This window comes from Neopelma chrysocephalum, unplaced genomic scaffold (assembly GCF_003984885.1).
Source record: "Neopelma chrysocephalum unplaced genomic scaffold, ASM398488v2 Primary Assembly neopelma1_97401, whole genome shotgun sequence".
NCBI classification, from domain to species: Eukaryota; Metazoa; Chordata; class Aves; order Passeriformes; family Pipridae; genus Neopelma; species Neopelma chrysocephalum.
The window spans coordinates 261,953-334,041 of record NW_020926042.1 but is presented as its reverse complement, the minus strand read 5'-3'; the positions used below and the strand labels follow the sequence as shown (position 1 = coordinate 334,041).

At 41.2% G+C, this 72,089-nt stretch overlaps 1 long non-coding RNA gene across 2 annotated transcripts; it reads right to left on the bottom strand.

Moving 5' to 3' along the window:
- Window positions 1-33,945: 33,945 nt before the first annotated feature.
- On the bottom strand, window positions 33,946-47,622 carry LOC113961848. 2 transcript variants are annotated; one of them, XR_003532392.1, is made up of 3 exons: window positions 47,546-47,622; window positions 41,781-41,933; window positions 33,946-34,045 (listed from the first exon to the last, which is right to left on the bottom strand). It is a non-coding gene; the product is annotated as an uncharacterized LOC113961848 (long non-coding RNA). The 2 variants fall into 2 exon arrangements; XR_003532393.1 differs by lacking the exon at window positions 47,546-47,622 and adding an exon at window positions 47,169-47,396.
- Between the last annotated feature and the right edge of the window lie 24,467 nt (window positions 47,623-72,089).

Here is a 72,089-nt window from a genome sequence, read left to right as displayed (position 1 = left end):
GACATCCCAGCATCAGGATGCTTTCGGAGTCACTACACAGCCACAACCGGGAAAGGTTGCTCCTTTATCAAAGAATCAAAAACTGGGACCATAAATTACCTCTTGCTTTTTATCTGCTAAGTGAAATTTAGTTGTGAATAGACGCAACATTACTTAAACATCAGATATGCCAAAGTGCCCTAAAGGCCTTGGGTACATTATACACTTGCCGTTGCCATGGAAATAATGATTCTGATTTAAGCAGTGATAGGCAGCAACCTGTCATGGTGTCATTCTTCAACATCCCAGGGGGATGTGGCAATGAATGCTAGGCTGAAATGCCTCATTGCCATTCCTGTGAATTCTCTGTCTCCAGGAAGACTTTGCTGATGCAATCATGACTCCACTGTTATGTTTTCTGATGGCTTTTGTACTATCATTCCATGCAGTTTATTGTGGAACTTACCACCACTGATGACTGGAAAACTGAACTTACATTATACACTTTACAAAACCTCTAACTGTTGGCCTGGGAGATGCAGCCACAGAACAGACCTGCTTAGAACAGGGATGGTTGATTCCTGCTTTGTAGTGCAAGACACTGCTCAACAGTGACCATATAGCCCAGGCAAGAGTCCACAGTTCAACCAAATTGGAAACACAGTGGCAGTATTGGCATTCTTCTGTTTGTCATGTTTTCAGATGCTCATGTTTCATAGGCCATACTTTAAGCCTGCTTCATTCCAATGTGAAATTGTGAGCATGTGGGCTTTGTCACAATACAAAAATGCAACTTCACCAACTCTCAAAGGTTTCCTTAATCTAAAGACAGTACAAGTTGCAGGCAAGCCCTATTTATGAATACATTGTTGTGACTTCTAGTAAATATTTTCATATTTATTATTTTCATACTGTCATGCCCTGGATCCTTGCCAGAATCATGAATTGCTCCCCAGTTATTTCTGCCATAAAACATTTCACCTCATGCAAGGCTCACTACAGGAACTGCTGACCACACTATGCAGAGTAAAAACCCTCCCATTCAGAAACACCACCATTCACTGACAGCCTGGAATCTGTGCTACAGGGGCTGTTCTTCCTTCCCAAGCATGCTACATGTAAAACAGCCAGGCCTCATCAGCTGAAGATATGAGTTCCTATTATATCCCTAATAACAGCTTCATTTCTAACTCATTGAAAAACAAGTAAACCACCATATGAATGGTTATGCTTTTCAGCCCATTTGATTTCTCCTTTTCACTGGACTCTATTCATCAGTCCTGCTGATGCTGCTGTGGCTGAAATCACATCAGCACTTTCCAGGAATTCATTATATAACAGCAGGCCAGATTCTCAGCTAGTGAAAAATCTGCCTTCGTATTTCTGCTTCATTCTATTTTACAAGAGATTGCTTTAGTGATAAAGGAAGGGCCAGACACATGCAAGGAGCCTTTTTGCAGGCTCAGAACACTGATATGAGCATTAAGCCATCTGACACTCGCAGCTTTCCCTTCCTTGCCCCAAAGGTACCGGGCGACTCCTGGGATGTGCCACACATTTTGAGCTGTCGCTTTCCTTTGTACCAGCAGCTCTGCCAGCCCTTCCCTCAGCCACCACCCTGGCTGTCATGGGAGGCCATATTCCATCACCTAAGCAAAATTTTCCTTACAACCTTCAGGGGCTTTCAAAAAGAGGTTTGATGTTCAGGTTTCCAATTCAGTGTTAAGCCAACTGGCTAGTTCCTCTATCCTTATTCGCTGGATGTTTTTTGATAGAAATCCTCAACTGCTGTAAAACTGCAGAGCAGCCTGGGCTTCAATGGAACTTTGCCATTTTGTGTCTATTGAAGATTTGACCTGTCTGGAATCTTTAAATCATCTTGCGGGGGGGGGGGAAAGGAAGTGACTGGTGAAGTACTTCTCCCTTTCTCCAACCTCATGCACTCTGGAGGAAAACCTCAAATACAGAATTATAGCACACTGTTAAAATATCTATCTGTCCAGCCATTCAATAGCCTGTAAAATTACCAGGGCTTGTTCAGAAAGCAAACAGAAGAAAATAGCACAATTCCAGTCAGGTTTTCCCACTACTCCAGTACCTTCCAGTTAACATCCAATCTACTGTTTACATGCACAGAAGACAGAAGTTCATTTCATGTGCTTGAATCAAATAATAGCCTCAATGGCAGAGTACAATGGTATTTGATTCCAGGGCTTTCATCTTCAGTAGTTTATTGTCCCCTCTGCCAAGAACATGCTTTGGCTCAACCTGTTTACGTGGAGAAAAGAAAAAACTCACCGGCTGGTGTGTTCTAGAGCAAACACTATTTCCTGTTGCTATCAAGGATGTCTGAACTCATGTTTGCTTTTTTTTAATTTTAATCATAATAAAAATTGCCTTCATTTTTCAGTCAACTCTTCTCTAGTGTACGCATGAAATTTTGATTCACCTTCTTTGCACTCTCGTGGCATTGTTCCAAAACACACAGGGTTTATGGTCTTGCACTCAGATATTTACTTGCTGCAGAACCCCAGGGAAAGAACAATGCAATATTTTTCCAACCTGGGAGCACACAGCAAAGTAAGACATCACTATTTACTTTCTAATCCATTGCTCTTCCCACCTTGGCAAGGGAAGATGTTTGCCCCACAGAACAGTTTGGGTTGGAAGGGATCTTACAGATCACCGAGTCGAGCCCCTCTGCCCTGGGCAGGGACATCTTCCACAAGACCAGGTTGCTCCAAGCCCTGTCCAGCCTGGCCCAGATCCTTCAGGATAGAGCCTGCTCTCCCCACCACGCTGTTCCAGCTGCTCTGGCCTGTGTGTTAGAGGAGGAAGCACCCTGGATGTCTGCAGGGTATGCAGCACAGTAGTCATGCAGAGACAGAAAGAAGACAAGATTACCAATTTTTTCCTTTCTACTGCAAATAGGCCCACTAAAATCAACAGGGATAGCCACAAACTGAGCTACCAGTTGCATAACATAAAGAATCCAACTTAAGTAATTTTATTTCCTGTTTTGTAATCCAAGTGTCATTTTGATTATTGCTGCCATGCACTGCAAATCACTTATTTCAGTAAAGTGTATTGTCTTTGTAAATGGCACGCTGCTCCTTTTTTTTGTAACTTGGTACTTTCCTCTTTCCTACCCTGTGCCTTTTTCTGAATGGTGACAGGTAGTTCAGACCGAAGGGGCTGTGAGACTTCTGCCCAGATGGTGGTTTTATGCACCATTTCTACACCAAGCAACCGTGGTCTGCACTGCTCTTTCCATATTGGCATTACATTCCTTCCCCACAGTGTCAGACATCCCTCCCCTGCTCCAAAGAGGATGTGCCACTCTCTGGCCAGGGACTGTGAACCATCACACTCATAAGGGCAGTAAAACAGAAAAGAGAGTAAAACATGCCTTAGAGGTGCAGGTATTTGATCATGTAAACTGCCCACAGGAGCACGAGAGTCTGGACTGCCAGATTCCAGGAGCAGCTTCCTCAGAGATGGTCATTCCTTCATAAGTAGAATAGCCACCCTTTTCTTATTATAACAACCTTTGAACTTAATTAAAACACTCAATTATCAGCTTTTGAGAAAATAGTAAATCCATAATACAAGCTTTGAAATGAATTTGAATGCTAAACTAGAAAAAGCACACAAAGTATGCAACCTTAGGTGCTCCAGTCACTAACTAATGTCCAAACTAGTACAATCTTTCCACCAGACTGCAGAATTCAAAGAAGGCCTTTCAAATCTCTTAACTCTACATTCAAAAAGATGACAGCACACTCCAATTTAACCCTTCAAAGAGTCAGTGTCCTGGGCTGCTACTCCCCCTAGCACAGCACATCATCAAGGTGAGAGCCCATTCTCTGCACAGCCACACCGGGCACTGCCTGCACTAAACTGTTCCTTTTAATGAGGTTCCTCAGCACTGCAAAGACCAAGCCATATAAAAAACATTCAGCATCCCATCTGTACAGTATCACACAATCTCACAAGGAGGCAAAAATCACAAAGAGCTCTGGAGAAAAAGAAAGCATTACTTTGAAAAGCTGGGAGCTCTACTGCAGTACACTGGGCTTCTGTGTCTTTAAACCTGCCATTGGACAACTATAAACTTCTTTTTTGCTGATTACACAGTATATAAATCTTCAAGTAAGAGAGTTTAACACAGCATTTAAGACTGGTGTTAGGAGGGAAATAAAATGTACTGCTTAAAAGTATGAAAGAATGAAGCACTTATTTTCTGACTGAGTAATTTATAACACTTAAGATCATTTTCATCCTTTTGTCAGGGTGAAAATACTACATGATTGAGAACATTTTGAAAGAGAAGAAAGTTTGTGAGGTCCCTCATAAATAAATGTAAGGTAAACTTTTGATTTCATTTTTATTACTTTGTAGTTATTTAATACCAAAATGTAATGCTATTATTTGGCTTAAGTCATTGATTCAGACACTTCAGGTTACAAGAGAAAGACCAAGTGAAAAACTCAGCACTGACAATACAGTCAGTATTCAGTTTTCCTGAAAGAAAAACATTTGTAGAGTATCTATTTCAATTTGTCATGCAAGTTCAAGGACTGTCATCTATGAGACACTGTACTTCTGAGTATCTGGTGTGCATACTGACTAGATGGTTTAAGAGCTGATAAAAAACGTGTTTTAATTCTATGAACTCTGGCAGCCTATTGAATTATTTATATGATGTCCTTTACTTACTACAATCGAGTTTGACAATTCCAGATTTAGTACCACACATAAACCATCCTTCCTGATACAATATTAACACCATGGCTTTGTGACGCTTTTAAGAACTCCAGATGTAACAAATATGCTTCACATTTGGATTTGCAAAGCAGGAGGAGTTGCTACAGCCCCATGGTATTCCACTTCTGGTTAGTTTACTGAAAAGCATGCACACATTTAAAAAACCCAACAATCTCAGTTGATAAAAGCCTGGCAGTGATTGCAACTTGCACCATTTCCTGATCTTCAACACTATTTCTTTGTTCTGATTTTTCACACATCTGGTATCTGTGAAGCTCTGATTTGTACTGGTCTGGGTTGCAGCTGTTCAGCCACTGTATTCAGGTGATTTGGACAAAGCTCCTTGGACAAAGCTCCAGCCCTGGCCCTTCTTGGGTCAAATTAACAAAAATCACACAATATCCATGATTTCTTTAGTGAGGAGAATGTGATGAAACTGATATTCCTCTGACCCACAGCAGGTGAGAAAGAGGCCAATGGAAGGAGTTTAGCCCTGACTTTCGACTCTGATTGCAGCCTTAAACATAGTGTGCACCTGGGAAAAAGAACACTCATAAGCCATCAGATTTAGTGCTCAGTCTAACATAGAATTGAAAAGAATGTTTTAACAGAATGTCAAGCTTGCTGCTGCCTCAGAAAAAAAAAAGTTTTCTGCTGCTCCTGTGCTAAAAATGTTTTCACTGTTATGGATGAAGCAGTTCAGTATTTCCAGCACTATTGCAGGTTTAAAAAAACCCCAGACATTCTTCGTCTAGGAGGGCTTAGCTGGTACCAGTGAACAAATAGACCATTTGTAAATTTGGGTTCCAATTTAAATATAGCAAACATAGACATACTAAATTTAAATATATTTTTAAAGTGCAGTTCTGAAGTGTTAGTCTCACATAACAAGTAGGAATAAGGAAGGCCATTGCACCAGCCTTGGCTTTAAATGACTCTATTAAATGCAAGCACATATCATCACCATCATCATCAAATTGTCTGGGTTAGAAGGAATGCCAAAGCCCATCTCGTTCCACCCCCTGCCATGGGCAGGGACACCTTCCACTAGCCCAGGTTGCTCCAAGCTCCATCCATCCTGGCTCTGGACACTTCCAAGGATTGGGCAGCCACAGCTTCTCTGGGAAACCTGTGCCAGGGCCTCACCACCCCCACAGAGAAGAATTTCATCTCAATATCAAATCTAAACTTACTGTCTCTCAGTTTAAAGTCATTCCCCCTTGTGCTGTCACTGCATCCCCTTGAAGTCCCTCTCCAGCTCTCTTGTAGGCACCTGCTGCCTTATCAGTTCTCTTGGACTTAAAGATCAACATCATTTAATAAAGTATTTCAGAATTTCTGTATAAACAGGAACAACAACCAATAAAAAATCCTGAATTAATTTTGCAGAGAGAACACATTGTTCATAAACATCTCAGCTTAAAAGCTACATCACGTGTCCTCACATATGTTGGGTAATAATTAGAACCCAATTAAGCAGGGCACCAAAGGAATCTCTGTAATTTTATTTATGATATTAACTTGGGAGATTTTTTTTCCCCAGCTGTGTAAGAGACATTAAGGCTATTTATCATCCTGGTAGCAATATGATAGTTTTCTACAGGGACATATGGAACTAAACTGAGCTTGTATTTTCTAGGTATGACTTTTTAAAACCAATCTATTCAGATTTGTTTTCATTTCTATCAAAATTTTTCAGTCATCAAATCCATCACTGCTTTCCTGAATGAGCTAAAATTCTAAATTTACCCAGAGTGGGAAGCACTATTTAATTCACAAGCAGCACAAGCATGTAACAGTACCAAGATCCAAAAAAGAGCAAAAATACAAGAATGTTTCCCTAACCACAGTCACGATTTTGAGTCCTGAATTTCTACTAGATTTTCTTTCTTCTTTCATTTTCTTTTTTTGAAATTAGCTCTTTCATTTGTCTTTTCTGTTCAAAACAGATTGAATTTGACATTGAGTTCTTTTGAAGAGACTTTGCTGGTCTCAGGCTTAGAACATATAGCTCAGTGCATTTACTGGAGTGACACAAATAAGACTTAAAATGTGCACGAAGCTTATACTTTCAAACCCAAACATTGGGAGGGATCTACAACAAAACTGTTCTAAATTCATCGAAATATTTTCTCAGCAACAGGGATTTGGCCTAAAGAACAGCAATAAATTATTCAAGTTCAATTTGGAAATGGTGACTAGAGAATAATGTGCAGAGGTTTTGGTGAATCAGAAACTGGCCTTATTAATTATCGTTGCTCTTGACGTACATTTCAATTACTTTTCTCTTCTTTAGCTTCTCTGTGACTATATCAAAACCGAGAATCCATTTTTGGCAGAACATATCTTAAAAATCTTAGAATTCAATTAAAACTCTCGGAACTCAAACCAATTCAGATCTGCAGGTAACAGTGCCAGGTCAATGCAGTGAGTGATACCCACATCAGCACTAGTTCTACTGCTCAGCGGATGTGAAGAAAAACTTTGCCCCATTTTCTAACAGTACAGGCGTTGAAAGAGCAGCACTCTTTCACATTTCAGTGTGTAGCACATGACAACAAGTCCAAAGTAGTTAAGTTCACACTGCAAAAATTCCCTCACAGAGCTCTCACTACATTTCTTAAGTTATACTTACTGTTTTTCCAGTAGCATGCAGCTTAAAGAAAAATCCTTTTCAAGTCTGAAGGCTGTAGCCTTTTGCTTCATTCCTTGAGCAGATGCACCAAGATCTTACCTTCCAAGCAATCCATATTTAAGAGAACACTGAAGTTTCTACAAGATTTAAATGCATAGTTTTGTTAAGATACATGCCATGCACATGACACCGAACAAAATAATGTTATTTTGCTGCATTACTTTCTATGACAATTTAGAAATTGTTAGCCATCAATTTTTATTTAATATGCCAATGGTTGCACTGTAAACAAGTAGAATGAAGCTGAAAGATATGCCAAAGGAAAGGAATCATTATAAAAAAGGAACAAATGTGGATGTGCCTTTGGGGACAGAGATCTCTGTTGTACTACTTACAGTTGGGAAGGGAGTGCTGAACTGAAGACAGAAACATAAATAAGATTGTGCTTTTCAGCACCTGCATCAGATGCTTGAGTACATGGGTCTTTAGCATAAACATTTCTAAAACTTTAGAGTTATTTGGAATAAATAGAGAAAGCGTATGAAAAGCTGATACTTTTCTGAATCCCACAGACTTGCAAAACCCACTGCTTATTTTAGAAACAGAAGTATATATATACATTTCTTCTAAATTACTATTTTTAAGTCAAACCTTTTCAGGACATGATATAAGTCCCTGAACCAGAGGTTTATGATTAAAACTCCATCAGGCTCTTAACTAAAGCAGTGTGATTGGTGCAGCTACAAGGAAAAAAATTTATCTACTCTATATGTTTCTCAGAACGAAACAGCCATCTCTCAGCAAATCCATGTAGAAAGGGTCGTAAAAATAAGTTCTGTGAAAAAGATTCCAAAGGGTGGAATGAAGAATAAGATAAGATGGATTCCTGTAAGAAAGACCATAGTTTTTGTAGGCAACATCAAAGGGATTAAGTGCTTACAGATAGATCTGTGCAATAGATGTATTGCTTGTGCTTCCTGCTCTGGGATCCAACAGCAGCACCACAGTAAGCAGCTTTGTTCTGCATCACCTGAGAATGAATCAAAAGCAAAGACGCTTTGAAGGAGCTGTGCAAGTTAAAAGGTGCTGTGCAGATTATACAAAGCAGTGGCACAAGGGCCATATGAAGGGCTGGGCCCTGGCTTCCCTGCCTTCCCTGCCAAGTGTCTCAGAGGGAAGGCTCAGTGAGGCCTCCCTGCTGTATATTTATAGACGTGCAGGTGGACAGGGAAGGATGAGATTCCTGCTCTGATGTGGAGGACAGTCACAGGCTGCTTTAATGTTCTGAAGAACAGCACAGTCCCCTCATCCTGCCATCCACATTCCACACAAGCACAGCCATGTCTCAGATGGGCCTGCTGGTTCACTGCCACTGCTGGGGCCCAGGAGCTTCCCTCGGCCGAGTTCTCAGCGGCAAACTGGCAAACACCAAAGTTGTATTGCAAATTCTTTACTGCTTCCAATAGTAACATATTAATGGTCTACTACTAACTCTGTGGCCCTTTCTCCAGGCTGTGGGTTAGGTAGCTTGTTTCTTTATTAAAGAAGCTGTGAGAACTGTTTGGAGATGTACACAAGGTACAGCAGGCAACCTGTCCAGTTTGTTTCCTCTCCCCTGTGCTGGTATTTATTTCGGAAGCGTTGTTCAGCTCACTACCGGATTTTGCAATCTAGCCCTGAGACAGCTGAAAAGGTCAATTAGAAGAACATATCCTACAATCAAATTCCATTCCACAAAATCACTCATCACAAACAGATGAAAGAGGATAATCATTATTATAAATTGTGCATTCAGCTGGGCTTGAGGCTTTGCCAAAAGATTTGTGTAGGAAGCGCTGCAGAGTTACCAGGAGGCAACGTGCTGCTTGGAGCACGAATTCCTTCTCACCCTTCCTGTTTGGTGGACAAGTGCTTGTTTGCCATGGCATGCAGCTCAAAAAACCCTGTTAGAGGAAATCTCTGCTCTGCTACAGTCCTGTAGCAACCACCTCTAACTGGTGAGATTATCCACATCAGCTGAGTCACTGCAATACCAGTTTGAGGACATCTGATCCTTTTGCAGTTTTGAGACAGGATGTTCTTTCAATCAGTGTAACCACCTACTTGAAGCTTCCACTTTAGACATTTTCTTTTTTAAGCACTTATTAAGGCCCAGTGTGCACAACTTTTCCAAAGACTTGTAGATGGAAAACTAAAATCAAAACTGGCAATCCTTCATGCTTATGTACCTGGTACTTCCTGATAACTAGCCTGAGTTCATTTGTATTTGTATTCATAAAATAAAACAACATGAGAAGGACAGAGTGTAACACAATTCAAAAAGGCCTGGAGAAAGAAGAAAAGAGTGATCAGAAAGGAATGGAAACTTCAGAGCAGTGTGAGAGACTGCCCAAGCCAACTGTGAGGGTCAGTACACGGTGTATGAACCCAAGACTCCTCCACTCAAGAAAGCAGCGCTTGTTAAGTCAGAGTATCAACAAGTAGAGGCAATTTTTTTTTATTCTAGACTGATACTTCTGCCTCCAAGGAGAATAAACACATAGCACAGAGTCACACCTTAAAGGGGGTGTAACTAAGCAGCCCAAGTCACACCGCTGTCATTGCTGTAAGAAAGGTGAGGGATCAGGCCTCCAGGGAAGCCCTGTCCTGTGAAGTGGCCTTTGTGAGAGTAGGTCTGACCTCTGGTAGATCCATGGGGAAAAATCTCTGGTAGATCCATACTCATGAGATAGGAGATAGAACAGATTCTCTACATTAAAAATGGTCTCAGATTTACACTGGCATTCATTTAATTGTGGTGTGGGTGTTTGGGGTTTTTTTAAAGAAAAAATTGTTGAGCTGTATTTCTTCCCGAGATAAATTGTATGTGATATGAATTTCATCAATTAAGTTGGTTAAAAGTTCATATAATCAGAGAATAAGGTACTTCTAACTGCATTTGCACTTATAAATAGTTGGCAATTTGCTAAACTATGAAAACTGCTTTCTTACATTTCCTTACCTTTTTATTCACCAAGAAATCAGTTATGTATTGAGGTTACAAAAATAATGGTACAGTTAAAATAGGATTTATTACACTGCCCTACAAAATATGTCCAAGAAGTTTTCAAAGGCCACTAATCCAAACAGAAACCAATCCTGCACATATGTGAACACATACTTCCATCTTACCAGTTCCAATGTAAGTCAACAGATGAGCTTACATTAAAGGGAAAATGTGGACAAGTGCTCCTGGGAATGGAGCAAAAGTTTCCTAGGCAAAAAACCCCTTTAATCTACAGCTGGAATGTATACAATATATCCTTACTCCAGGGTAAACCTAAGTCCAACTAATGCTTGGACTTCATGATCTTAGAGGTCTTTTCCAACCTAAATGATTCTGTGATTCTACCTTTGTAAATACTGTCACCATCCTGAACCTCAGCTGAAGGAAGACAGCAACCCTTGCTCACATATCTATTTCTATTCATTTTAGTCTGCAGTTCCTTCTCCATCTTCCTGTAGATCAGCCAATTATTCCTCTTTCAACCCAAGAATTCCAGACAACAGGCATCCTCTGCACTCACCCAGGCCAGGGAGGAGAGAACAACAAGGCAGATGTGATGATCACACAGCAGGTTGTGTTTGGCTGTCCTGCAGTTTATTTTTCAGCAACAAGAATGCTCACTCTGAGATGGGTTAAAGTCTTGCCTTTGCCCAAGCAAGAGAGGCGGTTTTCTTTCCCCCACTGTGCCTGCTCTGTCTCCTTTAGCAAGGATCCTGAAGAACTGTGACAGTCACCCTTTGTTTTTTGGGCCACCTGTTGCTTCTTTTATGGTGAAACCTTAGCACAGAAGTGGTAATATTTTCTCCCCTTTACCTGGCCAAGTGCTGAAATACAAGTGGCCAGAAAAATAATCTTCATTCAAGAAAAATATCAGAAAAACTGGAAGTCTGTTTTCTTCTCACGTTTTCTGCGGAGTCCCTATGTTAAAGTTTAAAAATCTAAGACAACTTCATTGGGATTCTCACAGACTCATAAAGATTTTGTAGTTTGAAGGACTGAGGGTCTATTTGACAGCTAGTCAACACAGTTGATGTTATTAGACTATGCAGAAAAAACATAACTACTACGAATTTTTTTTGGCACAGCCAGAGTTGATTGTGATTGTAATTTATCATTTACAGTTTGGAGGAAAATAATGTTCATTCAGACAATACAAAGAGTTAACGACTGAAGCTGCTGAATTACTAGCAGGAACTGAATCAGAGTCAGCAGGAACAATTTTTCTTTCCCAAAGACTTCCTCACAGTGCAATTGAACAGCCATTCAGGTGTGAATTTTATAGTTTCTGCCTATTAACTTGCTCTCCTCCATACATACACACTTCAAGGAGCAGGAAAGAAAGAAATATTGCTGCAGAAAGTGTCAGGGGTAAAAAGAAATGACACCACGTTTTAAGAGCAAATGGATGAAAGGATGCATGTGTACACAATCAAGGGGGAGGGAAGGAGGTCTAATCGGTTAAGCATTAAGTTCATCACTGCAAAGCTACAGGTTTTTGTTTGTTTCTTTGTTTTCCTACAGAGGGGTTACTTAGTACAAAATACATGTATAGGAGTATTCAAGTGCACTACTTCTTTGTGAGGGGGCTCCTGTTTACTTAGAAGAAACGACACGAATCTTTAGCTTTGCACAACAATTGTAGTAGTAAACTTTTTTCACCTTATTGGTATAGGGCTCCAGTTTCTGATCTATGGGAGGTAGCTGCCTCCATCTCTCTCTCTAGATAACGATATTTTTTATAGACCAGCTCCCAAAACAGCTGCACAGCCCTCAAGAAGCAAAACACTTCACAAATGGGGCTTGATCTTTAGCATTGACAAGGAATATAAAATGTAACATCAAACAGAGTAATAAATATATTGACACAGTATAGAAAAACATCATTGCCCTTGATGGCCTACAACATCAATACAGGTACAAACTAAGAGTTCTCTTTCAGCTACAGCAAGAGACCTCAAGTGTGAGGCTGGATGATGTCGAACTCCTGCTCTCTTTCATGTACAACTACCTGCTTGCAGCTCACTCGCTTGATCCTCACAGATCAGTGAACCCCCCAAGTGTTTGTACAAGCACAGAGGAGCTTTGCTGAGCTCACATTCTCTGCATGCAGATAGCTCGTGGCATGCTCATCTTTTGCATGCATAATTTGAGACTTCTTTCTTAGTGCTTTGGGCACTCAGAAGTCAGATCCTACAGCAAGGACAGAAAGCTGAGCTATCCCATATGGTAAAGGAACAATGAGTCCTCCGATGGTCAGGGGCAGTTTTTGCCTTGGGCTTTTAACACATCACTCCCTTGCCTACTACTGTTGTTAAAATAAGCATTCGGTGCAGCCCAACAGTTTTTAGTGAGTGACAGGAATGAGTTCCTCACAGAAGGTAATTTCAAACATGTTTAGATGTGTTTAAATGAAAATTAATTGAAAGCAGAGTAAAATAAATGAAAAGCAGTGTGCAGCAGAATCTCCAGTTAACTGGAGTTATCTTTGAGTAAGTGCTTGCACTCAAATTTCCCAGAGTAGAAAAATCTCCTTCAAAAATATTTTCCCCCTGCTTCTCTTATCTGCTGTCCTTAAATATTTGTGGTTCTAGAAATTCTGCATCTCTTCAGAGGATGTATCCATTCAGCATCCATACTTTCTCCTCTCTCTTTGTATGCCAGAATATTGAAGCCATTCATGACTTTCCAACAGAAAGTCACGCACACCAAGACACAAGAGGAAATTTAGTTGAAAGGGTATCATATACTGCCTTTTGTGCTCCAACAGCAGCTCAGCCCTCTCACACCACCCCTAAACAGTGCTCAACCTGTCCCCAGTCATACCTGGTGAATCTGAGACCACATGATATATCACTGCTTAAACATATTTACCATTAAAACTGCTTTATCTTCCAACCCCTTTAATTTCTTTCCATATCCAATGAACACTGAAAACAATTTATTCTTTTTTGGTTTTTTAAACAACCTTATTCATGTTTCTGTTAGGTTACCCCTTAATTTTTAAACAAGCCAAGTTCATTTATTCTGTTCCCATAGATCTTGTTTTCTTATTTAGATTCATAAATTACTCTCATTCACAAATCCTATTAACCCTCTACCAAGCACCTTTAAAAGCAGCCAGTAGTTCAGAAGAGCAAAAAACTTGAGAGTTCAGATAATTACATTTAGTACCGAAACACGAGGGTTACATGACAGCAACATGTGCACATATTAGAGGACATCGGGGCATCCAGACCCCAAGCTACTAAGCAAAACTTCCCTGTGTTATCTTCCCTCAGCTTCAGGAATAAAAGTGTTCATATTTCCATCCCAGACCTCTGTTGCTACCACAGGATTCAGGCCTGCTCTCATCATTCACCCCATCACTCTGCATCCCAGCAGCCTCAGATTATTTAGTGCTCTGCTCTGGCATTGAAGTAGAAAACCTGTAGATCAGTTTACTTTTCTATTCCCAGTAAATGGCAACCTGGAAATGACCAGCCAATTCTTCTGAGTGCCAAGAAAACAGCTTCAGCAGGAAAATTGCTCAATTTACTCTGTCAAACTGAATTTGAAAGCAGGCAGCCCTGCTGGTGCCCGTGTGTTGTCTGGGAGGCTACACTGTCTGCACGTTGCAGTTTGTGTGGCACTTGGCCTTCCTTGCCTTTTCCTATTTCTGCTCCGAGTCCATTGAGCTGTGCTAAGAGAGTAGATGCCTTTGTACAGCCACTGCTTTAACAAACACAGAGCATCTCATGAAAAAGGTGAACAGTTTTGTCTGTGTCTTAACCCTACACTTCAGTTGGAAAAGCCATGATCCTGCCTATACACCTACATTTGGCCCTTCATAAAACCTTGCTCTAAAAGATGCTGAAAATCGAGTTCCTGGATGAATAGGAAGTGTCTGCCAGAAAATATTTCATTTAATAAATTAGATGGTTAACAGTAAGAAATCCATTGAAAAAACAATCTAAAAAAAATTCTTCTCTGGTCAGAGCAACAGAAATCTAATAAAAGTCTACAGTTATCCCAGCTTACCCATGATAAAAAATTACTGTTTTCATCCAACATGATGTAGTGGATATAATTATTGTCTTTTTTACAGTGTTGACTGAGGTTAATGTTTGCACCTTGACTCCCAGCTCAACTTCTGTCGTATCAGACAGGTAAACTCTTTGGGAATTTGCCTTTTCCTGAACTCAGGGAGAACAGTCCTTGCCTCAAGCAAGCAGCCACACCTCTGCTCTTGCTGTGACTGCTTCTAAAAACAGTTGTTCTGCTGCAGTCACTTACAGGGAGAACACTGCAATTGTTACAGACAGCACCAGTACCAGACCTGGTGAAATGACTGGTGCTCAAACACAGTCCAGAGAACTTCCCCTGCAGTGGGAAATGTACACCATGGAGATATGTGGAAATGAAATACTTAAAAAAAAGGTATTTGGCTGAGTAAAGGCAAACCTGTTTGGAACAGAGGAATGTTTCATTAAAGTTCATGGAATTAGATATTTCAGATAACCTACAAACAACATTAGTATCCAGCAAGGACTCCCAGTGAATCCAGAAGATTTTGGGCAAGTTTTGCGCTTCAGAAAGGTCACTGTGACGTCTAATGCTACACATAGAGGGCAGTCAGGAAAACTCACTGTATCAAAATTGAGAAGGAATCCAAGATCTGGAAGAATTCAGCATATGGCTCCTGAAGTCTCCAGAGTATATAATTGCATGATTTCCATGGAAAATAAAATTTCTACAGCAGCGGTTCAAACAAGCAAAGAAATCTCACAATACTGGCATCCATCTCCTCATTTTGCAATCTCTGAAATAGCCGCTACTAAGTCTTCTTCAGCATTTCATGTACGATGCCCATGTCCAATCTAGCTGCTTTGTAAAATGCCAGGGTACCTTTGGCATGGCCTTAGAGGAAGACGGACCAAAGTCTGTTTTCAAAGACCCCACTCCAAGCCATGAATGTGTCAGGGTTATGCTCAGATGGGAGAGTTCACAGCAGCTGTGCCAGGCAGCCACGAAAGAACAGATCTAAAGGTGGTCTACAGGCATCAAAGAGAGAGAACAAGCTCATATTAAGACACATCACAGTTTTGTATCATCCTGCTGGTTGAAAGATCCATGGGTGCCTTTTAGAAGTCTCTTACATAATCTCACCTATAATTCTCTGGACAATTCATTACCAGAGTCCTGAGGACACAGCCTGACAGATTGGTACAAAAGAAACTGCAGTGAATCCTCCCCAAGCTGGCTGTCTTAGCCATCATTGAAAGCAGAATGAAATTTGAAATCCATTTGCTTTTCTAGATGAAAAAAGCATCATCTTATTCCTACATTGCTTTTAATGCTGAAAATAGTCATCTCTTCTAACTGATGAAAGCAGAGAAATTGGCAATTTTAGGGCCTGGCAGGCATTCTCTGACAAATGCTTGTACCAAAACTCAAGTTAGTGTTAGTATATAATCTGTATGAATGGCCTTTGTGGCAACAATTAATTGGTGTGGTTCATTTGGAAAGATGGCTCTTTGCTAAGTGCACTGAAAATGTTCCTTGATGAATTTAAACACAGGTGCCTAGTAATCCTAAGTAGCAAAGCAAATCACACAAGAGAAGGGAATCACAGGAAACTGTTTGGGATAAACGGAGTGGGACCCAGAAGGAGAAAGAACAGCAGTGCACAAAGTCTCATCTCTGCTACAGCAGAGGGTTCCTGGGGCTGAACACTCTGGAGGGTGCTCTGTCTTACTGTCAGCTTCACCCCTCAGCTGGGCTCTGCTGGCCAAATCCTGCTTACTGGCAATTAACAGTTCTCTTCTTTGGGCAGAGGGAATAACCCTAAGCCCCCTTTAAAATTTCTGTTGCTCACACAAAGGGATATTTATCCCTCTCACACACTTGTGACCAGAGTCACAGAATCCCAGTTGTGTTTTAAGGCACTCCTTGAACAGTCCACTGGACCAGGACAGCACAGAGCTCTGGGCCTGCTCTGCAGGTACTGATACAACACCTCACATGAGCTGCTGGAGTGTCAGCTTCCTGCCTCTGGGCAATTCTGGGATATTCGTCTTCTTGGGGAAGCGTTTTAAGAGCTCACAAAAAGTGATGTGTAAGAGCTGGGTTTCTCCAACGTTTGGCTACAATTAAGAACTAAAATTGGTGAAGAGCAGAACCACACCGCACTCTTCCCATCAAGAGGCTCTCTCCAGCTACACTCCTTACAATACAAAAGAGTGAAAAAAGAAAAAACAAACAGAAATCCCAACCAAAACCATCTCCCATGAGCATCAGAGCAGAGGTAACCCCTGACTTTACAGATGATTTCCCAAAGGAAGACAAACCCATAGGTTAGTAAATTCTAATGCCACATAAAATACCAAACCAGATTTTCCTTTCTGGTGTGTTATTCATTAGTATGCAATCCTCTTGAGGAGCATGATTGATTTTTGGAAGTGTACATAACACCATCTTGCTTAAGATGTTATTGGAGGTACAGTTACTGAGTGGGATCAATTCCCGAAAGCACACCTATTATTAAAACAACTTCTCATGCCTGGCTACTAATGGGCTGGATGTTCTCCTGGAAAAGCATGTTGAATAATTATCTTAGAAAAGACAATACAATGGAAATGTCATTTCACCCTCCCCTGCCCTCAGACAGCAACAGGGAATAAGAATTTTCTAAAATGATCCCAAAGTCTACCATTCTTGAATCTCCATCCATGTTCCAATTCCATGCATACTTTAGATTATACTTTTCTCTTTTTCTTTAAGATGGCTGGAAAAAAAAGATTTTTAAGAAAATATGACAGGCAGTGAAAGTGTCTCCATTGCAAAGAGCAGTACAACATTTTCTCATTATTTCAATTTGTAGCTTGTTAGGTTGTTACTGTCTTTAAGGATACATTCCAATAAAATGTTCTTAATCTCCCCAAACTGGCTAATTCTCCCCATGAAGTAGGGAACTCTCACAATCTGCTGCCCTGAGCAAATAAGAAATAAAAGGGGTGATGGTAGGGAACAATTGAGCTCTATTCCATGGCATAATTTTCCCTTCTGAAGTATCTCTCAAAAATCAGCCCAGCTGCCTAAATACTTTGAAACACAACATATTAGAAAACTAGAACAATTTCATAAAAATATTAACAAATAAATATAACAGTCAAAGAACAACAATCTAGAGAAGGTATGGCTGGTGTGGTATGTCACACTGTCACTCAAAGCAAGCACCTCAGAACCACTGTCTTCTGACAGCTCTGCCATAGCAAGAGGTAGAGAAGGTGTAACAAATGAGCAAAGCCATCTTCTTGTACCATCTTCCAACCACTGAGCTGAACAAAAAAGCAAATTGAGTCAATTGTGGGGGCTGAAAGGGACAATTAAAGGAATTCCACTGCTGGTTAAAAAAATAGAAAAAATAACCCCAAACCATTGTCATCAACAGTTTCCCACTCCAGCTTTTCCTGGAAATAAGTTTCTTCATCTCACAGAATATCCTGATTTAACTCTTGTTTGCAAGAGTATCAACTGCAATAGTCAGTGTTGTGAGTGACCCATCCTGTGCCAAAGATCCAAGTGTGGTGCACTGCAATTACAAAGTCATGCTCAGGGAAGCACTGACCCGCTGGGATGTCCTGGCAGTCTCTTAGTGCAGTGACCATCTGTCCTGCCAGAAACATGGCAGGGTTTCTCATGAAAACCCTCACACTGCCACTCCTGAGATGGGTCACTGGCACGAGCCTTCCAGTGAGGAGCAAAGAGCTTGTTCTCCCATAAACAGGGAAGGAATGGAAAGAAAGACTCCTTTCCTCCTTTTCCCCTGGAAAGGGTTCCCCACCAACTGACAAGAATGCTGCTTGTGACACGCAATGTGGTGGCATCAGGGCTTTGCATCATCACCTCATTCATGAGTTTCATAGAGAATGGGAGGCACCTCTCACAGCTGAGATTCCCTCTACAAAGATTAAAAAAAAAAAAGTTATGGCCCAAGTCTCCTCTTTAGAGGTTTTAGTAATTAACACCTAAAGCAGTAGGAAAGGGTTTTCTGACATCCACTCCCTTCCTAGACACCTCCATGTGACAATACTAAATGCTGAAGTGCTTCTTGAAACCCTAGAAAACAAAAAAAAAGACCTTTGTAATTTGAGGGAGATCTGGCTTTTTTCTCATGGCAAGAATAAAGGATCGCCTTTTAGTTTTGAAGGTATTGACCCACAAGCATATCCATATCTCCTCAAGAGTACCAAGATTTTATTCAATAAAAAAATTCTGCATCAGACTGAAAACGGGCTCTGAAATTCAGAACACATTACTCCCAAATGTAACAGAACTCAGATGCATAATGCTTCTCCCAATTAAACCTTAACAAAATCTAGACATAGTTGAAAATTGAGACAGTTTGGAATTACTGCTATTTTTGCCCCAGTTATTTAAAAGTAGGCATTACCTCATAGTAGGAACTTATAAGAAGTTTTACTGTACAGCATTTCCTGTCCAACTCTTCTTATATAATGCAATTACATACAGTTTTTAATGGTAAAGTGGTCACAGCCCTCCACTGCACTGATAGAAGGAGAGACAGAGGAAAGGAGAAGGAAGAAGGGGATAAAAATAACTTTATAACAGGTTGATATAAGATCATAAGTACTAAGTAAATGTGGTAGGGGGAAACATTTTTCCCCCTAGAGTTATAAAATGGTAAACTCCCAGGGGGTGGTGACCCTTGGGGTTGAGCCAATGAGCGCTCCTGCAAATTATAAATATATCACACTGAGACCGGAAAAGAAGCTGGTTGTAGTTGTTGGAGGAGAGGTGGCCATGTTCTGAGGCCATGAGGAGAAGGGGCAGGAGTCCCTTGGGGGCTCTGGCCCCCCCAACCCCCGGCAGGGGGGCTACAGGGACTTGGAACAGTGTGAGACTGGGCTAAGTATCTGTAGCTGAGAAGTTGGAAGTTTTTTTCCCTCCACCGTGGACAGCAGGAGCAGCGGCAGCAGAGCAGCAGTGAACAGAGAAGCGGTGGCAGAGAGCCAGAAGGAGATAAGAACTGAAGGAGCAGCAAACCAAGCAGCAGCTAATCAGAGAGAAAAAGAGTTGTCTGAAGAAAGAAAGAGTTGGGGTAAGAACTGAAAACCAAAACTCCCCCCAACTCCTTGGAGACCTCTCCTCTCATAGAGAGGAGGAGTGGTGGACTCCCACCTGAGAGGAGTCCTAAAATGCAGCACCAGAGAGACAGAAAGGAGCTAAGAAGCTCAGGCATCCCGGAAAGCTGGACCGGGATGGCCAAAGGAATGCAGAGGGGGTGACCTTGGCCCCCCTCACTGCTGCCAAGCTAAGCTAGCAGCCTGAGATCAGAGCACAGGAGCTCTGTAAGGGAATTTGAATCCCCTGAAGATAAGGACTGTCACGAAGGCTTCTGCACTTCGTTGATATGATGTGGTGAAGAGACCTTTGTCCTGGTAAAGGCAGCCCACGGAAGAAAAGACCCTCGCTTGGAGTCGAAGGGCCGAGAGGGGCTTGGAGACCCCCTCGTGTGTACTGGCAGAGATCCAGCTACAGCTGCTGCATGGAAGAAAGAGAGAATGCTGCCCTAGAGACACTACTGCTCTGAGAGTGGAAAGGATCTCTTCCTTCTTCCCTCCTGGACTTTTATTTGGAGGAAGAAGAGATTTGATCCATTGTAAATACTGCTTTATCATGGTAGAGCTAGTTGAGATTGTGTGTGTAATGTATTGTAATATTCATTTGTACAGTCATTGTAATATATATTCCCTTTCCCCCATTTTGAGTCTTGTGTGGTGCCTGGAAAACCCATCTCACACTGGGTTGAGATGTGGGAGGGGGGCTAGGACTCAAGAATTGGATTTTGAGGCTCTCAAACAATGAGAGTAAGTGACATTCAAACTTCAGGAGCTGGGCAGTACTGAAATGACAGTCTAGGAAACATGAGTAGTCCAACTGTGCATTTAAAAAAAATAGTATGGGTGGATCTTTTGAATTTAGTATTTAGTCTTGTAAATAGAAGTCCTGTACAGGCAAGAGAACTCAAGGAAAACTGGATCATATCTCCACAAAAAGACACTTAAATGCTACATTGTGCAAGGCTGTCCTAAGATGATAAAATCTTTTATATTTCTGAGACAATGCAGAAATTCCCTGTGATATGAAGAGCTGACACTGTTCTCATACTGCACTGTACACTGAATGTTTTTTAGGAAGGTTTAGGGACTTTGGGGCTGCATTGGTAGAACATGGATCTCAGCTTCTAAAAATCTCCCCTTGCACTTGTACAGTAGAATTATCTGACAGCAGCAGGTGTTTCCTGGGACCTTGTGCACTCCAGCACAGCTCTCACCCCGTCAGTGCCAGAGACACAACAGTACAACCAGAACGAGTGCACAGTGGTGACAAATGAGCAGTGCTGAAAATCCATTGCTGCTCTGAAATGATCCCACTCCTGCAGCACAGGACTGTCCATACCCATGATGGGATCTGTGGAACCCGTGTTGGGTGAAATCCCAGGTGGTTCTTTTGTGAAATGCACACGCAAATTACTAGTTGGCTGAGCATTAATAATGCATCTTTCATATTTGGATTCTTAACCAGAGGCTTGGCTACAGAACGGGTGTTTTGAGATTTGGTTTTATTTCTCATTACCCCACTCTGATTTGATTGGCAATAAAATGAAATTCATTTCCCCAAGGCAGCTCTGTTTTCCCTGTGATGGTAATTGGTGAGTGATCTCTCCCTGCCCTTGTCTTGATCCAGGAGCCTTTCGTTGCATTTTCTGTCCCTCTCTGGACAGCTGAGGAGGGGAGCGATAGAGCAGCTTTGGTGGGCACCTGTTGTCCAGCCAGGGTCAGGCCACCACACGGTCCCACCAGTCCTTTCCAACAACAAATACAGGAGGGTAGGACAGCACTGTACCTCAAGATAGAAATCAGTGCATCCAAATTATGGTAGTCCTATCCTGACTGACACAAGAATGTATGACTCAAATGGACTTGATCCAGAACACAGCTCCTCATCATTTCCAAATCCTAGCTAATGCATAACTAATGGAATCTGAATCCTGTTGTGGTATCTCATAATGTATTTTTTGTGTTGTCTGAAATATGGTGAATAGAATTATCTGACTGTTTCTTCTCTGAGTCTCTCACAAAAATGATGCTTCTCAAGAGGCTCTTTCAAAAGTCACATTTCCAATAATTCACAAAAGAAGATGAAGTTACAAGGTTTTTCCCTCAAACGGATTTCAGTGCTGCTCCATCACATATCATGTGAACAAATGCAAATCATGTATGAACAAATTCTGCTTGTGCTGATCCCCCTCCCTCACCTTGCTACAATCAGGAGAAAGCAGAGAAACAGTTAAATTTACATTCTGTTGCAGCCTTATCTCTCTGTCCTTCACACAGTGGCACTGTTGCTTCTTCAGCAGCAGCCTCTTTCCTCCAGCTATTCTGCCAGAATGTTCTAGAATTTGTTCCCATAAAAGAAACAAGGCAGGAATCAGAAGCTTTGCAGGAAACCGCTGGAACACTTGGTATTTTCTCCACTTCAAGAAGTGCATAAACATGACACAATAAGACACAAAGTGGCAGCCAGGTTTCAGTGGTGACTGACACAAACCAAATTCTCCCATCAGCTACAACCTCTGACTGCAGCTGCAGAGAAAAAGGGCTGACTGGCACCGCCGAAAGGTTTTAATCTGTGACACAGATGATTTGCATTCATTATTATATGTGCATAATTGTAATATAAAAGTTCAAATAGCTGAAACACAAGCAAATAAATACAAATGCGGCCATAACAAAGGCACAACCTCTGTTTCTGTTTATTTGGATTTGGCAAATTTCTGTAAGGCATAATGGTTTTAGAATTGTAGGAACATACTGATTTTGCAGGATGTTTGCACAATAGTCCCCTGCAGGCTCTCCTGCTGATCTCTGAAATTAGTAACAAGCCACTATTGCTAAATTTAGGAGCAGGAACTCATATTTCTATGACATATTTTGTCAATAACCCAGAGAAGAGATGTATTTATAGCTGTGTATTTCAGGCAAGTTCATAATTTAAAACAAAACTGACAAAAAATGCAGACTAACGCTTTATCAATAGAGAACACTGTCAGTTTTGAGCAGGGAACACAGAGACAGGTACAAAGAAAACCATCTTTATTTAGGTCTCTGTAGCCACACTGTGTTTCAATCACAAGAAAAGCAGAATCTAAGTATTTGTCCTCAAAACATATTATATTCAGGTCCTAATCCACAAGTTATCCAACCTGATGCAGTTTGGAGACTTCCCAGAAGACAAGGACATACTGTAAGTGAAGGACTGACAGTGCTGAACACAGGCATTGCTTAGCTATTCCCATGCAGAAGGTCCCCTGGAAAAGGGCATGACTTGTTCTCACTCTGACCAGAGAGCAAAATCTGATACAGAACAGTGCCCTGCATTTGAAGGTTGGAGGAGAATGCATTTTGACTTATTCAGTCAAATTGTGTGAAAGGGAATTTAGGAAAAAAAAGAGCTGCTGTGTATGAACATCTATCTTCTATCACCAGCATTTAAAGATGAAGATTTCAGGAACTGCACAAACCATAAACTGCCTGAAGTTCAAATAATCTGCTTCTAAAGCCTAGTTGTGCATTGTAACAGTTTGTCCATAAGCAGCATTTGTATTCAAGATTTTTTTCTTCTTCACAAAATGACATATTGACACAGGCTGCATTCCAGTCTTGATCTGTATCTAATCTGGGAGAATATTTGAAAAAATTCTGGGTTGTGCTTCTGAAGTTTCTATTACTTCTGGTAATAAATCTCATTGTCCTTGTCTTTACTACAACATCCACACATGACAAATGAACACAGATTGTTCAGAGAGATTCTTCAGTCCTGAGCTTTCCCACCTGCTCTCCTCTCAGTTCCCTAATTTGCTCCACATGTTGTAAAGAGCTGTTTCTGGATGGGTGGGGATGGATACTGGGGAGACAGTTGTCAAGCAGCAGCTCCGAATGAAAGAGCAATGACATTGCCTTGTTTTCCATTGCCTTGTTTTCCTCAGGATACACTGTTCCATCAGCCTTGGATTATAGAATCATACTCATAGTCAACAATGGTGAAATCTGGTGATGATACAAAGCTATCTGGGATATTGCATATAAATGTGGCAAAAGGACATTCCCAAACTGAACAAATAGGGAAAAAATTAGGAAATGGAATTGTATGTAATGAAATGAGAAGTCATACACGTGGCTGAAAACAATCCTAACTTTACATACATCATTAGGGACTCAGAGTCACTACCACCTGTTGGTATCTTTATCAGATTAAATTAGCAAAAGGCAAACTCAAACCCAAACCAACCAGGTTCCCTCCTTGAACACTATCAAATATGGAATTACCTGCTACCGGTTGCTGCAAAGGCCATAAAGCTTATAGGGCTTCAAATCTAACCGAGAATATCAACAGAAATGGCATCTAATGTGGATTATAAAAACTGGAAATATTATCTCTGCACAAAGATCATCCCAGGGCTCCGTGGTTTGAACCCTGAGAGTTACTGTGCTTCATGGCAGCCCCCCTTAGGAAGCCAGGGAAGGGCAACAGGACTACAATCATTTCTTAGCCCTGTCCTTCTGTGAGGAAGCTCATAAGAAATGGAGGAAAGAAAGAGCTTGGGCAAGCAATGAAAAGGTAACATTTCTGCAAGCAACCCTGGAATTCCTCTTGGGACTGCTGCAAGAATAACCAGCCCTGTGACATGAATGGGACAGGACCTCTATGCTCCAAGCCAGTACTCTGGCATGGAGAGGCACAATAATCCCTTCCAAAGCATAATAATGCTGGACAAGAGTGTGGTAGGCACACCTGATAGATACTGCTGCCCATTCTCCAATAGTCAGGGCTTTTAAGTGAGGAGGCAAAATAAAGTATCAAATATCATGGAGCACCTTTGAAACCAGTGTAACTGTGTTCAACAGGATAACCTACACCAGCATGCAGTCATTATTTTAAGTAATACCACCAGGAATTCAAGCAAAATGAAAATAAATGTAGGTAGTTCAGCTTTGTCCTGCTGCAAGCCTGCTGCAGGAATACAAAGGATGCAGCAAACACAGGAACAGATACTCAGGGTCTGACTATGGATTTATCTGACCCTGTTAACTTTACCTTTTAGCGGCTAATAGCAAATTTTTACTTCTCTTTCCTTATAGAAAATTCCTGACAGAATGTTTATTTCCCTGCTATATGCTCCAAGAACCAGCAGCTGAGGGATTTCTAGAAGCTCTATCTGGACCCTCAGGCTTCTTGTCACTGATGGAAGCTCTCATCCCTGAACCTGTGAGTTATTTTTCTGAATCTACTTCCAGTCTCCTCTATAGCCTCTGGCAACATTCTACAGCTATTACAGTGCAATGTACAACAAAATACCTCCTCTTGCCTTGTTTCAAACATATTATTGCATCAGAGGCACTTTCTGATTTCTGTATTGTAAGAGTGTATAATTTTCCCATTCCCCTTCTCCACAGCACTTGGTAAAATTGAAACCTCTGTCTTAACTTCATCCCCACACTTCTTCAGCTCTCTGCCTATATACAGCCTCTCCTAAAACACACCCACATTTCTGATGCACTGCTCTGAGCTCTAACTCTACTGTATCCAGTCTTCTAATACTCATGGTGTAGAAGGAACCAAGCATTGCAGTTCTCCAAGTCAACACCTCAACTCCACTAATCTCCCGATGTCAAACCACTCCTGACAGCAGAGAGGACAGAACCTGCTCTTAGACTGACCTGCAGAGCAGCACTGACACTACATTTGGGGGCCAAATTCATTGTACAAAAGAGAGTGTTCCCTGCTTAGCTCCTAAGGAGAGAGGGGAAGATCTCCTAGGAGGGTCATACCAACCCACTACAGATGTCAGAAGAGCTGTACTTCAATTCCACAGGCTATCAGTGCCAACTCAAGGTCTATACAATTATAAAAAATCCAAGGAAGGTAATTTGTTTTCCTCTGCAGTTCTAAGATCAGTGTTTTACTTGTGAGTGAAGAGGCCAGTGACTCCAAAGGCACCACTGCTCTTAAACACATAATCTTAGGCTGTATCTGTTTTTCAAGACTAGAAAATGCTTATTAGACAAGATTGGATAAGGTTATTTTAGCAAACTGGTGAAAATTAACTCACCTGAAGGCACTAGTCACTATTCAGATGACAGACAGCGGAAACAGCTGAGCTGCTGAACTCCACCAAAATGAAGTAGAATCACGTCCTCTTATTAGAATAACTGTGTCCTTGGAAATCCTGGATCTGTGCAGCTCTATCTGTCAAAGGGGAACTCACTGTAGGACCAGGGCTGGGTTCTGGTTATTACCTAGGAGAAGGAAGAAACATGGTATTTAGAGACAACTCTCCTTCTAAGCTGAGTGTGAGTTGTCAGCAGTTCTGTCTAAATTACTGTGCAGTTTCCTTACCAGACTGTTTGGAAGGGCTGTACAGTTTCCTGCAATGGAGCTTTTTAAGAGCAGTTCAGGAATGGAGTCTCTGCATTCAAGTGAACCCCTCAGTGTCTCTGTCCCTGATCTCCCAGGATCAGGTAGAAGTTACTCGAACACAGTGTCTTAGAGAGGAATGGAAGAAGATTTCTTCCAGCTCCATGATTCTGCAACACATGGAAATCACAGGCAACTAGAATGAGGAGTGAACACATTGTGTGACTGAATGACAAGTTCTGGCATTGTACTTAAAGAGTATTGTTTGGGTGGGAATATTCTTTTTGAATAGTCAGTGTCTAACACATTGCAAGTGTAAAAATAATTAAACACCAATAATATTCAACCTAGTCTAGTCTGCAAGAAAAACTCCTGTTATTTGCAGCGTGACTGAAAAGTCAGAATTTTTACTGCATCAGTGATTCCTATGAGTTATGCAAAAACATAGAAATACAAAATTAAGTACACAGTGCAGAAGTACTGAAGTGGTAAAGTAGTGCCTTAATAGTAATGTAAAACCATAAAAATGATTGTTCACATTCAATGGTAGAATTTTTAACATCATAATTAATTGCAGAAAAAAAAAACAAACAAAAAGAAAAATTTCACTTGGCATCTTAACTCAGCTTGGGTTGCACCACTGATTTAAACAGAAGGCTGTCATGGCCAGATACAATTTTATGGAAAACTGACCCAGCATTATTTCTTCAAAAGCAAAGGAAATTACCAATGGCATCATACTCAAGTGTGGTAGACATCATTTCTTCCCCCCCAAAAATGCTCAGACAGCAACATGAGCTGCATTAAATTTCAGATGCATCCTTAATAAGAACATGGTATATGAACACTGTTTACATAAGTATACTAAAGAGTGCATGAGATTTGCATTAATGAATATAATTTTACAAATACAGACAAATATTAATATTTACTAGTGCAAAATGGCTCAACAAAAATTAGGTGCATCTGCAAAACAGTTTCTTCACTGAAACAATATTTGGAGTTTACAAGTTCTTCTCAAATTCAAATCCAAATTCGCAGAGAGTATTATTTCAGTGGCCACCTTCCTCTGGGGACACCAGGCTTCTGCTGCTCCTTGACATGTTTGGGGGCATGAGGAGACAGGCTGAACTAGTCTGACAGTGGCTGGAGGAGAATCACACCTACTCTGTGCATTCACTGACTGATTACTTGGGGCCCATCCACACTCCCAGACTGGCAGGGCTCCTTTCAGCAGAAGAGAGGACTCCAAGGCTATGAATCTGTGCTGCCTGTACCCAGGAACCTGGGTCACCTTCTGATAACAAGCCTGAAGAGGACCCACCTGGGAGCCAACTATTCTTGACAGCATAAGAAAGACAAATAGTTAAATTAAAGGTGAATATAAGCACTGAATTGGGCAAGCTAAGTTGTATGTTTTTAAAAGATTATTGTATAAAATCTAGGTTTGTTATTACAGTCACCTTAGTTCGTGATTCTGGTCTCTTTTATTTGCTTTTGTCCACAAATTTATTTATTTATAGAGCAATAAGAAGCTTGCAGAATATTGGTCTGAATCAAGGAATCCTAAAAGGTTTTAATCAAGGGGATTATAATACCAGCTCGGGCCAAGACACTCTTGTTAAATGCCAGGACAGAAATAGCTTTATTTTCTAAACAAGTTTTTCTTAAAACATTAGCTCTGACCCCTCCTGAAGTCACCCCACTTCACTATAATAAAAATCAGTACTATTATCTTTATCTTTCCCATTTTGCATAGGGAGAGATTTTAAAGCAGCACAGGCAGCAACTCCAATTTTCTCTGCAGTGCAACGTATCACACACCATAAGGTCAACTGCTACATTTTTGGCACAAATATTTGGAAAAGCCCGTTACAGCATAGGAGAGACTAGTTGCTGCATTAACACCAGTGGATAACAACAGCCCTAAAGAACTCTTTGAATGTGGGGTATATATCAATAAGCTTTGTGTTTGTTCATAGGGACATTGTTTCAGCTTTGCACTGCTGGGGGCACACACAGGACAAACACAAATATACACCGAGGGAAGTATTATGTGTGTGAATTATTGTGCATATATGTATATATATAGATACAAACTGAGGAAAATATATGCGTGCCTGCAATAGTACAAAAAAATATAAGAGGTGTGGCTTGTCTGAACAGCGTGTGTGCATTGCAGAGCTGACATTCAGGCCATCCTTGCCATGCACAATGTGAAGAGATGACTCTAAAACCATCCTGATCCCTAGATGGTGCTATTCACTGCAGCAACGAGGCACCCACAGCTTGTTACCAGCACACCCAGCACTGTGGGACAAACAGTAGTTCTTGGTTCAAACTTACATGAGCTGAATACAGATATGAATGATGCTGTACCATATTATATATTTTTGCCTTGAACCTGAGGCCCACCTCCTTTCCTGTAGGCTGTAAGAAGAGTAATTTCATTGAAGTGGTACAAATGAAATCAGGGTCAGGCACTGTCAGTCTGCCAGGGCTAGTGAGGATTGTGTAGCATTTCCAACATCTTGGATTATCTTCTTCTGCCTCCACATGCAGCTACCATTCAGTATTCCTCATCCATAATAGGAACGAGGACTACACACTGTTTTTGCCTTGGCCTGCATCCCTCAGGGGGCATCTCCCAGGGAAGCTGTATCAGCAAGGCCTCCTGGCAGAGCTCAGCAGTTTGTGCCCAGCACTGCAAACCTGGAGCTCACCTGCTCAGCTGAAACAGGTTCTGTGCTCCACCAAAGGTCTGACCAGCAGCTCTGGCACCAGCTTGGGCATCTCAGTGACGGGGCATCAAGTTCCACTGCACCCTACAGCTAATGCCCATCTGGATTTGGTCACCTGTTACACTGGCATGGTGTCTGGAGTGACTTCAGTCCCAGCACTGGAAGTCCTCTTGAGTTATCCTGCACCGTTCCCACAAGATTTAGGTCAACACAATTTTACAAGTGGTTGAGGAAATGGCATGGAACTGAGGCAGAGTAGGAACTGGGTTTCCTTCTGGCTCCTTCCAGACCTCAGAAGTGTTTTTGAGCAATGCATAAAATCTTCCAGGATGGGATACAAAGTCCAAAGAATTTGGAAGGAGTTCTTCTATTAGCTTGAAATAAGTTTTATAGGAGACATTTTGGCTTCCCCATAATGTGGGAAGGTGCCTATGACTGCATAACAAGGAAAAAAAAGCCCAGTATTTTTAAGTTCTTGGGCATTGTGACAGTCAATAAATAGATAAACCTAAATAAAAAATAATATTAATAATTTATTGTACTATTGTACTTTCTTCTGATTCTCTGCCTTTATAAAAAGGTAGCTGTATCTGGCTAATCACTTAGGCATTTGGCTCCCATAAATGCAGCATTTGAGCATCTCATTTAAAAATCAAAATTACTTAAACCACTTTGTTGGGGATTTTTTTGGGCTTCTTAAACTGATTCGATTGACAGCATGGACTAGTAACTGTCTTACTACAGACAGATGCACTGCACATATCTCTTCCAATACACTTCACATCAGATGCTCCAGGCATGATTTTCTTAAATAGAAAACAGGCAACTGTGAGGATCTGTTGACAAAAGTGGAGGTGATGTTGTGATAAACAACTGCCCTCTGCAGCCTAACTGCCAAGCTGGCAGTCTTGGTTTGAACCACAATCATATAGAAACTCTTTAACCCACTGAACTTTATAAAAAGGTTTCACATATCTCTGCTCTGGCCTTTGTTTAGGCATGTAGTGTGTCTTTACATATTGGTGTTCCCTAAAAATCTACCCTGACATTTTGAAAACCTCCTGAAGGTTTGTCATTGAAGACGAGAACCCCCACACTCCTTAAGCATGTTTGAAAACTTCTGGTTGAAGTTATAAATTTGTCATGAAATATAAAACTCTTGCTGAGATCTGTTTCGAAGTTTCTAAAGTAAAGGGTGCCAAATGCTAAGTGCATGAAAATGCCAAAGAACTGAATTAGATGAGAAAGAGAAGGATTATCTTTGCAAGGTAGCAGGAGGGAGCCCTTCATGGGAATTACACAAATTTAGTGTGGAGTAAATTTCAGAGGGAAGACACAGATGATGATCCTCTCTACACCTCCCTGTTTGTGGAGAGATTTGGGGTGGAAGGATAGACAGAGGCCAAGAAAAAAGCCATCACCCAGCTGGCAAATCGCAGGCCACAATTACGAAAAAAAATCCCCAAAAGGACAGGCTTCATTTCAGCTTCAGGAGGAAATCAAAAGGCACATCCCTGACTCGATTTCAATTACCAGATTTCAATCTCCTGCCCTGAAGAGTCAGGGCATTAGGACCCTTTGAAGGATAAGTCATCAGAATTTTAGCAGAGGTGAACATGTTATGTCCCAGCTTCATTTTTGACAATGGTGAAACTCCTCTGGCTCTGTGCTACAAATGTTGCCCTGCAGCCTCCCCCTTCCTCCCTCCCCCCTAAAAACTCCCAAGCAGCCAAGCAAACCAAACCAAACAAATGAAACCCCCCAAAATTAAGAAACCAGTCTTTATAAAACTGAAAATTTCGGTGTCTTGGTGTTCAAAGTTACAGATCATGGGCAGTAAGACCTAATCTCAGGAAGTGTCTGGCACCATCATTAGACAATGTTAAATGTCCCAGAGTAAACCCCAGCCTGAAGTTTCAGGATGCATTTTACAAACAGACATACATATGTAACTTACAGCAACTCTAAGCCCTCCAAAAAAATCAATAATACTAAGTTCTTTGCATGTTGAAGATACTTATTAGTTATTGTGGCAGTGATTAATAGACACCAATGAGAGATTACTTAAAAATACCCAAGTCACCAAGGAGCCTAAATTTTAAATAGAATAAGACTGCTTGGACTTCCACTCCTACATCAATCAGCCTTTTACTGGTTGGCAAAGAAGCTGAAACCAAAAACATTCTCCTTATTAAAAGAAACAACTGAAATATTTTCCAGTTTTATCCTTTGAGAAGTAGTTTAGATGCCATTCTCCCTGCCTTTTGGTGAAATTCCAGACTTTAAAGGAAAACTATGACAATTCATTGCTAAATGACAATGGAATTCCTCCGTAACTGCACATTACATGCATCCACATTAATACAAGATCATTTCATTAGGTCTGTTACTATAATGAATACCAAACACAGAATGTGAGTCCAGAGATCATTTTCCTAATCAGAAGTATCAGACCCCAGGAACTCTCAGAGAATAGGGCTATTAAAATGTAAATAGTTTCTTTGAAATTTAAAATGCTGTTTTCAAAAACAGATGTTCTTCTTGATCATTCCTTGCATAGATTTCCAAAATCTGTACTCATGATGGCTAACTGAAAATCAACTGGATATTAGCCTCAGAAACTCTTCCTAATTTATGTGAACAGTTTCATTAGAATACACTGCTACGTTTAACCAGAACTTTTGATGAGGTGGTTTAAAGCTAAAAAATCATAAATTTGATTACAACGCATGCACATTTCCCTCAACCAGCCTAAAACTTCAGGACAGGAAAACATCTGTTGTAACCTAAAAGCATGAGACAAAATGGACAGAAAACTCTGTGGCTGATAGTTTAACACATCACTTTAAAACCACAGAGTTGAAAGTTGCACAATATCGACATTCTTCTTCATCTCTTCAGCGAGATGTGAGAAGTCAGGAGGAAAACTTCCTATTGCCACAAGGGAGAGCGGGTTCAAGTTCAGGTTACTGGGTTTAGCACCAAGTTCTAACAGCAAATATGGCATGAATACACCAATGGCACGTGTCTCACTCATACAAGCAGGTATCCTGCAGCTGAAGAGGGCAGTAGATGGGGAGACTGTGCCATGAACTGTGTACAAACAGTCGATGCTAAAAATCCAGTCCAAAGAACTTTCTTTTATGATGTGCCCCAAGACTCTGAAATCTGGCACAATAACTCTGTAGGTCACACTAAGACATGATTCTGGCTCCCTGTTGCTTTTAGTCCATTATGTGTGTTATTTAATATGATCCACAGAGCAATAGTTTTTCAAGTTTTGCTTTTGTTAAGCACTGCTTTTCCTCAGACATCAGTAATTACAACCTTCTAAAGCACTTCATCAAGAGTGATTTTTTATTGCTTAGCTTCCCCATCAGTGGAAGAACTGAGCTCCCAGTGACCTTTGGTCTGATCCTTAACATTCCTGCTTCTTACAGCACAGGCATTTCTGCAAATTAGTCTTTAACTGTGCCTGTTATATGCTTTGAAGGAGAAAGGTTTGATATGGGTCCACAATCATCAGTTTTCTGTGCCTTAAAAATAACTTGAACCCCAGTCTCCATGGTAACAGATACCACCAGTGAGCCCTAGCAAATCTTGGTTCTTTTTATGGACAAGATGAACAGGAAAACTGTAAGGCTCCAATGAAATCTCTCATTACTGCCAGAGTCTTATATCTTCTTTAATCCTCTGTTAATGGTGTGCACTAAAGGGTGCTATGCCTACACAGAGCCATGTTTAAATACCATTATCCTTCCTGTACTTTCACATCGTAATGCTAGAAATGCTAAGAACAACTCCATCAAATCTATCATGCCATTAAAAACTGACCAAGGCACATATCTGACTGTACTCTGTATGTACAGACTGTTTTTGCAGTGTAGAATAAAAGTCTCTGACTTGTTAGACTTGATGGTAGTTTGCTGATCAATGTGTTCTCACTTCATGAGAGTCATTCAGGAAAAAAATTTGGCAGCGTGACAAGTCTTCTCACCTGCAGAACACACACTAAGGCCTGCCCATGAAAATGCCCTTTGGATTATTTTTTTTGAAACTGATATTGGCTCTCCCACAGCTGAACCATCAAAGCAATTACGAGCAAACTTCCCAAATTTTACTGGGGAGCCTTTCTACCACCGTAGCTTTCCAGCTGGACAAGAACCAGCACCAGGCCACCAGTGCAGGCAGATTTCAGGTTCAGATCAAGCAGGTTTCTGAACTGTGCTCCAAACCTTTTACTCAGCCAGACAAAACTCTGTAGCAGAACGCACTACTGTGTCTTTTGTTTTCTGGACAAAGTCTTGGGAGCCTTTAAAAATGCAGATAATTCTTTCAGTGCTTTGGAAAACCCAGACTATAAATGAAAATTTTAGTTAGAAGAACATATGTTCTCACTTGGTTTTAAGTGTATATACTACCAGTAGCTGCAGGGTAAAATTTAATCAAGAATTATATTGCTATGTCTAAAATCTTATGATCCACCTTAGTCTCAGCCAAACTGACTAAATGTTAGGCAGCCTCTACATGCCTTGAAGTCTTGTGCAGCTAAGTGGCACTTCAGCAATTTCTCCAGGATCAGGAGATATAGGGTACAGCTCTTTGATTGCAAATGCAGTATTTCCTGCTGGTTTTAAAATACTTGTCTCTTAGGAAGCAGCACGACTGGGCCTCAGCTAATCAGTTCCATGTCTCCCAGGCAGGGATCTTTGCAATACTGGTCTTCTTTGGAGACATCTCTGCACAGAACGGCCTGTGGTTACACTGCCCAAGTCAGGAGAAGGCACGGGATGAAGCTACCCACATACCATTTGCCCTCAGGAAGAAATACAATTATATAAGCTCTAAAAAGCCATTAATTCCCAATTTGAGATCTCCAGCTCAAGTTTAATAAAGGCTTTAAGACTATGCTACATAACTTGTGTGGCATTCGCAGGCAGAATCCTCTGCATAAAGTTCTTCTTGGCTTGAAAAGTACAGGAACACATCGTAAGGATATAAACTCTAAATTGAGAGACACTGGGACTAACTATTTGGGGGACCTTTCCAGACATTCTGAGACATTAAGAACTCAAAGATCTTTGAACAGTTATTTAAAGAAGAAAAAAGAAATAATGAAAAGAAGAAAGAAATGCAGTGATTTTCTTTACTCACTTTTACATGGCAAGAGCAGCAAAGCTAAACAGGAACTCACAAACAACTAAAAGGACCAACAGCATTTAAGCAGCCTCTCCAGTAATTTGTTGCATTCATTTAGACTGTAAGCTCCAAAAGGTAAATCCCTTTTCTTACCATGCATCTGTGCAGCTCAGTATTGTATGGGCTCCATCCCACTGGCAGTCACCAGCCTCGGGTGCAACACAACTGAAGAAGGGCAGAGACTCCAGCTTGGACTAACTGAAAGGAGTACAAGAAAGAGACATTTTCTTTACAATCACACTTTTGAAAAAAAAAAACATAGTTCCTGGAATCACTCTCATGAAATTTCTTGCATGTAACACTACTCACATTTATGGCTACACAATTCTATCTAAAAAAAAACCCCAATATACCTAAATAGCAAAAGAAGTCAAACAAACAACCCAGATCATTTACTGCTTTCTTTTGCTTCCATGTCAAAAAGTAGGTTCTAGTATTTCTCACTTTCTTTGAAAAAGCTTAAAATTCACCCAAAGATACGAAAGAAAGACACATCTATCAATGTCTTTTTAGATTGGCAGCCAGATGAGAAGAGATACAATATATATTGCTTAAATAAACACTTATTTAAAAAGCTTTCTATTGGTAAATTGAAACATTTGGGTAAGGACTGTCATATCTGCCCTAAATCCATTTCTATGATAAACAATGCTAGTCTTTCTGATTTGAATTCAGTTAATGATAATCCACAAGGTTTTTAATCTAAGTACCTCATTCATCATTTCTAGGCTACCTGAAGGTGCAGTCAAAAGCAGGGAAGAGATGCCATTATAGCAGATGTGTTCTATATTGTCCTTTTAATATACCCTCAGATCATTAACTCTGATTGGTGTCCTAGTGTGGGTCAGATTCAAAACCATTAACATTGCAATCCTTTCCCTAACGTGCACCAGGCCCATCATTCCTGTTATGCTACTTTTTATAAAGTAAAGATTTATATCTTGGCACATACTGTTTGTTTTTAAATCCCTTCTTTTGCTATGCTTTTTTATTAAGCACGTAGAAGGATCTGCCAAGGTTTGGCACAGTTAAATGGAGAGTATCCTCCTGTGGCGACCACAAGAAAGAACAAGTATTTATTTCATCCAATTTTAACAGGTAGTTTTTTCTTGGACTTTCCAGGAAAATCTTAAGGGAGAAAGTGCACTGAGAAGTCACCAGTTTGCTACTTACTGAATGGATTACCCTGATCTGCTTGCAAAGGTCCCACGACTTCTGAGTCTGGAAAGCCCCCCTCACATATATTTAAACTATCCAGGCTGTCAATCTTGCTATTATTCTTCTATGAATAGTTAGTTATACGAGCTATTAGTTATGCTATTTCTGCTATTATTCTTCTAATAACATTTTCCAAAACATCCCAATATAGTCCTGCATCTTCACCCAGTTAAACATGATTCAGTTTGTGAGTATTTCAGTTGAGTTCCTTTGCGATGGGCACTAAAGTCAAGAAGAATATAAATAGTTAAAGCCCAGGTACAACAGAATCTTACTGTTTTCTACTCACTGACTTGGACAAACTTGCTGTTTTGCCTCAGCTTTTCCTTTTGTCATTGCGCTTCTGGTTTTTATTTCTATGTATTTATCACCTTTAGTGCACACATTTTCTTGCTCGTTGTCTAACTCATTTTCAGGGAAACACCTCAGCAGCATATCTGAAGAGCTCATATTTGTACGAGCAACAAACACACCGCAGAAATCTGAACTATTGCAATCCAGAAGTGATAAGGTCCCAACCAAGCACACCCAGTGGCCGAAGCTCAGCTCATTCCAAAATGCCAATTTTTTTCAAATTAAGTTTTTAATAAACAGTTGGTCATTTAGAGACAGCACAGACCCTATTGCACTCAAGCAAAGAGCTTGGACACCTACAGCACTCAGCCTATGCCCAGGTAGTTACAGGTTCCAGAAAATTTGCAAGGCTATAAGCAGATGGTCGTGTCTCAGTCTCACTGTGGCCACTCCAATTGTAATCATGTAAAGCTTTATTACACAATTAAAAACACATACATGAGGTCTTTCACTCGTCAGGTCTATATTTAAGCAAGGACAAAGCAAGGTCAATAAGGATAAAGAGATTTTGGGAAGAGATAAAAGGGTAGGTTGAATGTCTATTGGGAAATAAAGGGTGACAAAAGCCTCCTGGATTTCTGGGACTGAAAGGAGACACACAAGCCATATTCCCTGCCACCTGCCCATGACAGCACCCAGAGGAAATGAGGTCAGGACTCAGCATACTTTGACAACACTGGCTTTTAATGCCTCAAAGGAGCAGGTTATTCTTTGGCTTTCCTTTTACAGTAATTGTTGTGCCAAAGACTGACTTCATAATTATCCTGCATTCATGGGGTTTTTTTCTCCTCTCTGACTACACACAGAGAACTGGCTGTTGATTAGAACTTTATTCAAGCATTCCTTGTATCCAGCTCATCTGAAGCATGAGAAGGTAATTTAATTTTCACTCTTCTAGTGCCACAAGCTACACTCTGGGGGACAATAGAAAAGGAAGCAGGTCTGTGGGTCTCAGCTATTCTCCTTATTAGCTTAGTGACAAAAAGAAAGATATGAGCTATGAATGAATGCTGCCTTTTCTGAGCCAGTTCTCATAGGCTTATGCTTCCTTCACACCCAGGAGATTGCCACTTCAGCTGGATAGGAGCTTCTCACATTGACCATGTCACCTTGTAATGCAAAAGTAGCAGTAATACAGCAGCACAGTTAGTCTCTAAAATATCCCAGTCTTTCTTTATCCAGTGCCTGGTTGAAATGAAACGCCATTTTCACCAGAAGAAAAATAGCTCATTTGGTGGTGAGATGGAGGGAAATATCGCCAAAACCAAACACTATGAAATGCTTTATCAAACTCATTTTGCAGTGAGAGGATTTGACACAAAATGTCCCAGATTCACAGGGAAAACAGACAGCAGATATCTCAGTTCACTCCATACAGGAGGTAGTGGTGAAAGAGGGTAATGTGCTCCAGCAATGAGGCTACAAAACGTCTGCTTTCATTTGTTTGACAGTGAGTGAAGAACATTTTATCTGGGAAGTCATTCAGCAAACCCACTCTGTGTGGACATACAAAGGAGAACTGGCTTTGCTGCCTATGGAATAAAAAAGGTGTTTGTTATAAGAGAAGCTCATGTAGGGCTCTGAGTTGTGTAAGTCTTTCCCTTTGTGTTCAACAATCCCAGTGTCCATGTTTCCTGCTAAATCCTACTATATTCCAGTTCTGAGCTTAAAACTATCTTTGCCACTCTCAAAAAGTTTGAAGGCTGCTTGTTTCAAACCACTGAGTCAAGCCTCTGAGACAAAGTTGGTTAGTTCTTTTTTTAAAGTGTTCTTATAATTTGCAAAAACTCTCTCATAAAGGTATGTATCAGGTCACTGCTTGATTGATGCAAATTGAGTTATGTTGCTCGGTAAAATATCTGCAATATCTTCAGAAGGTACATTATTGTCTGTGACTACAGAAACCAAACTCTATTTTGGTGCCTTCTGGTTTCAAGTACTAACTGAGAAGACCGTGCAGGTAAATATTAATCAGCAGAAAGCAACTGCTATTGAAGTTGAAGAGCTCTTGACTTAGGATGTAGATAACAACTGAGGTGACAAATCTGATGTTTACTGAAAATTAGAATTTTGCATGTTTACAGAAGTGTCAGAGACAACTCTGTTAGAGACAAAGTACCTGCAGGAGGACCTCATATAACTGCATTATGATTTTTAAGCTTGACCTTCAACTGAAAGTTGCCCATCTAATGGGCGCATATGAAATCAATATTACTAGGTTTGGTTCACCTTACCTCAAAATTTGTCCCTGCTTTGCAAAATAAACCATGACAAATTCACTGATCTGCATAGTAATTGAATAACTAGCTAATTAGCATGAAAGCAGATATCCAGTGATGTATGCCTGTATGTTCATTAGAAGCAAGCATTTCCTGATACAAGTCATTGAAAGAAATCCCAACCTGATAAATAAAATTAAAGCAAATTTCCTTTCCCTTTCAAGAAACTGAACAAGAAGAGTTTTCTGAAAAAAAATCAGCAGTGATTAACCTGAAATAAAATGCCAGTTCAAAAAGACTAGCTTGAACATGTGATTATGAGGAAGTTAATTTCCTGAGATTTATAGGTTCTTGTAAAACCTATAGATGCACATCATGACTTAGATTAACTTTATTTCAAAGGGATATTGTGCAGAACGAAGGAGCTGTAGTTCTTTAATATCTTTTGGGCTTGCTGCTTAGTATTAAACAGGTTTTATGGGCAGAAAAAATAGTCCACTAATTTAATGTCTAGTCACTCACCTTGTCTTTGGTGACTGTTTAATATAAAGTGAACCAATAATATTAGTAAAAACATCAAATGACAAAGAAGTGGACCCACACATGTTTTAATTTCCCTTTCTAGTTGCAAATTATGCCAGCTAACAATTGGCTGGCTTCCCATAAGCCAACATCTTCCATTACTCATACATGCTCCCCCAGAAAACATACTGTCTTAATTTATACTTAAACTTTGATCAACTCCCCACAAGGTTAGACATTGCTTGTAAAATATGCAAAGCACAACTTCCAAACAAGACAGTCCCACCTTGCCCAACAACTCATTCCCTTTTCTGCAGTGACCATTATTGCAAAATTCTGTGAATTGCAACACAATTCTTCACAAATGAACGTTTAAGACATGTTTTATTCAGCTTCTCTTCACTGCTGAATCTCCCTCTGTATCCAGCCCTGACGTACTCACCGAGCACGAGATGCAAACCTTAGACAGGGAACACCTGTAAAACCTTAATGACATAGCTAAGAATACTGAAACTTGGCAGCTTTTTTGGATTATGTATCACTTCTACTTATTCTCCTAACTGGCATTTATTCTGTACAGGCGTGACAGGCCATAAAAGGAGCTCGGTTTCCAAGTGCCTGCAATGACAGTTTGTATGCCAGTACCTGGCAATCCTTCAGACTAGGTGTGAATTTCTGATAAAATCAGCTGGCACTTGTGCTGCTGATTTCAACGAGACCAAGGTTTTATACTACCCCTGTTGGCTAACATGATTTAAGATGTGGGAAGGATCATTACAATGGTGAGCTATCAAGTTACCTTGATATACGGTCACCACAGAAGTTTCTCAACTGCAGCTAGATGGATTAAGATTCTCTTTTCCCCTGGGGCAATTTGGGAGTCCTTAGTGCTGAGGAGACCACTCCTTCACCCTCCTAACTTCAGGAATTTAGGTAGTATTACCCTTTATACACAAAATCCTGGAAGATAATTCTCCAAGGTTTATAAAAATCCTCTAAGAGGGAAATGTGTAAAGATCCATCACAGCAGAAAGCCTTGTCAGATTAATGAGATACCTCTGTCTGTAATACAGTCGGAGATTTCAGCTGAATCACACTAATTGCCATTAAATGAAATCATCAGCCTGCTCTCTCCTCCAGACTGTATGGCAAGCCTGACAATGAATATATTCCCATTGAAGAGCAAATGACAATATAAGGACAGAATTTAACAGAGTAATTTCCATCGCAAAAACTATTTCCTAGCCTATGAAATCCCCAACTCTGTACTAACCAGAGATGACTCCCAAACACAGTGTGCTCATTTATATTGGGTGTTCCAAGAGTTTTCACTGTATACAGATGTGTTCTGAAGAGATTTATGCTGTCTGAACATGACAGCAGCACAGAGTGACAACAGCAGAGGCTTCAGTCCTTTTAAGAATTCCTGGAAATGCTTTATCCCATTTTCCCCTAATTTTGGCTATTAACCTGATGTGTAACAAGCTTTGGTATGCAGGCACAAAGGACTAGGTCCCCTGTTAGTGCAGAACAGCAGAGCTTTACTAAAGACACCAGAGTGGCATCTACAGTTTGGCAAGGGCCAACAAACACACCGAGGGCACAACACCAAGTGAGAGGGGCTGAGCAGCACTTCTCTGTCCTCTGCCTGCCAGGAGAAAGCAGCAGCACGTGCCTGCCTTCAGCCACAGCCTCAGGAGCTGCCAGGCACAGACAGGCAGAAAGCAGGATCTGACAATCCGTTCAGATTCTTCCATCCAAGTATATCCATTTGAGGTGCATTTGATGTATTCAGCCCCCTTGGTAAGCTTCCAATAATGAAAAAAATTTACAAAATTGCCCATGATGATATGGGTTAAGACCCATACTATTTTAGGATTATTTGTAATTTTATATTTATCTAGATATACCAAATACTGGGTAGAATTTTATAAAGAGGAGATTCAACATTTGGACAGCATATGCAATATTTGACATCACAGTAAACTGCACATTTGAGATGCGAGTTTTGCAATAACACGGCTCCCCTCTGCAGTCCACCCAGTTTGTAACATCCTCATTCAGCACTTGGTGTGGCATTCATCCTAACTGAAGGTACAGTGAAATTATCAGTCATGACAAATGAGGATAGTCTTGCAGCTAGACAGCAAACTTGGGTCCAGATTGAGCCCAAGTCAAATAAAGACCATGGAAATTCAGTCTTAAAAACTTTCTTTACAGGCTTCAAATCAGATGCAACTTGTCTCAGCTTTGCCCCTGACTGACTGTGGCACAGGAAAGCTGACAGGAAGTCACATCAGTGGAGACTTTCAGAAGAACTTCATTATCTAGAAGGAACCTGAGGCAGAGACTTCACTGCTCCATTTATGCATTTATAGGTTTAATCCCCAAAATCACATACAAAGGCCAAAAAAGTATAGTAGCAAAATATTCTGTATCCCAAATGCCAAATTGTACTTCTGTATCTCTTTAGAATCACTCAGACCTGATCAGATCCCACAGGACAGCTGTATCTCTGTGCAAGTTCTTAGAACCCAGTGAACCTCTAACACAAATTAGAGCAGCAGACTTGGCACAAATGTTGCAGCAGCCAACATTTGTTTACTTTAGTAAAATACAAGCAAAGAAAAAGATGTCTCAAATCTTTTTATCCAAACAAAATACAGGTTAGAGTAGTCACAGACACTTCCTACATTTCCAAAGGGCCAGGTAACAACAAATAAAAGGATAACATGAATTGAAGACAACTGTGTTAGAAACTGTTCCACCTGGATTAAAATAGAGATTCTCTGGTCAAAGTGTACACCTGACTCTCCATCCCTACTGGACACTAAAACTTTCTCACTTGAGCAACCAGCAGTCTCCAGAGACAGGGAATGGATTGAGCCCTGGAGCAGTTGAACTGATTAATGGAGACATCAACAGTTTATGTATTCTTTGATTACTTGTGCACATTTTTAATGACATCTTCAGATTCAAACAAGCCGCATGGCAAACCAGCCTGAAAAAAACCCCAAGTCACCTGGGTGAACACAGATCAGGAATGCAGCCCAAGTTCTTCCCAGCACTGCTCTGGGACCACCACCAGCTCCAAGCAGAACCACAGCACGTTAGACAGTCATTCCCTAATGCTCAGAGGGCTTTCATCAAAGCAAGTTTGTGTTTGTTGCACTCACGCTCAGGGAAATGTTGCAGTCCAGACACGCAAGTGCTTGCGAGAATTCAAGGTGTGCCTTGCACAGCCAAGAGCAGTTTCAGGGTCTGATTTAACTTGAGGGAGCTGCTCATGGGCTGCTTAGGAGGTGCACGACATCAGAGTGGAGCACTGCAGCTCCTGCCATTCTGTCCTACTCCCTCCATGCCAGTAGGATGGAGGGTAGCAGGGATGTCTCATGTATCCAGCCATTTGTACCTCACACGAACAAGAAAGAACCAAACTCCTCAAACAGGAGATGCTTTGCTTGTGCAGCTATCTAAAGATACTCTGGACTTACAACACTGAGAATATATATATTCTCCTGGAAGGAATATATATATGTATATATATATATATGACTCTTCAAAGCTTATGAATATTATGGAACCTGCTTCATCCATTCTGGGTTTTTCAAAGCACTTACTTGCTCCAGACAAGTATTTCATTAGCTCCAGCTGCAGGCTGAGCAGTGAGCCAGCTTACATAGAGCAGGTCAGCTAACAAGTAAGCTACCTTTACCAACAGGCAATTTTATGATCATTTGTATAGTAGTCCTTTCATTCCATAAAAAGTATACCTAGAGAAAACAGAGCATTGCAGTAATATTAAATCATTGGCCATTGGTATGGTAAAAGCTTTAATGGCAGGCAGCGCTGAAAGATTTGAAGAAATAACAATGGTTTTTGTTTGCAGAGTTTACTGTTCCATATTTCAGTCTGACAGTCTGGAGAGATAAGAAAACAGAAAAGAAGGTAAAAGTGAACGGAAGCCTCAGAGAAAACCTAATTTCCATCTTTCTTTCAATGAGACTAACACCCAGCAAGAAGGAAAGTTAAATGCCCCTTCCCAAAAGAAGAATATGCAACTTGCTGCAGGCAAATAGGCAACATCAATGAGAATGGGATCCTTTACAAGATCAGGGATTGATTGGCTTTAAGGCTTTCTGTGCCTCGTTAGTCTTCTCCTGTGTCAGTCTGCTATGGACACAAAACTCATTCTGAGCCCTTGTGACACAGCTGTTTGTTTTTTATATCCTCTTTTCTGCCCATTGTTCACCAACAGTCTCAGCAGCCTACATAAGTGGTGTTACAGACCTTCCATCTCCTTTGAAACACAGGAGCTGTGAGATTTCAGGTACTTTGTCGCTGGTGACACTCAGTAGAGCAGGTCATATGTAAACACAAAGAAATATTCCAAACACATTTAGAAACCACAGTGTTATTACAAAACAAATGTAAACATCTTTAAGGGCAATTTGCTATTCATCATGCTGAGGGCCATCCGAGCAGTCAGAATATTTAAATCCCAAATCATAAGCTGTGAAACTCCTGACTTTAAATGAACAAACCTATGCTATCATGCTTCTAAAAAATTTAAAAATTAAGTGGATCAAATGTTTTTAACCAAAAGAAAAAATAAAACTGCTTCTGATATTTGGTAACTTATCAGAAAAGGCCAAGTGTTCTATGCAAATAAAAAAAATTATATAGAAACCTTCAGCCAGATCCTAAGCTATTAAAATTTAAAGATAACAAAGCAGGGCAGGTTTTTGCCTTCCTTATTGAGGTTCAGTTTTGTTAAAACCTTTGTGTTGTCCTGGTTACTGCAGCTTTGGGCTTCAATCTGGTTTCTCACATCTTTCCCCATTAAAATACATAAAATACATAAAAAACCACCTCTGCCTGCTTTGATTTATAGCTTGTTCTGAGCTCAGTGAACTAAACATGTCACCTCTTGTATCAGTTGACAAATTCTAGAGGTCTTATTTTATATTGTCTTTAAGCCCAAGGTATAAGCTTGGGTTTGCTTCAATAGCTGGATTCTCAACCAGAAAAATCCATGTACCTCCTCTGCAGTCAGAATAGCTCGGCCTATTCATCTTTGCCATCCAAAGCCCCCTCACTGCACACACATGAAACAGCAACAGTTCTCTCCCCATGTACAACCCCACCACTGCACTTGACACGAACCTAATAAGGGTAAGGGTGACTTCAAGGCATTAGCAGTGTCTTTGCTAAGGGAAAGCCATGCTCCCAAGGCCCTGTCACAGCTGAATCACCACAAACCTGGCACACAGCAGGTACCTCTGCCCGTGCTCCCGAGCCCAGCACCAGCAACGCCCCAGCTGGAGAATCACAAGCTGAACATGTTCTGTGTCCCATACGCAGTTCCATTCACAAAATCAGAGAATCATTTAGGTTGGAAAAGACCCCCAAGATCATCCAGTCCAACCTTTGGCCATTTGCCACTTTGCCAGGTAGGCCAGAGGACTGAGTGCCATGTCCAGTTGTTTCTTAAACACCTCCAGGGATGGTGGCTACATCATGTCCCTGGGCAGCCCCTTTCAGGCTTCTGACAACACTTTTGTGAAGAAATTCCTATCCCATCACGTAGTAACTCCATAATAAATATTCTGCTACACATGATTCTCTTCAGGATTCTCTAGGAAGAAGAGAAGGCTGATTTGTCTGCCAGATGCTGTCAATGTGCTGTCTCAGCAAGCCCCAGTGGGATGGACTGGAGACCAGCACACACCACAGGCAGAGGTGTCTCTCAAACTGGGGGGATACCTGCCTTGTCCCTCCTGCTGTGCTTCTGAGCTCATCCAACACAAACACCAAGCTAGGCCTGTCTCCAAACCACTTGTATCAAGAGCAGGTTTGTCTTCAACACACACTGCAGCCCATGGCAGCTGAGGGACACCAACAGCGAGGAGTTGGGGATGTCACCTTCCAGCCCTTCCACAGCCACTTGCACACCGAGGAAAGGGACCTGCAGGAGGTGCAAGTGGCTGCTACTCTGGGTAGGGGCAGCCTGGAGACGCATAAAGGAAGTTCTGGGTTGGATGTGCAGCAGAAAAGAGGATTTCATCAGTCTGAACTGAGTCCGTTGTACTGGCATTTCCATGTGCCATATATCCAAAACCAGCTGTAAAATATATGTCAGTGACATTTGCAGTGTTCTGAAATTTAAGTCACCAATTATTCCCCCAGCCCCTTGTTTATCGCCTCAATAACCCATGAAGGAAAGGTGAAAGGCCAACCAATGAAAACACTGAATATTAAAAAGGTTAAAGTGTGTAAGTGCATTAGAAGTTTACAGTTTTGCTACTGACTACACTGGGGATATAAATGCTGTTGTCTTGTTCTCATAACAACGACGAGAAAGTGGGACAAAAAACTCTGTTCTTGTGGTAAATCCTGTGGAAATCAAAAGTTACAAATTTAACTCTTTCTGTTTGCAATCTGCAGGGTTTCACTTCTAGAGATAGACCAAATGCACAGTCAGAGTGAGAGGATTAAGTAGCCTCTAGTGACAATTCAGATGACTGATCTCCATATTAATTGCACTTCTCATAGATGTAATTTTAATTTTGAATATGTTATTGGATATCTGAATGCCAGATTATCTATCCACTGTGGTTAAACAGATACAGTGAATAATGCATTCCTATTTGCCTTTGATCATTTTATTTGTGTTTCAAAGCTGGCACAGAACAGCTGCTTAAGGTACAGAGCTCAAAAGACATTCCAAATTTAAATGACTGACACTTGATGAGGCATAAAGCCTGCAGGACATGCTTCCTGCAAGGACACACAATGCTCAGGACTGCAGGTTTATTATTATTATTATTAATCACTCACCTAAGAAAGTATATTGAAATTAATTACCTCAACTATTCCTTTAAAAAACAACCTTAGAGATCTTATCTCCTTGTCATAGTTTGAAATTGGCCCCCCCTGGGAGCCAGGGGGCTCAGAGGTGATTGGGTCCCAGGACTAAAGTTAAAGGGAGGGGCTTAAAAGGACCGAGAGAAGTGTAATAATATATATATAGTTGCCTTTAGTTTGTACAGTATATTTATTTGTGTAAATAAATACATTTACTTCCCCTTCCCCTATAGAAGCCTCTGGCCTGAAAGTTTCTCTCCGGTGTTGGGATAAATTGTGGGAAGGAGTGGGGGAGCCTGGAAATTGGATTTTGGATTTCTAATGTGGCTCAAACTGCCACACTGCTGAGGACAGAAAAATCAGTTAATTAATGTAAGAGTCCTCTGGAATCTTAAAGTGAATGAAACAAACATGGTTAAGTTTTGCAAGAATTCTGATTAGACTCATTAGTACTTTTGTTGTCAGAGAAATGACAAACAAAATAAGTCCTAATAGGAGCATAAGATTGTTCCTTATGGTTTTACCATCTCCATTTAATTGTACATTTAGGATGAAATATTTAAGAACTATTTCATTCATATTCCAAGTAGTAACATGATGTGCTCCTACCAACTTAGCTGAAAATGGTAAAAACCTGTAATCTCAGACTTTGGTAACATACTTGAATAGCACTTACCAGTCTGACTACTCTAACCCTACACAAACACAGTGTTAAACAGCTTACAGGTAATGAAAGGAATTAAAGAATTAATTTTCAGCGAGAAATCATATTGGAATGTGAGAGCTGTAATGACCAAATGATGCTAATCAGTGTATTGTATTCCATCTCACACCATGGAAAGAAAGGTCAGCAGTTGAGAGACGAATGAAAAGCTGTGAATAAAATCCTGGGTGATTTTTCAGACCACTTTGATTATTTATTATAATATGTCCAATTAAAGATATTAATTTAAACCATCAAATATTTTAGCCCTAAACTGCATTTTAGGCTGAGTTTGCATTTAACAATAGAGGACACAGAAGAAAATCCATGCACTAGAGAGCTGTAAGTTGATTCTAAAAGTAATACAGTCCTAGGAGTGAACAGCAGTTGAATGTTATTGCCCCTAAGTGCTGCTGGAGGACTAGTAAGATCACAGTAATACATAACAACAGCAGAGAGGAACTGGCAGATAATTTTAGGCTCCTATACAGCAGTGCTGAAACAGCTATCAAAATATTGCGTCCACTCCTCATGCCCACATTTTCAAAATAATTTCTTTTAAATACATGAAAAGATTTCAGAGAAGAAAACTGTATTCAAAGGCTGGGTTAAACTCTTTGGAGAGAAAAGTAATTTTAAAGAATAGGACATAGATCAGTTTGGGAGAAAAAATATCTGCTGCTGAAGAACTCTAATTTGGTAAAAGAAACTGCAGGAGAAAGTTATGCATGACAAATGCAAACTCTCCTTCAACAGTGAGGGCAATTAACTGGTAAAAAAAACAACAAACTAACAAAAACATGGAAACCCTCGCTTGATCCATGTCTTCTCATCAAGAGTCTGGAAGTGGGGCAGAGGAGAGACAGATCATACAGTCTCATCATGACTAGAAAATGTATTATACAAAAAAGCCTCTTCTGATGTTCAACTCCATACAAGAGAACATTCATTTAGTAAAGACAGGGGTTGTATAAAAGATCTTACAATTTTATGAACCTTAGTATTTTGAGGAGCAAATGTGGATTCCACACAACTTCATCATGCTTTCAGAGCATGATGAGCAAAAGTAAGCGTATTCATTTTCCTGTCAAACTGGTTCTGACTAAATTAACACAGTTAATGCAAGCGACAGTTTTCTTTCCTCTGAAAACAACCTCCACATCCTGAAATTGCTCAAGCAGAGAAAAACAAAGGGTTTGGAAGTACAGCAAATATAACTCACATCCCCAAAATAAGCCGGCCGGTCTCAGCTTCCTGAGGAGCACTACCCTGCCTGTCCAGGTGGAGTGTCAGCCCACCTGTCTGAGGCATCAGTCAAGGATGCAGGTGGAGAGGATTAAGCTTTTACCTACTCTTTTCTCCAGAGAAGTGCTCCCATGTGGGGCAGTGTGCTGCTAAGTCAGGAGCCGGGACAGACAACCACACTTCAGCTTCTTACCCCTCCACTGAAAAACCAGCTATGCAGGGTCTGCTGCTACAGGTGTCATTTCACAGCTGGCAGTGGCAAACGAAAAGTCACTGCCTTGAAAAGACAAAGAGGAGGTCAGGTTGTGTAGAAAGTTCAAGTTAATTCAGTCAAACATTAGCCAAATGTCTAAAAACCTGGAATGTGTAACCAAAATAAGGGGCTCATGGTGCTGAGGGAAGGGGCTGCCTGGTCCTGAGGGAAGACCAGGCCTCGGCCGCCTCACGGCGCTGCCCCCGAGGGAGAGACTCCCCCTCAGCACGGACCCGGACTGCGAGCAGCCTGAAAGATAAACCAGCACTACACACCACAGCTTACAAACCCTGCCATATAATTTTTCATGAGCTCACCATCAGCCCCTTACAGGCTCTGTCCCTGTCAGCTGCACGGGGTGCCACTGTCCCTCCACAGAATGGTGGCTGCCACACAGAGCCACCACACTCCAGGAGATTCTAAGTGTTCAGGTCCTACCAAGGGAGCCTTTCACGAGCTACTGAAAGACTGATTTTCACCAGATTTGACTGAAGCTACGTCTCCAAACAGGCCTATTTTATCTTTATAACATACGGGACCACACTTTACTGCTTATTGCAGTATTCTATTCAGCACTGAAGTTCCCAATAAATTAGACCCTTGCAAAGCAGACTTAAATTTTCAAAGACCTTGAAAAACTTGACATAAGCTCCAAAATCAGTTAAATGTGACTATGTTGAACGATGCAGTATCTTTACATATTGATTGTACCATTAGTTACGCCAAGCTAAGTTAAGTGCTTAACTGCAATTTAAGGCTAAGCACACTCTCTTATTAAAGCATTTCAACAGAAGGATGAGAATTTAGGAATACTCCACAAAGCTCTGTTCACAAGTCCATCAGAGGTCAATAGCTGTCTCTTATGCTCTCCTTTAAAACAAAAAGTAACACATCATGTAAGGCATCCACTCATCACTGGTTGTCACTGACAGAAAGTCTCAGAGGAGTTCAAACCAGCTGATTGACTGTGAGCTCTGTGTGACATGGGGAGGATCCACATATAGATTCCCAGGGCAGCAGCAGGCCTGCTCTGTCCAGAAACACGTACCTGCATAAAAGACATTAAATGCACATGGCTGAACTAGAAGAGAAAAGCACGGGAATGATGCAGCTTTACAGTGTCTAAGAAGAAAGGTTTTGAGGGTAAAATCACAAGATCACAGGTTTTCTGCAGTTGTGTCACCAGTGCTGCACCTGCTGCTAAACAAGCGCTTGTTTTTGTACCCAGTGGTTTGGGGTGCGGGAGCAGTGATAGATGAGCACTTGCCATCAGTGTGTTAAGCTGTTCACTATGGGAAGCTGTCCTGTTCCATGCTGCACTGCATCACTTTAATCAGTGTCCCGCTGCTTTGTCAAGCACATTAAAGCACTAGCTATAAGCTTTCCTATTTACTCTTCAACCCAAGTTATACTGCGCACATAACACAGGGGATGGAGATCCAGATACAACATGCAGCTTGTCTGATGGGTGAGAAGATAATATGGAGTGTATAGTTCATCTCTGAAGCAGGAAATAATTCACAAGTAAGGAAAAGATATCAAGTTTTTCCTTACCAATGAAGAAACACAAGGTAATGAAGGTCAGCTCTTGGTATATTTAAGCAAATTTTTTTTTATCTTTTAATTTCCTGATAATGCTGATCTAGGAATGCAAAGGCTCTACCTTAGAGGGCTAGTAAGGACTGTTTGAAAACAGTGATTATTGCTAAGAACACGCAAACAATCTCAGCTTGCATATCAAGAATACTCCTGCTCATTTTGGAATTATGATTCTATAAATCAGTCAAGAGGCCATCTGAGATTAATAACCATGGGCTGGGGAAGAATCTTCCAAAGCCCAAGATGCAAGCTGTGCTTCTATAAATCTTGCCCTTTCTTGGCCAGACTTTATGATATTGTCCCTTATTTCCAGTGGCTGGTTCAAATCAAACCAAAAGTAGCTTCTGGCTTTTCTCAGTCAACAGTATAGTTTGAGACTACAGGCTCTTAGAATGTGAGACTGAAAGTTCCCCTTTCTCAACATCCTTCAGCTGTGAAATCAAAAAGTGTTTGCAAGCCTGAAACACAGTGTGGTATTTGCTATTCTGACAAATTCTGAACTAGATGTCTGAAAGACCACTATTACAAAATACTTTAGAAGTGTTATCGCTGTCAGAGTAGAGGAAAAAGGTGACCTGGAAGGGAATCCCTAAGAGATATTTTACACAGTGCTGTCACTATTAATCTGCAGTTAAATTTCTGAACACAAAATACTTGGAACCTGGTTTCTTTACCATTGTCTCATTAAAAAGTTAAGAATCTAAACCATGTGGCTTCTTTATAGGCTTGCATCCTTCACAGCACAGTCACACGATCCACAGCCAACCCTACAAGAAAATGAGCCCCTGTAGTTGTTCCAAGTGACATTCTGGACAGCAGCCACCTGCCTGGACCATCTCCCACAGACAGCAGTGGCTGCTGCTCCTTTACAAGTTCGCCTTTAAACTAGCAGGCCAAAGAACTGCTTAGGACTGCCCAGCTGGGAAGTCAGTGTGGACCAGAACCAGCCTTGGGAGCTGCTTCTCCATCTCTACACAGCACAGGACACCCGTGTTGCCATAAGTAGAGAGCAGATTCCAGGCTCATGTGCTGCTTCTTGGCAAAACAGGCCAGTTCACACAAAGCCACGGGCTGCCGTGGTTCAGCTGCTTTTGCTGCCAATGCCAGATCATTGAATTAGCTGTAAAAAACAGCAGCTTGAAGCATCGAGGCACTAACAGACTAGATATCTTGCTCTGTTTCCAGAATGGAATAAGCTGCCTAACACAGTCACTCTTAGGCCAGTCGGTGTACAGAGTTAGCATGGAATAAGTTCACATGCTGGCTCACAAATTGGGTGTTTGTAAACAGCCACGAGACATGATCAGGCTTTGTATTTACCAACTACCTTGTACAGAAAGTCAAAGGCAGAGCTGATCATCAAATCCGGTGGATAAAACAGGGCTTTATTTATCCTGACCCATAACTGTGCTTAGCATCTTGTAACCCCACTGCTGTGGGTTATAGCCCCTTCTGTGTTGGCCATTTTTCTCATCACATGTTTTTACAGCTTCTGTGATACCAAGCATAGAGGAAAAGATTAAATACTTAAAACTGAGCTCTTCACATAGATGATACTTAGAAAAACTCACCTGTGCTACCCCATTCAATACACAGATCTATTGGAACAGTGAGGTATGTCTCTGTATACCCCCAAAATATTTTCCTCCTGTGTGCAGCATATGTGAAAATTTCAGAAGAAAAAATATTAAAATAGCAATGAAGCACCCAGTGCTGTGCATACAGTTTTGTTTCAGCCAGGGATACCTCCAGGCTGTCTCCAGCAGCCCATACATGCAAACCTCAGGTGCAAAAGTAAGTTCCATCACTATCACTGAAATCAGACAGTTGCAGCCACTAGAACTCCACTGCACAAGTACCCAGGGCAAATTTGGTGGAAAAATGACTCCAGAAGAAATGAAAACTTAAAATAAAAGATACAGCAGATTACATCATTAATTGAAAAATATTTTGGTGATAGTAGTCTAATTGGTAAAGCTCTGGATGAGGCATCAGTCTGGGTTTAATTTCCAGTTCTGTCTGTGTCCCTTAAAAAAAGGCACCTTAATGTGAAGCTACTTAAGTTTCACACACATATCCTGCTGAGCATGCAGGAACCTCCAAAAGGAATTAATCTGACCTGATAGATTTGTAGGAAAGATTTACACGATAACCCATCACACCAAGCATGAGAACCACAATACAGGTCATCTAAAGGATCATCAGTTCTTAGAAGCTTTTTTCTGCATGGCATTCAAAAGTTTGGACCCCACAGGGATAAATCTGATCCCCAGTGTGTTACAGACTTTTTTACCTCTCAAACTGTTTGCTCACATGGAGCCCAAGGACAGTCTTCCAGAGCACCTGCCCCACTCTTCCTGCAAGCAGCAGCCAGAGGAAAGCTCTTCAGGTTCTTTTCCTACTCATTCCTCTTACTTGCCTTGTCCATTCATGTTGGAGGCTTTTAAGGAAAGGACTGTGCTCTAAGATTTTATACTCTCTAACTGCAGCCTTGGGTAAACATGCTCTTTAAATACAACTTATGAATATACTCTATTAACCTTTCACTTTATACCTCGATTTAACAGCAAAGCATAACATTTCTCTGTGTTTATTTTGCTAACTTCAATTCTGGTTCACAAAGCAAACTTTCAACTTACTATTTTCTATTTGTAAAACTCAGTTAAAGACAGACCTATTTTAGTGATGGGTAAATTGATGAATGATACAAACTGGAAAAGCTGCTCCCCAGAAGGCCTAATGAAAAATCCACTTCTCAGTGAACTTAAAATCAAAACAAATTAATGTATACTTGTGAAAAGTATACAGTTACTGCACTTGGAAACCTTTTTTTGACAGCTCCTAGAAAGTTGATGTGTACATGCCAGGAGATTTTATATGAATGTCGTGAACTGAAATACTGCCCACACGTGTGACACGCTGTGGCACTGTGGATTGTCCCCTTGCTCCTTTGCAGTAACAGAAGAGTGGAGGCTGAAAAGACAACTAGCAAAAAAAGAAATTCCATATGTGTTGTACACCTGACATGTTGGAAGTTCTTATTTGTAATGCTCTGGACTGCAAACTGGAGTTGTAAGGCAAAAGCACACGTTATCGTGACCTGTACCATGTACTTTGCAAAAGATACATGGAACTAGTGTTGACTTCCCACCAATGGATTGCTCCATGAAAAGCAGTGATTTGGAAAGAAAGCTCATTTTCTAAGTACAGTATTCTGTAATGGAAGGGTTTTGGTTTAATTTTGGTAAATTGTGTATATGGCTTGGGTATGAGCTTTCTCCATTAGTATTGCAAATCAATTTCTTACATATTAAAATTACTACTTTGTTGAAAAGTTGCTAAATGCAACTGAAGGTAACGAATTCTCAAAGTCATTGCTACCATTATTATCATCTATGACACAAAAGAGATTTAAAGTAAGTTTAATTAAAAGGCAAATGTCAAGGCTTTGATTATGCCTCTAACATGACTGAACTCAGAGGAAGGCAATTCATGACTAGCAAACTGAGAGAACAAAACACCAACCACTGCAGCCACATGCTGGCATTTGTAACCCTACAGGTCCTGGCTCTTGCAAATCTGAAAAGCTGAAAACGAACCAAACGCAGTTAGGGTGATTTTCCGTGACTTACAGCACGGAGAAGAAGCAAACAGTGCTGCACAGAGGAGGTGCAGCCTCTCCCCACTGCAGGGACAGGGCTGCCAGGCACCAAGGAGAGGATTTCCCTGTCCAAACACAGGCAGGGGTAAGAACTGGCTCCACTTCTGTGCTTTGTTTCACCAGCTGTGCCTTCAGGGAAGTGTAGTTCAAATAAGTTTTCTCAGTTTTAAAAATCCCATCAGCTGCTCCCACACAGGCACCAGCAAGCCCACAGCAGATGACTGTGTCAGGAAAAGAGACAGTGGCAAACAAATATGGAGGCTCTTAATGCCTAAAGCTTTATCAGTGAAGATTCACCGTGACAGAAAAGAATTTTCAACAACATTGAAAGCCGCTGTAGCTTTGGGAAAAGGTCACAGAGACTACACCAAGCAATGACTTCAACAGAACTGGTGCTTTTACATGCCTGGCTTTGATTTTGAAAAGGGTATTTTCCCCAGTGACAATGATCAATGGAGTTTCAGGTTTGATATTTCTTTCCCAGCCAGTATGTAGGTCTTGCAACAAACATAATGGACTTGCAAAAGAGACGGATTTTTTAAAATTATTTTTTCTAAATTCTTCTTTACCTGGAAGCAATGAATGCCCAGCTGGCTTCTGAAGACTCTGGACTGTACCTCTAAATCCTCAGCAAATAAAATCAGTGCCAGGTTCTCCATGTTGACTGTGTAAATCCCACTGTTACTAGCACCAGGCTTGCTTGTGCAGAGTAAGAGCACAGAACAAAATCAGAAACCTTCGCATAGCCTGGAAGGTGAGATTAAGAATCTGAAATACATTATTCTACTGGAAAGAAGGAAGAAGCAGGATTAGTGTATGAAAACACTAAATTATAATGACATATTTATTTAATTATTTGTGCACATACATTAAGAAAAGAAAGGAAGTGAAATAATAGTGTGTATACCCCGAGTCCAAAGTCCCCCTATCCCCCAGTGCATCCCAGCAAGGCTACCACAGATAACGAGGCATATTCTGATCAATAAGATGCTTTCAGCCTGCTCATTTATGCATTAATGAAATGTGTGCAGCAGTTCACTCAGCTGATAAAGGTTCCCACAGGGGACTATGTCCAAGGGAAAACAAATTACCAAAATGAACGAAAGTGATTAGAAGTAGAAAAGAGATGATGAAGTGCAGCTTGGGGAGAAGTCAGAGCCAGCAGTCCGACTGTTCCTTTCGTCACCCTGTGCCACCCTTCCTCTCCATCAGCTCACAAGGGGTAGCAAGGAAGTATCCCAACACATAGACTTCTGTCTGTACACAGAAAAACAGCCTGGATTTCACCCTGTCAACCCCCTTTTTTAACAGTGTCCTGCATATGGATGCTCCTCTTTAATCCAACTGAAAACATTCCTTCGAGCAGTTACTGAAACAATGGCAAAAGCCTGGCTCTGGTTTTAGAAACCCCGCATCCATCCAGAGCCCCCTGGCACTAAGGCCACTTGGCAAGAAGTCAGGCTTGGTCTGGTGGCTCATGTCATTATGCACGACCTCTGCTAACAGCATCAGGTCAAACCCCTGAATCCAGAGGGTTGCTGTGCAGAGCCCCACGCTCAGCCCAGCAACAAGCACACGGTTCCCAGAGCTCAGCAAGTGCAGCTTGTTTGTGTTCTGTTCTCACCTCCTCAAAAAAAACCCCGACAAAGCATCTTACTTGCCTCCTCCAGCTTCTGGAGAGAAAAATCAGCCTTCTGAGCATTCAGAGGAACAGAGGGTGGTTCAATGGGAGCACGTATCCCAAATTCACTACGGCACAAACACCTTTGCACAGCACATGAGGGAATCATGTTGCTGCATCTGTAGGGTGTTTTCTTAAAAAAAGAAAAATTTGGTACTGAGTGAAGAAGCTATGATTTGCTATTAGAGATCTCATGGCTTTTCATAAATGAGGTCAAGGTCAGTAATTCCAATTACTATCTACATTCCAGGTAGGTTTCTGCTTGTTTCAATTCATCCTTTAGCTGCCTGTGACAACTGGGAAACTGTGCTGTGAAATAATATCATTTTACCAAAAATCAACTGCTCCAGCACTGACTGCACTAATGATATACCAAAACTCTTTGTAAAAAGTACATGGCAATGAAAAACTCTTTAGAAGCAGATGACAGAACTTGATTCTAAATATCAAGTTGTTCTGAGGCTGTGCCCTAAACAGCAGTGTAAGGTACATATAAAACCCATGTAACACAGAATCAGTCTCAGCAGAGCTCAGAGATAACAAATCTGCATGTGTAGGCTGTCCAAAGCAGTACAATTCATTTCACAATATAAAGGAGAGAAGAGCGATGTTCCCTGTCTCTTCCTGATGAAGCATTTTACAGCACTGTAGGTGTACATATTACCCATGGAATTGTGTGGCTTGTTTGCCCTTTTAGAGAGCTGTGCTTAGAAATAAATAAGGTGCATCAGAAGTAGAGAGAGATAGAAGTCATTTCTGAGCTGCACCATGAATGAGTTTGCGTGGCTTCCCAAAGGAGAGACATGAATCTGAGGACAGGGGAAAGCAGAATGGCTCAAGTTACAAAGAAGGCACTATTGGGACCAGCAAAAGGGGAATTTGCCTGCAGTTTCCCATCACTGAGTCTTTCCCAATTGACAGAAAGCTAAAGCAGCAACTCCATTAGTGTTTTATAGAGTTCACAAATCAATGTGAAATTCCATATGCTTTGCAGAGACACCAGCACAGACGTGTTTAGGAGTATTTATTCACATCTATAGAGTGTATGTAAGTATACAGAGAGATAAGGGCCCTCCTCTGCATCCAGATTTGCATGAAGTCAAACAAATTGATGCAGTATTTGGCAGGGGATGTAGGAGGATTCACAGAGCCATGCCACTGAACTTGTCAGCTAAAATATTTCATTCTGTTATTGGAAATCATTATTCTCACTGTCTAGAAATCTCCCCATATTTTGAGTGGTTTGTGAAGCAAATGGAACTGCACCAGTAAAGCCATTCAGAATATAAAGTGTCATGGCAAAAATGTAATGTATCTTGAGAATTAAACATTGGTATTGAGCTTCTTGCCAGGTTAATCACTCTTCTGCCAGTAGCAGTATTTCCTCTTTCCAAACGCTCTTAACACAGGTTTTTGTTAAGACATTCCTTCAATAATCCAATGTGGAGAACACATTCTGTTTCAGCTGAGGGGAACTCATGACTTCCAGTATTTAGAAGTGACCCCAGAAAGGGAAATTGCCTTTTCCTCTCTCTCCCTGTGCTGGTCCCAACAGGGCCTGCCTAGTAACTTCAGCCATTCTGGCTTCCACTCTCTGCTAAAAAGTGTAAACTTCTGTGCACATTTTTTTTTTTTTAATACTGCATTAAAATCAGGGAGATACATAAAACCAGGAAGGATGGATAGCGAAATTTAGCCCAACTCAGGAAATAGTTGTGTACCTTTATGTACCAGAGGGAGACACTAGATGAAAACAATCTTTTTGCCTTAATGAAAGGTCCTTGAGTGTTGCAAATTGACAAGTTGCTAAGGGATGCCTGCTCAGATTTTTCCCCAAATCTTTTAAGTAAGTTCCCATATGAATTTAAAAGATGGTTTCAGCTCCTAAAACACTTCTGAGGTAGCATTTCCATAAGCAACACACTGATCTGGAGGGCTGTGCTGCTCCTTGGTGGGGGCTGGATACCTCCAGCAGAACATTTCTCTTTCATCACACACAGCATCCCGGGTCAAGCTGGTGACTTGGAAGCTTTCTCCATGTTACTGTGGTGAAAGGCACCTTCACTAATTTAATCATTACTGCAAAGCAGCATCAGTACATCTAAAAATAAGTCACTTGAAAAAGGAGAAATTTTCCAAAATCTGCGTTTCTATTTCTTTTTAATAAAGCTCAAACTTGCTAACAATATGCTGTGGCACAATGGAAAATTATCATCTACAAAGTAATGTAAAATCTATCTGGTGTGTGGGAAGAAGATAAGGGCTGTTTATCAACAGGAATAAAATGATTGAACTTGGAAATAAGATGGTGGATATCCTTCATTTGCAGGCTGCACAGATGCAATTAGCAACACAAAGAAGGTATTCACCATTTCAAAAATCTTAGTGCACTGATGCATCTTGCTAAACCTATCTGCAGTGAAAGGTTCTGCCTCAGAATACTATTAATTTTAAACACAGAAAATTTGAAATTCATCAGTGTTTGTATTCTAAATAAAATGCATTTGTTTAAATGATGTATATATTCTCGATACTTGCACACAAATATGTATGCTTGTACTTCCCTGTGATAAGAATTCAGTCATTTTTATTTTCTATTAAATATCTATATAATTGACACCAACATTTTTTATCTCATTTCGTTCAGCATGCACGGTCATTTATAGATCTAGACACAAATACCATCTGAAGTGAGAATGCAAAATAAAGCTTTTTTCCTTAATGTGCAAATTTAAAAACTCTTTCTATAACTTATTTTCTCATTTCTTTTCTACCAGATTGTACTTGCATTTAGCATCACTTCAGCTGAAGTACAACGTAAATTTCTCACCAAAAGACTCCATCTTCAGGAGAAACGTCTGTGTTTCCAGGCTTTGTATCGCCTATTTAACATTTTTCAAATTAAATCTCTCCTCGATGAATCCCGTATATTGCTCAGCAGTTATTGAAATTTATGAACATGTTTAAGCTTTTTCATACTGCTGTTAACCATTATGATTGCCTCCTTTAAATCTTTCATTTTATAGCTATCACTTCAGCAGACTGTGTTGGTGACATTCATGAATTTCTCAGATCACAGCCGTGCCCGTACTTAACATCTCGGGGTAGAGTTATGCTTCCAAAGCCATTCCTGGGCTCTCTGCTTTAACCTCCTGTTCCACTGAATCCCCAAATATTCTGCCATCAAACTGGCAGAAGGCTCGTGTTTTGGGGAATAAGCATCACGATCAGTGGGTTGGATGGTCACCTCTGCCCCCACTGTGCAGAAAACCCAGCAGCAGTTGTTCTCAGCTCTTCCAATCCCACTGACACAACAGCATCAGCTCAGAGACAAGGGAGAGGTCCGTTCTTTGCATGAGAAATGACACCAGGGGCAAAGCCCATGGGCAGAGTAAGTCTAACTGTGAAGCAGAAAGCTTCAGTCAAGGGACACCATCATCTTTCCCTAGGGAATATGTAGGTAGGCCTGGCTACTGGCTCAAACCACCCAGCACCCACGGTCCAACCCAGCTCACAAAGCTCTTCTATTACTTCCCCTGTCCCGGTATCCTCCCTCTTTCCTGGGTCACTGCCTGATGCACAGAGCGAAGCAGAGACTGAGAGTGCTGAGCTTTGGGGAAAGCCTGTCCACACGTGCACCTTGTGGCACTGCCCACAGTGACAAGCCCTGTAAAAGCTTTATCAGGTCTGAGTGAGCAGGAGAGCTCCCTCCTGGAGTCCTGCTCCCCAGATGCCCCCAAGGCAGCTCCTTCCCTGGGTGTGCCAAAGCAGTGGGCAGTGTCCCATGCGGGCAGCAGGAGCAGTGGGGCTGCATGGAGACAGAGCAAAATCACACCACAGTAATGGGCAGGAGCACACCACCCCTGTACAAATAAAGTACGAATAATGTACTTTATTGCTACCATACACTGACAACAGCACACATCTAGCACAAAGCCAGGCACTTAGGACTAGGGTCAGCCTACTACAGCATATGAGAACAGCACTGGATTCAACCTCAAACACCTTTAGAGGCTGAGCCCCTTCACGATAGACATGTATACCTCTGATTCTATTCTGCCTAAGGTTTACAGATTCATATTTCTTTTTGAAAATGAGACATTCTCATTAGTGGGGTTCACAGTACCAGTGTTTTTTAAACTCTGGTCTACGATCCCAAAGTACTGCAAAAGGTATGTGAGGAAAGGCAAGTCTGCCATTAGGACACTCACACTCACTTCCCCAACACCTGCATTACTTTCCTGGCAAACTTCTGATTTCTTGACACACACCCCTCACCAAACACAACACAAACGCATGCACACAGACACAGATATTGTGGGAAAAATCAGAGAGGACTTGCCTGCTAGGTGAAAATATCTCCTTTTCTCTCAGCATTGTTGGATATTTTACAGCTGGAGAAACTTTCTTCAAACTCCAACAGAAAAGAGAAACTCAGCTGAAAATAATTCTGCAATCAAGTATGCAAAATCAGGCTTGCCCAGCTATCAGGGCTGAAAGAGGAAGGTTGTCCTTTCTAAAACACACAAAGTCCTAGTTCTGTTCTCACTCACGCAACAAAGTCCAAAGCTGATGAAGACACAAACTATACAATGAACATAAATGCTTTTGTCACCCCACCTCCCTCAGTCTTTTAAGCTATAGGTCCTCAGGGCAGGGACTACCCCAGCACACGAACATGTTCTTGTACCTAATCCCGAGGTGCAAATCCAGTCAGCATCTCTCCCTCTTTAGAATACAGACACACTTGTAGCTCCCAGCAAAAAACCACAGAAATTACACACAAGACCTATAGCAAATCCAATAGTGATTATTAGTGAATTTTACTTGTTCTAAATACTCAGGCTCCTTTTCACCAGGGATATACCACGTGGATTCATGCCCAGCTAAACCAGGTAATGGTGCAGTCTGGGGCTGTCTGTGCCGTATCTTTGAGAGCTGTGACTGAAAGCAGTTAAAAACCCTTTTGTACTTGTACACACCTGTATGCAGATACATATTGTACCTGCCTACAATTAGAGATTCATTTAAATGCTGAGATGATGTTTCTAAACTGGGAATCACACGTTTCAGCAGGAACCAACCAGACACAGAACTCATTAACGTGTTATATGTTTGCTTACAGACTAAATAAGTGGGAGTCAAACAGGTGAATGCCAAGCAAAGCTCTGGGGAGAGGACAACAGCGTTTTCAGCTGCAGGCCCTGCCTCTGCTGCCCCTCAGCCACGGACCCACTGCCCTCCCCATCCTGCAGCAGCACTGCCTGGTGCAGGCCGTGCTCTCTGGCTCTCCCGACTCCGGTGCTGGAGTTGAGCAGATCTGCTTTTACAGATGGCAGGGTGGGTTACACCTCACCACAGCTTTAAGCAGATGTGACTTAAACACACCTTGAATTGCAGAGAGAAAAGTCAGACCTAAGAACTTGAACAAATAGTTCCGTGCCCAAGAGGGCTCCTCACTCGCAGTGTAACACACAGTCCTGCTAGAAATGCCAGCAACTCTGAACACACAGCTTTTAGGCATGATTTATACATTTCTCCCAGCTTCACTAGCCCTTATTTTACTGCTTAATTTTTCCTGGTTATAAACAGTGGTAAATCAGCATTAAAAGAAAAATTAAGTCTCAAATTTATTTTTAAAAGGTAAATTACATAGTAAAAGGCCTGTCCTATTAATTGTTAATGATATTAAAGCTGCACCATTTTTCACAAGAACATTTTCCATTTTTAATTGTTATGTCATGGGTACCTGGTAAAAATATTTGGTAGGTCCTGATGTTTAATTAAAACAAGGTTTGATAAGTTAATTTTTTTCCCCAGATTCCAAGGGTGAGTGTTATTTGCTCCAGCTCATTTAACCACAGTTCAGTGGAAAGAAGGAGCAAAGACCCTGCAGTGAAAGGACAGAGTGCAGCTGCTCTGTTCTGCCCAGAGTCAGAGGGATGATCATTCTGCTACTCTTTAAAAACATGAAGCTTTAGGGGCAAAGAAATAGGCAGAAATGTTTGCTGAATTAGAAGGTACCAACATTTTTAGCAGTTTACTGTTTTTCTAGATGTCCTCATTTTCTGAGTGTCCCTTTCACAAAAGTAAATCATTTAGGGGTTTAATACCAGCCCCCCTGAGGTTTTGCCGCAGTCCCCTCTGTGCCCAGAGGGTCACACATGTGTGTCAGTACTCGTTTGCCTGTGCCAGGCACATGTTTCCTGTGAGCAAGGCTAAGCTTCCTAACTCACCAACGTGTCCACTCAGGGAAACATTTCCTACAGTTCTGAGCAGCTTTGCCTCAGTCACCACCTTCATCACAAGCCGGTGGCAGATCAACACCCAGATTATCCCGGAGATGATGCAGTTCCCCACACATCCCCCTGTGCTGTGACTATAGTTAGACAAGTGCTAATTCTCACAATCAGATCCTGTCCCAAAGGTAACCAAACTGACTGGGTTATCCAGCAATTCGATCAACATCCTCCCGTACTGAACAGTCAGGGATTTCACTGCCTTCTGGTGCTTAATCACAATTACAATCCTCACACGCACGTGGAGCTGCGGTTTGGATTCAATCAGTTGCTGCAGCATTCCTAAATCTGCCACGGGGATTTGAGCAGCTCCTGTTGGCTCTAGCAGATGTCCTGCCTCTGACACTTGTGTGACAGAAGGAGGATAATGGCAGGGATGACAGCCACATACACCCGTGGAACTGGGAGTGTTATAATACGCCAAACATCTCTTGTGGACATTAGTACCAGGCCAACACACCAGTGATGCCATGGCCATTTCCCTGACCATGTTCCCTTATTGAGACAGCACCATGGGAAACAGATTCCAACTAACCAAACAAACATGTCTTTCTTATTAAAGGACACTGTTGATTCATCAGCCATGTAATGGATCAAGTGACTGCAGGAGAATTCTCACATGGTAAACAATGAAAATGGATTTTTATGTCTAATACTAACAGCAGCAAAAAAAATCTATTGAGTCTTTCCAGTTTAAAATAGCTTGCTTTACTCAAAATCAGGAAAGAAAAGAGACTTACTTTACCATGTCAATCACAAACCATAATTTATTACATGCCTGTTTGATTTTCCAAGTTAGTATAATTACATGCTGTTGCTTCTAAATACAATTTAAGGAAAGGCAAGTACCAAAAAAATACCCACACATTCTGATTCATTGGTATGCCATGCAGCCAGAGACTTGTAGAAGCTGTTAATGATACATGAATTATGTATGCTACAGCTCAATATAACATTTGGTGTGATTTAAACAGCATGAACTTTTAGTGAAAGTCATTTTGATTCTGTGATGTATTACACTTCCAAAACCCTTAGCAGGAGGTGGGAATTGAATGATGTTCTCTGAAAGCTTTTATTTGTTAAGCATACACAATGCAGCTGCAACTAGATCCTAAATAATGGCAAGGAGCAAAATGGAAGATCTGATATAAAATTCTGTTGCTGCACAACTTGATTTTGAGGGTGTCAGTGAGGAAACAGGAAAGGGGAAGAAAACAGACAGGAATCACCATTCCCCTTCTCTTCTGCAGCAGCTGAACTTCAAGCTATCCTAGTAACATTTTTCATTTTAAACATCACTGATTACCTGAACACTTCACTCTGCAACACCACTGAGCTGGCTCTCAGTCCGCTGGCCAGGCTGCCACCTTAACAACAGAGCCAGGAATCACCAGCTGAAAAGAGCCATCCAGTTGCTTACAAGGGGTGAAAAAGGAATTTGCCCAAGTACATCACTCATTTAAAAAAAGTTACATGCAAGAAGGAAGAAAGATGTGATTCTTGCTTTTATTTTCTCTTTGAGATGCCCAAGCTGTCTGGAAAGAATTTAAATACATCTGAACATGACAGCACCCATTTCTGATGCCCAAGGAGAGCTTTAAGCAATGACCCATTTCCTTCATAAGTATCCACAGCAATCCTTCAGAGGAAACTATTTATAAGATTTACAAAATGTGTCCATGGACAAAGATGTTTCTTTACAAGCTCTGTTACTGCAAAGTGTGGGTTTATAACTGTGGTATTATAAAAAAGCCTTTTCAGCACATATCCCAAAGCAGAGACTCATTTTATTAAACATTAAATCTTTCAAAGTACATGTGTTTCTCTGCTTGCTGTAATATTTGTAATATTTTATAATTCTTTTTGAAAAGCATTTATCATTGCATCTCCTCGATCATGTGTTAAAGACAAACCTGCCACTGACACAGTAGAAGGTACAGTAGCAGCCCAATCCATACTTTTGAAAAGCTTGTCTTTAAACCAGCAGGCAAGGACAGAAACCAAGTATTCCCTCTGTTCATGAGTGGAAATAGAGGCAGACTCCCTCGACATCATTTAACAAACTTGCAGTCAAGAAGAGAAAATCAGTGAGATCTCTGACATGCCAGTCAGTGGCTTTGACAAATAATCTACCTCACTGTACAAAAGCTTAAATTTACTCATAAAATAGGATCATCCTTTTAGGGTCAAGTTTGAACATACGGAGGGGGTTTTTTTGACTGAATTAATCCCTTCTCCTGAAGTTTGAGACAGAACCATAAATGTTATGATTTTCTTGCCAGATATTTATAAACAGCCACAAAGCACCATGCCAAGGACTATCAGTTATCTTTCACACCAGCCCCTAACAAGGGCAGCCTCTTTTAATCCTGAAGACAAGCTACAGTCAGGCAACTCCTGCAGTTTTAGTGTGAGGGGTAAGGTTGCTTCAGCATAACCTCCTGGCAGTTGGCCACCGAGTACAATCTGATATTAATAACACCTACAGTTATCTGTCTACTAGAAACATGGTTACAGTCCCAAAAGACAGGATGGCACAGAACCTTTACTCAATATACTAAAGTGAAAAAATAATTCAGGTCTAAGCTCCCCAGACCTAGAAATGTTTTTGATGCTCTCTGGAAAGGACACGTCTCTCATGCCTTAGATACACATTTAAGACAATCTTCCAAGACTTTTGCCAGACACACAGAGCATCCACTAAAGGATTAAAATGTGCATATTGTTGCTTCCTCTACATACAGAAAGAATTCCTAATTATAGGGAAGTCTTACAAAATCAAACACTGAGCACAAGGAGATGTCAAAAAGAATCAGAGTAGTCGCTTATGCTGTTCAAAGAAAACAGAAATTCATGTAAGTTGCTTATTCTTACCACACTCAGGAAAGGTTTCGGGCTTTGTTTCATGCAAATGCTTGAGGAATATTTGCAAGGACTGGTGTGTTCAGCAAAGCCATAAAGAGACACGGTCTAGAGGCAGATCATCAACACAATTATTTCGTATAGCACAGTTTCTGCTTTTCCAGAATCTCAATATCACAAAACACAGCTTATCAGATCCAGAGCTCAGACTGCTCTTGCCTGGTTACAAGACTCAAGAAAAACAACTCCTTGCAGAATAATTTTCACGATTTCAAAAGCATCCTTGTGCTGTATGCACTGTGACACTGTTTATGGACTCTGAATTAGAGGCAGCTCCTTCTGTTTCAATGATGAGCCACATTCTAAATAGAACTCATCCAAAGAGAATCAAAATTGTCATTGCTAATATTTTTGTCCTCTTGAGAAAAGAAGCAATTGAACAGTAATCCTCAGTCCATTACAGACTAGCACATTCTACCTGCTGTCCTGAAAGAACATGCCAGTTAGGCTCTTGGCTTGAGAAACAAATAGATTTTTAATCTAACCATGGAGACATACACAGTAATAAAAAATGCAGGGAACACAAAGATGGCAGTAATACAATTGATTAGCAATGGCATTACACTCCTTTCCGGGGTGATTCACACAGCACATGCATCACACACATCAGTAACTTACAGTCTTCTTCTATTACAACTGGATCTGGTTCACCTTGGCCAAAATTTTTCAAAAATTCTCTCAATTTTGTATTAAAAAATCTGAACCTAGGCAGATATGTGTCTCTAGATGTATGTAATGGCTTCAAGGTATTCAACCCATTAAAATTATAATGTTGAGTTAGAGCCTCATTATCCTGAAAAACATTGACTTTATAATTAATTTTACAGATTCTGTCATTTATTATCGTTGTCTTCTATCAAAACTAAAACAAGATGGCAAATACACTGTAATAGTAGCCCTTATGTTTCAGCTACTGATTTAATATCCTCTTTTCTTTGAAAAATGCAGCATTCTCTGGTTACCTACTCAAAAAAAAGAAAAGCAAATATATATCAGCATGGGACCTAAGAAAAGAGATACAATAATACACACCCATAGACTGAAGGGGTAATGTTGCAGAAATACATCTTACAGGAAAAATGCAATATAGTACACGGGGCAAGGAGACCTCAAAGCCAAGGTATCTTTATGCAAAACTGTGTTATTTCTGTGTGTTATTTTACCATATCTCTTTACTGTCATTAAAGTAAATTAATTATGTGGTTTTGGGAAAGCATTTTAATACAGAAAGCATTCTTTCTCTCCAGAAAGACAGTGGAACAGAGGGTAAAGACAGCTGGACAGGGCAAGAAGAGACAGTGGTAAGACATGAGGGTCCATCCAGACTCTACAAGATGCAAATTCCAAACCTGCATTTGCAAAAGCGTAAGTCCAGCAGTGTTACCCTGAAACCAGGATGAAAATGTTCTTCATCCTTGCACTACATTGCTTGATGTACAAATTCCTGTGAATGTAGCTGCCAACACCAGGGGAATGCTCCAAACTGGGTTGCTGGAATGGTATCACCACAGAATTTGTCCAGGCAGCTACAGTGCCAGTGCTCCACTCCTGCCCATATGGCAGTGAGACTGAATTAGGAATTCCTTTTGTTCAAGTGTTGATGCTGTTACTTTGCTCCAGACTGGGACTGTGTCTGTCAAGGTATCCAACACATAGAAAAAAACTCACAAGAGAAATTAATAATATTGAGCATGGCAGCATTCCCCACTGGGCCATATGAAGGGATGGATTTCTTCCTTGCTTTGCTATGTCATTGTGTTCTAAACACAACATGCTCAGTAACACAACTTGAGATGCAGCAGAGAAAGGTGCCAAAATCGTTAAAAATACAGACATCTCATCTGCAGCAGCACACAAATATAACTGCTACTGTGTTAGGTTCTTAGTGTGACAGCAGTCACAACTAGGTAAAAAAAGAGGAAATTATTTTATTGATTTCTTTTCTCCTATTATGAACCCTTCTTGCAAAATCACTTCAGAAAAAGAAAAGAAAGACATTTTCAAATTTGTGGGTTTTTTTTGGTGGTTGGTTGGTTTTCGATTTTTTTTTTTGTTTTTTAAAAAGAACTGGAGTTTTGACATTCTTCTTCCTGCTTTTTCTTCTTCTTTGTCTCACTGCAATAAAGATTTTGCAGGAACTGTTTCCTTTCCTTCACATCCTCCTTCCCATTCTCCTCCTCCTGCCTCAGCTTTTCCATGTTCAAAACTTTTCCAGCTTCAGTAAGTTAGTGGCAGAAGGTGGCATTTCATTTCTCTTTTGTCCCTAACTTTTCCAAAGTTGGAGGAGCTTTGCAAAGTGGGTAGGAGAACAGGGGAAAAAAAGCTTATCTAAATCCTTTGATTTGTGTTTTTGGAATCCTCTGTTTGCTTCTTATTTACCCAAAGCTGTTGAAAAGGACCTGTTAACTTGGAAATGCTTGTGTTGAGCTCTGGGTGGAGAAGAAACAGCATGGAAGCAGCAGCAGCAGAGCTTTTGCTACAGTACAAATCCAGGCAGAAATCTCATCCAAAGATCAGGCAGAGGTGTTTCTTTTTGCTCTCATCCTTTAACCAGAGGTACAAATGAATATTACCAGTGTTGTTGCATTGACAACAACCTGGAAGGGTTACTAACTGTGAGACAAGTACCTGAAACTAGGGGAAATATAAGTTTTTGGAAGACAGCCAAAGTTATTCCTTCTTCTATTTCCTCTACAGTCAGTGGGGAAAGACGAGTGCTTTCTAAAGGTGATTTCAACTCATCCAGACACTCGTTTATCTGTTTTGGGAGAGGATAAATCAGCTTTGAAACGTGCCCTTCTTCTTGCTGGGAACCAAAGCTAAAAATCTAAGTTTAGTTTGCTAAAGCTACCCAGGGTAAATCCTACCCTGAGTGGCAAAATTAAGCAAACACACTATGGCAGCTATCTTCCTGCCACTGACAGCTCAGGATTGCCTCCTGGAAAAAAGAGCACAAGGAATTGAGTTTGCCCACAGCCCTGTTCTCCATTTCACTCCCAGCTCTTCACAGAAGGGCAATACTTTCAGGTAGCAGTTCCACACTGAGAGATCAGTCCAAAGGATGGGGGGCATTTTTCTTCCTAGGCTTTGGATTAAATGACATATAAAACAAGAAACTTATTTGATGTATTGGAAATATACAGACAGCTGGAAAAGACTACAAGGAGAAAAGCTTTGCTCTTCCCTCTTAACATTCCTTCCATGTTCTCCTTCCCCATTTTGCCCCTACAGCAGGAGAGAAACTGAATTGAATCCTGTAAGCCTTTAAACACATTTGCTTTTCTCTCTCACTTTTTTTTTTTGGAAAAAGAAGAGTTATCAGAATCAAATCCATGATTTTTAATAACATTTTACTCTGTCACTCTGTTCTCATCCAAAGCTCGGGCACAACCTGCATCTCACAACTTGGAGGCAGCAGCTCACCAGCCTGGGAGCAACAGGAAAACACTCTCAAACCAGCATTCACTTACAAGCACTTGTACGGTCCAGGTGACTGGAACTATGTTTAGAATGTTGACCCAAAGCTGCCAAACAGAACAACAGGTCACAGGAAAAAAAGCAAGGATTGACAGGTGGAAAAGAAAAGCCAGCAAGTCTACAGGTGAAAACTGCTCTCATGCTGTGCCTGGGCCTGAATTATATGGAGAAAAAAGGCTGCAAAGAGCCTGGAAAGCAAGAAAAAGCTCCTCATGCGATCCTAAACTGCTGTGTCTGTGCAAAGACATCTCAAAGCTTCTTACACAAACTGCTCTCAAAAAAAACCAAGAATGATCCCCAAAGCTCCACATGCTGTAATGCTGCAGTTAATCTGACGGAACACAAAAACACCGCGCCAAATAAAGACCAGTCTATTAACAAATGGAGTATCGGGGGACCCAGGTGTCTGACACGGGCTGTGGCTCCACAGCTGGGGCAGGGTGAGCATTCCCTGTTTCCAGGCAGGCACAGCCACGGGCTGGGGGCTCACACACAGCCAGGGCACACAGCTCTGGGTCACTGAGTGCTGCAGAGCTCTCTCTGACCTCCTGCTGAGCCTTCCCTTGGGGCTTCAACAGAGCAGCACTTCCTACAGCATTTTAAGCTCTCCTCTAGTAACCCATCTGGAAAATCCCAACCTTTTCCCACCCCCTTTCTTGGTATTTCCATGGAAGGGCAGACAATATTATGGGAAAACTAAACACAAAGCAGAGTACGATGCTGTGGGAAAGCATTGGGATTCTTCAATATAGTGTCAAGGAATTTGATACACCCCAGATGCTCTGAGAAATAAAGTTGCATATAGTGAAACAGTACAAAGAACTCCCATCAGGTACCATCAACTAGATGCAGAATTGTACAGTCACAAAAAGGAAAGGCTTCTCTTCCCTCAGAGCTCACGTCTGAATAATACCAGCTCTGTGCTGAAACCAGACTGGCTCCCACCCACCACCAGTGATGCTGCAGTGAGGGCAAGGTTTCAATGTGAAATGTCTTTGGAAGAATGTTAAAAGCCTCTCAGAGTAAGGGGTTTGCATCAGTTACATGGACAGCACCAACCCCTGCCCCACAAGCGTGGGAAGACAAAGAGATTTGCTTCCCACTGAGTTCTTGAGAAAAGCCAAATTAAAACTAGATCACCCTCGAAGTGATTCCATAAAGTGACACAGCTGAGCAGCCTGGCAGGACTGCACCCACCCACCTCCTCCCATCCCTCGGGTCACACCCCCTAGGAAGAGCCAGCAGACCCATCCCAGGGACACCACAGACCTCAGGGACTGCAGGTCATCACTGCCCAGAAGGAAGAGATTTCTGTTTCCACAAATACAAGTGTGCAACTGGGGCCCCTGGTCTTTTAGCAGATGGCCAATTTGTAGTTCTCCCAAATAAAGCAGATATCCTTGTCCCAAAATATCAGGGAAGTGACAGGCTGCACAAAGAGTCTCTCATTTATTTTTTCTTTACTATATACACTTTTCTGCCCACAATTGCTGCACAGTTGAAAAAAGCACATGTAAGGAGGGAAAAGGAAGAGCATTATGAAATGTTGTAGCAATTAAAAGCTACCAGTAAAGTTGATCTCTCCTCCTGCGACACACATCCAAAGCATGGTCAGGTTTTTTGGAAAGCAAGAAAGCAGCCTCCATTAGTAACAGCTACCCATTTTTCAAGCCAGAAATTCTGCAAACTGCAGTTGCTAAAGAAAGGCCTCCTTATTTATCCTTTATTCATATCAAAAGATGCTGACCTAGGGCTTGCTAGTTATAAGGGAAAGAGAGCAACTCTAAAAAAGCCCCCAAAAGTTTTGTTTTTATCTAAACAGGCATAAGAAATATAAGCCTCAGGTGATGCATCTCAATTAATCTTCAAGTAAGTGCTCAAGGAACATAGGAACAAACAGCCTTTAGCAAAAGCTCATTAGAAGAAGCAAGGGAAGCAGTGAGACACTTCACACTGCCCTTCTGCCCCCCCCCGTGCACCTCAGTCCTACTTGGCAGCATCCCCTGCCATTCTCAGCTCAGCAGCTTCATGATGAGCACAAATGGCTCGTGGGGATGGGACCAGCACATCTGCTCCTCTGCCCAAGTTAGACAGGCAGGAAGGATGACATTTTTAAGCAAAGACATGTGGCACTTTTCTGTGCTGCTCAACGACATCCCTGAAACCACTACGAGGGGTGAACACAGCACCTGCCTGCAAAAACAGCTGTTCTGAATAAGTTTGTTTGCTTCTAAGGGCTGCACTGGCTCCCTTCTTACAGAGAATACCTTATTTATAGCCTCACTTTTTTTCCTATTTAAAGTATGATCATATTATTGAAAAGGCTATTCAAATCCAGTTCACCAGAAGAAAACAAACAAACAAAAAAAAGAGCACGTTGATAATAACTCCCTTGCTCCCCAAATTAGGTATTTTGTATGGATTTGCAGCATATTTCAGCAGGAGTTGATGCTGGATTAGTTTTGCATTGCAATAATCCTGGGTCATAGGAAGGATACACACAATACAGACAACACTCAACGTGGATTCAGGAAACAAGATTTGTATACCCATACGCACCCAAGGCCCAGTACATGGCTCTGCATTTTAGGCTTTGATATTGTTCCCTCTAAAGGTACAGACAAAATGCATTGCTTTGTAGAAACCTGGCAACAAGTTCTAATGATAAGGACAATTGCTCTGAGTTCAAGTTAACTATGTTAATTGGGAAATTTGGGAAAGAAATGTGGTTGCTATCAGAGGGAGAGGGAAGGTTGTTAGGAACTCCAGAACAGGTCCATAGCACATGGCAGGAGACTTGGCTGCGGGACACAAGGGGTTAACTGAAGCTGCAAAGAGTGGGGAGCAGTGAGAGAAAGGACTTTCTCATGGCTGAGGAGGAGTCCCAGAGCACACAAATTATAATTGCCACTTTGAGTTCCTCCAGATCAAGTGCAGAGTTTTAAACAAATTTCCCACAGGAGCCACTCATCACATTGCTCATTTCTGGGCATTCTGAGAGCCCGGGGTCTGAAAGGCAGGAGCCCTAAGTGCTCCCAGCTGCAGCTGGGGTCACAGCACTGCAGGCTGTCAGCAGCTGAGCTGCTACACGATCTGGCTGCTCTGAGAAGCCAGGGCAGTGTCACATCAAATTAGGCAGCCAGAAATGAGCTGGTTTTTTGTTGTTTTGTTTTTTTTTTTACTTAATCTGAGTCTCAGCTCTTCATCTGGAGAGGAAAATGCCCACCATCCTGTCACCTAATGGACACGTTGAGGATCAATTAGCATTCATGAAACACTCATCTCAAAATGATGAGTACCACAGAAAAGCCCATAAGGAAATCAATACCTTCTCTAACCAGAACAAGGTGTGAATAGCATGCAATAAATAAAGAATAGTAGGAGCCATCTTACTGAGAGGCTGAAATGAAGGAAGACAGGCTGTCCTCTGGATAGGTGTAGCATTTACAGGCAGAAGAGGTAACCAGATGGAGGCAGAAAACACACTCCAGCTCTTACAGGTATTGCTCTTTGCACCCCTGATAACATTCATTTGTGGATTTGATATTTCCTACAAAGCCTGTTAAGCAGATGGCTGAACTGACAGCAGTCCTGTCTCAGCCCAGGCAGGAGCTCAAGGAATGGCACCAGCACTGCTGTGTTTCTGTCTGAGCTTAGCTACCAATACCAAAGACTACAGAGAGCAAGATATTCCAGCTGCTTAAGAGCAGCTGACAAAGTCTTAGTTTAAAAGTAAGAAAAGCATGTGGTCAGTGAGAGCAGGGCCCACAGCTCCTGAAGCAACAGGAGCAGCTTTCAGAGGACACTGAGGAATGACAAACCAGGGAGCTCCACAAGACTGGTGCCATGGATGCAGGGCCTGAGACAGAACAAAGCCACTCCAGCAGCAGCTTTTCACAGACATTCTCCCCCTGAACACAAGGCAGAACCACATATGTGAATTGGAAGTTCAAGGCCGATGAAAGTTATTTCCATAGAGAATTTATTTTCAGTCCATGAGCACACACAGATGCAACTTCATCTACTTGTGCTGTGCTGGCAATAACTGCATTCTGATAAGCTTTATATACTTCTAGCATTAGCTTCATTGGAGAGCAATGGCCTAAAATTGACACTCAAATTCCAGGCTCCCAGAACCCACTGGTTTTACCAGGGTCAGAACGTGATTCCAAGCCCACAACTATGAATGGACACAGTTCAGCCAGAGAATATTGTTGCAATGTAACTTCCTTCTGCAGACGCATGAACTCCTCCGAGAGAGATGCTGAGGGCCTGCAGATAATTTTTCTTATATCTGATAATCTTAGGAAAAAACCGGACATGTAGGAATGGAGCAGACACTCCCAGTTACCTCACTGCACAAGAATACTCTTGTTGCTGTTGCTGGTTTCCATTCAGGCTCAAAAACTGCATTTCATATTTGCTCTAAACCAGAATAGTTGGCTAAAGCCAGGTCACATGGTAATCATGTTAAACAAGCCTTGATTTGCTGTACCTTTGGGCTTAGCCTCTCCTGCAACCCAAGCCTAAAAATTCACCCTCCTCAAGTCCATGTGTCTTGTGTTAGCTTGAGTGTATGTAAAAACCCATATGGATTCCACTAATTAAAAGCATATGCTACGTGGGCATGCACAAAGCTAATTATGACACAGACCACATTTCAAAGCATGAAGCTTGAGAACAACCATCATGGGGTCTGCTTTAAAAGTTTGTTACCTTAGAAAAGTAAAATAGGCTTTGCATGTTTGTGGTGTGGAACAGGATTAACGTGTGTGCATCCCAGGCAAACCCTATTGCAGTTGAAAAGCACATTCCCACCAAGAGCTCAATCCCTACCCACAGAGTATGCTGAGTAAGAAAGGAGTAACCCCACATTACTGTATTTTATCTACTTCTCAGGCTCCCAGTGCAGTGTCTGGGCATTTCACAGGAACACCCTCACAGCATGAACAGAAAACAGCTTTCCATGTTTTACAGTTGAAGGGGGAAGACAGTTACATCTGCAGAGAGATGAAGTACTTAATCTATTAGCATGAGCTGTTGTGCACTTCAGAGGTCTGTGCAATGTTTAGGGTATGTTCTTTCACTACATTAAAAGTACAGTTTTCTCTGCAGAAAACTAGTGGTCTCCAGGTCCAAGGAGCCACCAACTTCCCATCCAACTATTAGGAACACTCTGGCTCTTCAGCAGATGAACGGCTGTGCAGCCATCAGGCTCTTAC